Source organism: Manihot esculenta, chromosome 17, assembly GCF_001659605.2.
Source record: "Manihot esculenta cultivar AM560-2 chromosome 17, M.esculenta_v8, whole genome shotgun sequence".
Taxonomy (NCBI): Eukaryota; Viridiplantae; Streptophyta; class Magnoliopsida; order Malpighiales; family Euphorbiaceae; genus Manihot; species Manihot esculenta.
The window spans coordinates 28,412,008-28,484,096 of NC_035177.2; the positions used below are offsets into that span (position 1 = coordinate 28,412,008).

At 39.1% G+C, this 72,089-nt stretch overlaps 3 protein-coding genes and 1 pseudogene across 3 annotated transcripts; all 4 read left to right on the plus strand.

The window, feature by feature from the left end:
• Nucleotides 1-25,491: 25,491 nt before the first annotated feature.
• LOC122722246 lies at nucleotides 25,492-26,007 on the plus strand (annotated as a pseudogene).
• A 22,321-nt stretch (nucleotides 26,008-48,328) lies between these two features.
• Nucleotides 48,329-49,058, plus strand: LOC110605638 (MLP-like protein 43). The gene is made up of 2 exons (XM_021744272.2): nucleotides 48,329-48,568; nucleotides 48,649-49,058. Exons 1-2 carry the CDS (start codon nucleotides 48,382-48,384, stop codon nucleotides 48,924-48,926), a joined length of 465 nt encoding a protein of 154 aa, XP_021599964.1. The 5' UTR covers nucleotides 48,329-48,381; the 3' UTR covers nucleotides 48,927-49,058.
• Nucleotides 49,059-51,139: 2,081 nt separating this feature from the next.
• On the plus strand, nucleotides 51,140-51,866 carry LOC110604738 (MLP-like protein 34). Its single transcript, XM_021743023.2, has 2 exons — nucleotides 51,140-51,384; nucleotides 51,465-51,866. The coding sequence occupies exons 1-2, from the start codon at nucleotides 51,198-51,200 to the stop codon at nucleotides 51,740-51,742; spliced, it is 465 nt and encodes a 154-aa protein (XP_021598715.1). The 5' UTR covers nucleotides 51,140-51,197; the 3' UTR covers nucleotides 51,743-51,866.
• A 6,295-nt stretch (nucleotides 51,867-58,161) lies between these two features.
• LOC110604739 (MLP-like protein 43) lies at nucleotides 58,162-58,927 on the plus strand. The gene is made up of 2 exons (XM_021743024.2): nucleotides 58,162-58,426; nucleotides 58,505-58,927. The coding sequence occupies exons 1-2, from the start codon at nucleotides 58,240-58,242 to the stop codon at nucleotides 58,780-58,782; spliced, it is 465 nt and encodes a 154-aa protein (XP_021598716.1). The 5' UTR covers nucleotides 58,162-58,239; the 3' UTR covers nucleotides 58,783-58,927.
• The last annotated feature ends 13,162 nt before the right edge of the window (nucleotides 58,928-72,089 follow it).

Below are 72,089 nucleotides of genomic sequence, written 5' to 3' on the forward strand. Positions count from 1 at the left end.
TCAAGTATGACAGGTTGTATGTTAGGCTTGCTACGGGTCCCGGCGACCTTAAGTCGATCTGGACCCTAGCGCCGGTAGCAGTCCAATTTCAGGTCGTTACAATGCCTATTTGGAGTTGTGTGATAATCCCCCTGACACCTACTCGCCCACCAGGTCCAAGGACCTGTACCTGAAAAACCCTAGCCTAAAATACATTCATAGGTTCTTGGCCTACACATTTTCTAGGAGGAAGGATGCACCCAACATCCTGACCAGAATAGAGCTGTACATTCTGTGGTGCATGCACACTCACCAGAAAATCCACCTGGGTTAGTGGGTTGCAACCCAATTATCCAGCACTATCCAATACCACCACCCCCTGATTCTGGGCCATTTGATCACTGCCATCGCAGTGAACCTGAAATTATTGCACCCAGACCACACTGACCTCACCCCACCAACAAACCAACCCCCTTAGACCTTCGATCTTTAGATGATATGGGGTTACTTTGCAAAGTGGGGAACATTTTTTCTCTTTCACCTGCAGGACCTCTAACACCACGCCATGAGCGTGTATTCAGGAAGAAGAAGGCCACCCTTACCCCAGTATACCAGCAGCCTGCCCCAGCAGATGGGACAGCAGGGGAAACAAAACAGGCACCCCCAGCAGATGAACCACCTCCAGTGGCACCCCAGCAGGAAGCAAACCAAGCCCCTGAAGACGTAGCCCCAAACCAGACAGTAGAGGCTTGTCTCAGTAGAATTGAGGATAGAATACATCATGCGGAGCAACTGTTGCAACTACTGGTGGACCACTTTCTGCCTACAGACCAAGACAGACAGTGAGTTGGCCGAGTGATTTGCCCAAATCACTGATCAAATCACCCACAGGCTAGGAAGTTGTAACAGCCCGGAAACCGATACCCTACCGTAACGGCCCGAACCGCCACCGGCGCTAGGATCCAGATCGGCTTAAGGCCGTCGGGACCCGTAGCAAGCCAAACATACCTCCTATCACCTGGTCAAATCCCATACATGATCAAAACTTTAACATAAAAACTGGAACATCTGATGTAATTACCGAACTTGACCTGTATGCAACATAACTGGAAACCTAAAAGAACCCCATACTAGAGCTCTCAACGAAACTCTAGCTGGGTCAACATAACATACATCAAGCTGGGATTACATCCAAGGAACTAGAACCTAACCTGTGCATGCCTCAACCACAAACATAAGACCTCCTCTAGGGTCCTCATCATTACCATAGTGTGGTAAACAACACATGCCACAAGATTAGTTCAAACATAACCCAACCTCTAGCATAACATACATCATGTACTAAAAAGGGACTAACCAAGTCTTAGGGCCAAGCACAGTACTAATCCATAAACATAACTCCAATTAACTTTACATTACAATAACTCAGTTACATTACATCATGTCCATACTAACAGTACTAATCTATAACTATTACAAAAGCAAAACCTCTGCTCTTGAGACTTCCCGATCAACCTCAAACCTGCAACACTGGGGTTAGGGGAGAGGGGTGAGCTAAAAAGCCCAGTGAGTAGAAACATAGAAAACAGTTCATTAATTACATGCTCTCATGAAATGCGTCATACCACAAAGAAATCACATAACTGTATCTTGTCCGTCTCGGGGTTCATGCAAATAAATATTCCCCACGGACTGTTTTTGAGAGTTCCTTTTCTTTGCTAGCATCCTTTACTCTTAAGGATCGGACATGACCTCAAAAATCCCTCTGTCGGTGCCCGGCTCCCCCAAAAGAGCTCACACAGGACTTTCACATACATGACAGGGTACCAAATCCACAGAGAGCTCACAGGGACTTTCCTATATGTACTTGTCCGGCTCTCAAAGGACTTACCCAAGACTCAATGACAGAAATGGGCTATTGAAGTCGCCTTGGTCCAAACCTCCTGAATCAACATCAAATAATGCAATGCGCCATATTCGTGAAACTAGTGCAATCAGCCTATTACATATAATCATGATGCATGAACATGCTTTAGGCGTTAGATTTCGTACATAAAAGATTAAGTTTAGTCCTACTCACCTCCTGGCAGACGCTGACTGACTCTGCAACTGCTAGCACTACTGGCCTCCTCGGTCTCTCGGGTCCGATCCTACACAGGTGGACTCGAATGAGGTGCCAAACATACTCTAAACAACTCATAAACAACTGCCCAAAAACCCCCTAAAACATGCATAGAAAACAACCTTGAAAAGGCTGGACAGGGCACTTTCGGCGGCACCTTCGGCGGCCGAACCCTCCCTCCAGAGACGAAACTCGGGTACTTTCGGCGGCACCTTCGGCGGCCGAAAGTCCCACTCCAGAGATGAAAGTCAGGCACTTTCGGCGGCCGAACATGACCTTCGGCGGCCGAAAGTCTGCTTTCAAGCCAAAACTCAGCTTTCGGGGGCAAGGTTAGGCGGCCAATTCATGCATCCAAAGGCAGGTTCGGCGGCCGAAACCACCTTCGGCGGCCGAACCTGAGTTCCTCCCAGAAGGGCAGAACTCAGCTTCTCATGCATTCAAGCCTCCCAAACCTCCCAAACACCCCAAAACAAGCACCCAACCTTACCAAAACATGCATAAACACTTAACCATGCACAAAGGAGCTTAATAGCTTGATTAAACTCCAAAAACAACATCAAAACATACATAGATAGCTTATGACCCATATAGGCCAAAACTATCAAAACAACCCCTAACCTCACTTTCTCTTTCCCAATCATGCATACACTCTCCCTCAAGCTTAAACCTCCAACATAGCATCATATAAACATACATGAGCATCACATAACACACATTGGGCATAAAACCCACCTAAATCCTAACATGCACATCTACCCATACTCAACCATCAAAACCTTCATAAAACTTCATAAAAACACTAGGGAAGCAAGGATCTACACTTACCTCTTGAAGATCGAGGGTGGTGTAATCCCTAACTCGGAGGTGTGGAGAATCCAAGTTCCAAAAGCTCCAAGCTCCCAAAACTCCTTTTAAGCTTTAAATCTTCAAACACAAGGGTAGAAATCATGAAAAACTTGAGAGATGGGTAGAGAAAACACGAAAACGACCAAAGGAAGGCATAAACTCACCTGAGCTCGAGAATGGGGAGAAAACTCGCCCATTTTCGGTCTGAGGGCCTTTTATAGGTGGTCTGGTCGAAGACCTTCGGCGGCCTAACGTGCCCCCTAAACTCATGCAAGTTCGGCGGCCGAACTTGACTTTCGGCGGCCGAACCTTGGCTCGTTCAAACAAGACTTTCGGAGGCCAAAGGCGCTCCCGAAGCCTTTCCATGTTCGGCGGCCGAACTTCACTTTCGGCGGCCGAACCTGGCAAACGCCTCCTTGGTCTTTTCTTTTCAAAACTCAATTCTTTTTCCATTTAAAATCATGAAATCAGTAAAAAAATTTTAGAAAACACATTTTACCCCTCTAGAAGCCTCTGGCATCTTCAGAAGCTCTAGATTCCAACGGAGATTCCGCCGGAAGGTAGGGATTCCGATGCCGAAATCTAGCGGGGTATTACAGAAGTCCCTTTCCCTCTTGATTTTTATTTATATATTTAACATTGAGAACAATGTCTGCAATAGGTGTGGGGGTACTTGGGGAATATTTTGCACTGTTTGCACCATCCTTTGTTTTCTTTTGCATTCTTTTTGCTTCTTTTTACATTAGTTTTACCCTTTAACACGCATCAAAATTTTTTTCACTTTCTACACACATAATTTTGTCTTAGCTTTTGCTCTACTCAGCATAGATAACAAGGTTAAAAAAGCTTCCTATCTCATGACCCCATTGATTTTCCACCCCTTTAAGCCTAAATTGAATCAATCACATTGTGCTACCTTCACTTTGGAAAGTTCTTTTCTTAAATTGAATCCTTAAATTTGCTATGGTCAAGGAAAATAAAAATATAAATGCATGCAAATAAAAAGTTAGTGTAACTCCCTATGTAACGACCCCAAAATGGACCGTCACCGGCGCTAGGATTCAGGTCGGCTTAAGGCCGCCAGAACCCGTAGCAAGCCTGCTATATTCTCTGTGTACCTGTAAATCTTATACATGATCATACACTTTCTATGAAAATAAAAACTCTTTTCTGATCCAAGGCTTAACCTGAAACCGAAAGCCATGCATGTTCAGCGGCCGAATGTCACCTTCGGCGGCCTAACCTGGCTTTTCTGCCTTGATTCTTTTCTCTCAAAAACTCGTTTCATTTCAACTTAAAAACATTAAAACATACTACATTACTTTAGAAAAACATAAATCTTACCCTTCTAGAGAATGCCGACATCCTGGATTCCACCGGATGACAGGAATTCCGATTTCATATTCTAGCCGGGTATTACATTCTCCCCCCCTTAAGAACATTTGTCCTCGAATGTTTCTAAAACACATAAACAAACACATAAAAAGGAGGAAACTAACCTCAAAACAGATATGGATACTGCTGGAGCATAGACTCTCGCGTCTCCCAAGTACACTCTTCTAGATTATGGTGGTTCCACAGAACTTTCACCATCGGAATCTCCTTATTCCTTAGCTGTTTGATCTACGTGTCCAGAATCTGTACTGGCTGCTCTAAATAGGTGAGATCCTCAAGAATCTCCACATCAGGCTCACTAAGAACCTAACCCGGATCTGACACAAATTTCTGTAGCATAGAAACATGAAATACCGGGTGAATTCTCTACATAGAAGTAGATAAATCCAGCTTATACGACACATTTCCGAGCATATCTTCTATGGCCGAATGTGCTGAGGAGGTGGCTTCGGCTGCCGAAGCTTGCCCCCGAGCCTTTGGACTTTCGGCTCTGGAGGGGAGTTTCGGCCGCCGAAGGTGCCCCCGAAGGTTAGAGACTTTCGTCTCTGGAGTGCCTTTCAGCCCCCGAAACTTGCCCCCGAAAGGGTTCGGCTGCTGAAAGTAGAGATTCGGCCGCCGAAGGTGCTTGAGTTTCGGCTCTGGAGAGGACTTTCGGCCGCCGAACCTGCCGCCGAAAGTGTCCTGTCCAGTTTTTCTTTGCATGCTTTGCATGGATGTTTGAGTGAGTTTAAGGGGATTCTTGGGGAGTTTAATAGAGTTGTTCATAAGCTAGTTTGGTCCCTCATTTGAGTCCATCTGTGTAGGCACAGACCAGAGGAACCAGAGAGAGCAGTAGTGAGTACTGCTCTAGAGTTTACAGAGCCTGCAGAGTCAGTCCAGATAGCCAGAGGTGAGTGGAACTAAACTTAATTCTTTTAATTGAGAAATGAAGTGCTTTTAGCATAATTCATGCATCATGAGTATGCAGTAAGTTGTTTGCATTAGAATCCATGAATATGTTGCATTGTATAGTTATTTGTTGATGTGGGTTAATGCTGAATGATCCAATAGTCTCTGAGAGAAGTCCAGGAGCCTTTGACTACGCCCTGGCAGGTATAGAGAAGTCCAGGAGCCTTTGACTACGCCCTGGCAGGTATAGAAAAGTCCAGGAGCCTTTAACTATGCCCTGGCAATGGTAAGTACACAGGTGTTATATACACGTATACATATATGACAGGAAGACCAGGTGCTCGATTCTACGCCCTGGCACGGCAGAGTTACCGGGACTATGTGGTGACAGGTTTACCCTTGATGTGGATTGTCTGTGATGTGATGCATTCCATAAGATCATGTTTTAATGACTTGTTTTATTGTTCTACTCACTAGGCTATAGAGCTCATCCCACTCCCTTAACCCCAGTCTTGCTGGTTCAGTGTACAGTTTGTACAGGGACAGAACAGCAGAGGACAGAAAGAGTAAAGAGCTTTGTAATAGATTAGTGTGGACATGTAATATTAAAGAAATGTAACAGTTGTGTATAAAGTTAGAATTGTGCTTGACTTAGTTATTTTATGTTGTAAATCTTTTGTATACATGGTCCGTTTATATAACTGTTTTACAGAGTATGTGAAAAACCAGGCTTAACAGGTATGAATTAACCCATCTAGAGCAAGCTCTAGTCAGGGGTACAGAGTACAGAGATAGTGCATGCACAAGTTAAGCCTTGGATCAGAAAAGAGTTTTTATTTTCACAGAAAGTTTATGATCATGTATAAGATTTACAGGTACACAAAGAGTATAGCAGGCTTGCTACGGGTTCTGGCGGCCTTAAGCCGACCTGAATCCTAGCGCCGGTGACAGTCCATTTTGGGGTCGTTACACCCTATGAGCTGATTTGCCCAAACTGTTATGAAAAGAAAAGAAAAAGAAAAACTAGCACAAAGCACAAATCATAAACATGTTCCAATGGTCAAATGAGCTATGAACAGAGCTAGTAGCCACTTGAACAAGTAACTAACTGAGTAACCGGGGGTGGGTATCACCAATATGCATCTTCGCGTAAAAAGGTTGGTGACTTTTTCAAGCAAGAATAAAGAAAAAGTGCTGCTGAATAAAAAGTGTCTAAAAAGAAGGGCAAATTACTCTTAGAGGGTTGCATAAATTTTAAAACAAAAGAATAAGTATGATTGAACCAAAAACCTTTCTCTTAGCCATGGTAGGTGAAAGGAAATAAGGAAAAGGGAGAACAAACCTTAATGCATGTACTCTATACTGTAATACCTCAATTTGGGAGTCTAGGGGGGGCTGATTAAGTGGTACTTAGGCTCAAAAGAAAAAGGAGCTTGATTGACTAAGTTATTTGTTGCTTGAGGACAAGCAAAAAGCTAGGTGTGGGGGTATTTGATCAAACATAATTTAGCCCCATTTTTATTATCTTTATTACTGTTTAATTACACATTTTTCCAGCTTAATTTATGTTTTTGTCATGTTTTTGTAGAAAAAAAAAAGAAAATGAAAAGTTGGAGAAAAAGTGCAGAAAAAGCCGTCAAAGTGATTGGGTCAAAGTGATTTGGCCAAATCACCAGCAGAGATCAGAAGCAAAAAGCTAAGGCAGAAATCTGGAGGCAACACACAGAAACGATTTGGGCAAGTGATTTGCCCAAATCACCCGTCCAAATCACATTGACGTAGAGAGACAGCATAAGTGAAAAAAGTGCAGAAAACTGAAATTCAAAAGCAAAGAAGTCCAAATCCATTTCAAACACCACCAGACCAGTCCCAAGTGCCACGGGAATATCTTTCACCAAAGGAATTCCATCCACAATAAAATTCAAAGACAAAAGAGGAATTAAAGACCACAAAGACCAAGTCAAAATTGGGATCTCCTAACCCTAATTGAATTTGGATTCTCCAGCTATAAAAGAGGACAACATCTACACCAGGAGCATCATCTCGGCACCTTCGAAAATCCTGCAGAAGCACAGCAGCTTTTCTTCCTTCTTTTCTTTTGTGATTTTGTCCACCATGAGTGGCTAAACAATTCTCTTTTCTAGTTGAAGTTGGAAATTTCATATTTGTGATGAATTAGGAGATTTAATACTCCATTATCAAACTCTTGTTTATTTTCAATATTTATGCAACTTGATCTTTTTATAATTATTGCTTTACTTTTAAAATCAATTAAGGCCTGTTGCTTTTAATTGCTTGAGTAATATATTGTTTGAATAACTTAGGTCCGTAATTGATTAGGTTATTTAATCACAAGTATAATCAGTTAAATAATCTAAACTTGACCACGCGGTTGGCAAGGTTAGAGTTGGGTTTCTCTAAGTCCTAATGCAGTTAACAGTTGTTCGATGCTAAAAGCCCCAAGGACGTTCCTTGGCAACTTATTAACTAGAGTTTGATTAGCGAACGTTTCCTAATCAAATTAAAACTAAGGAGGAATTTAGATTGTGAGAAGCGTCTTCCACGTCCTAAACTAACTTATTGAAATAAATAAGAGTATCAAAAAGGTCAATGATAAATTCTAAACAAACTGGAATTCATCCATGCTTCAGCTAGAATCCTTTTCCCATTGAAATTCTTATCCTTTTAAATTATTGCTTTCTCTTGCTATTTAATATTAACTCATCAAATCAAAACCCCCCTCTTTTAATTATTTGTTATTTACTTGTTCGCCTTAGTCATTATTAGGAAAATTCGTAGTGTCAAATCCCTGTGGTTCGACCCTATTGCCACTATCTACAAGTTATTTTGTTGGTTAATAATAGGTTTATTTTTTACGGCTTCAACAACTGCTATCACCGACTCCAGCTCTTCCTCCTCTCGAGAAGAAGAAAGAGGCTCCCGTGGTTCCCCTGTTGTCTGCTCCTGACAACGACATTTTGAACGCGGAGGATATTACTCATCAAACTCTAGCGAGCGTTGTAGCGGAGATCTTGCGGGAGTGGATGTTCGATGGGATCATGGAGGCCTCAGACCCTCGTCTGCTTGCTCTGACTGGCCTTTTGGCTGGTTTTACTCGAGAGCAAGCGGCATTTCGGTCTCGACCCCGAGGGGAGCTCGGAGATACAATCAGAGAGATGCTCCTGATGGTGGGTTGTCCCTTTTGTTTTCATTTTAGATTTCTTTGCTTCTTTGTCTTATCAATTGTTTCCTTGTACTAGGTGATGGGCCTCTTTATGGAGGTGGATGCTCGTGACCACTCTCTCCGGGAGTCTGTGGATCGCCGGATTGAAGAGGCACGCCTGGAGGAGAACTTATCAGCAACCAGCGATGCCAAGGGCAATCTCGCGGCCGCCCGAGAGCACTCTAGGTCCCTCCAGATAGAGCTGCATAGTGCGCTGGAGGCCCTCAAGAGGGCTGATGGGAGGACAGCTGAGGCAGAAGATCAGCGCGACGAGGCTTTGAAGCAGCTGTCCTCCTTGGAGGAGATCCGGCGAGAAAGGGATGAGGCCCTAAGCCAGAAGGAGGGGGTCCATCACCAATACAAGCTGTTGAAGAAAGATTTTGATGCCGTGCAGGCTCAAAAGGAGGAAGCCCTAGCTCAGGTCGTGGTTCTGGAGCAAGAGCTGAGCAAGCAAGCTGACAGCGTTAAGGGCTTGACCTTGGCGGCAGAGGAGTCCAAACTTCAGAATCAACAACTCTGCCAACAAGTCAATGCCTTGGAGAAGAGGTGCTCAGCCTTGCTCGAAGATGCCAAGCTGGTTGAGGATAGAGTCCAGCTGGAGTGCGAGGAGCGTCTAACGGAGTATAAGGAGTCGGCTGATCTAAAAAGGGAGATCCAGTAGGCCTGTGAAGCTTATCTTCAAGATTATAATGACTCTTTGGAGCTGAAAACCAAGATAGCTGAGGCCTGCGAGGAGCGACTTGCGGAATTCAAAGGCTCTGGCGAGATGAAGACTGTTGTATGGAATAAGAGCTTCTGCATGTTCATTTTTGGATACAATCGAGGGCTGAGGACTGCCAGATATGCCCCCTCCACCCCGTTGGCTGAACTCTGAGCTGCTGAGGAGGACTCTGATGGCGAGGAGGTGCTATACGGGGAGGATGACAGACCCCTACCCAAAGGAGCTTCTCGCGCTGCAGCTGGGCCTTCTGAGGCAGATGCCGAGCTGGGGAAGGATGATGAAGGTGCTGGGCCTTAGGGGCAGGAGATTGTCCCCTCTGTAGATAGTAGTGTAGACAATAGCAATGTAGATATTGATACACCTAGGCATGTAAGTCCTTTAAGGACAGTTTTTCCTTCAGTAGAGTAGGTGTTTAGAATAGGTTGTAATTTTTGTCTTAATGAAATAGAATTTGTGTTTTGTCTGTATTTTATGCTTGAGTTATTCTTGTTTTTATTTACTTTTCTAGCTTTACCAAACTGCTCAATCTATAAAAAGCCCAACACGTTAAGAATAAAACATTTAAGTCACGTGCTCCATAATTTTTCTAAGGAGTCAATTATACCGTTTTTCATTTTTTGCCCCTGAGCCAATCAGGGTTGGAATTTTAGCAAAGGACTTAACTTCCAACTTATGAACTTTTCCAATTTCACAAGGACGTTCTTATCTGCAGGCCTTTTTCGAACTGGGTCTGCCTTAAGGATAAAAATCTTTAAGCTACGTATTTAATTAATCTCTCCCAGGGTGCAGACCATGTGTTCGATTTTTAACAATTGACTAAACTTCCAATTCATGAGTTTCTATAACCTTGTACAGGCGTTCTTATTATTTTCTATCCTGTTAACTCGTTCGTGATGCGAGCTCGGACGTACGATATTTGTATAAGCAAGGTGAAAATGGACCATGTACCTCTTATGTAATGAGTAGGGCTGGCTTTGTTACCTTTAATTCCATTCTGATAGGAATCGAGGCTGGGGCCTTGTCTGCTCATGCCTTGGATTTCCTTTTGGATCGTAGGAGGCTTGTAACTTTAGCTTACCCTTGAGCTTTCTGAGTTTGGCCCTTTTTTTGCTTGCTTTTTCGGGCTTATATTTGCGTGTCTCAGGTCGGCGTTTTGGGCTTTATGTTGCTTTTGTCTTCTCAGCTCGGTTTTTTGGTGCCGGGAGATCTAAGGGATCCCGGTCACCTACCTCCTTGAGGTCTTGTCATCTCAGCTCGGTTTGCGGTACCTGGAGATCTTGGGATCCCAGTCATGTGACACCGGGAGATCTTGGAGATCCCGGTCATGTGGCGCTGGGAGATCTTGGGGATCCCAGTCATGTGGCACCGGGAGATCTTGGGGATTCCGGTCATATGGCACTGGGAGATCTTGGGGATCCCAGTTATGTGGCACCGGGAGATCTTGGGGATCCCGGTCACCTATCTTTTTGAGGTCTTGTCATCTCAGTTTGGTTTTTTGGCGCCAGGAGATCTTGGGGATCCTGGTCACCTACCTCCCTGAGGTCTTACGCATTTGTGCCTATTTTATTTTTCTTTTCTATTTCTTTCAATGGAAGCAATGTAAGTTATAGTAAATGAAGAATTTGGATGATAACAACGTCTATTTTATTACCGCGCTTTAAAATACAATTAGTCTTTTTACATTTGATAATATCTTAGGGGAAATACCTTTTCAAATGTTGGATATTCCAGGCATGAGGCTCAGGATTTCCCTGCATGTCCTCGATTCGATATACCCCTGGCTTGACCACTTTTGCTATTCTGAAGGGACCCTCCCAGGTCGGTGCCAACTTTCCTACCACCGCTCTCTTTCCTGTAGCTTCCAGGTTTCTCAGGGCTAGATCTCCTACCTTCAAGCTTCTTTCTCTGACCCTTTGATTGTAATAACGGGCTGCTCTTTGCTGATAAGCGGCAGTACGGACTTGAGCTTCCTCCCCTCCTCCAGAGCATCCAAGTTACTTCTTAACTTATCGTCATTGGTGCTTTCACTGTTGAATTGAACTCGATGAGTGGGGACCTGCAGCTCGATTGGAACCACAGCTTCAGTGCCAAACGCGAGTGCAAAATGTGTCTCTTTAGTGGACGTTCTGGGGGTAGTTCGGAGTGCCCACAGGATACTGTTGAGCTCCTCTGCCAAATTTGCCTTTGCCCCATCCAGCCGCTTTTTCAATCCCTGGAGGATAGCTCTGTTAGTGACCTCTGTTTGGCCGTTGGTCTAGGAATGGGCCACCGAGGAGAATTTGTGCCATATGCCCATATTCGCTGTGAATGCTCTGAAGGTACTGCAGTCAAATTGTTTACCGTTGTCTGAGATGAGCACCCTCGGTATTCCGAACCTGCAGATGATGTTGCCCCATACGAAGTCTATCATCTTATGGGCTGTGGTCGTGGGGATTGCCTCCGCCTCTGGCCATTTTGAGAAGTACTCCACAGCCACCACTATAAACTTTTTCTGTCCCGTGGTCTTAGGAAAAGGTCCTAGGATGTCTGTTCCCCACTGTGAGAACGGCCACGAGCTGGATATGCTGGACTAAGGAGTGGCTGGGATATTAATGGCATTGGCAAACCTCTGGCATATATCACATCTTCGGACAAACTCTTCGGCCTCTTTTTTAACAGTGGGCCAGTAGTATCCCTGCCTGAATATCTTGTTTGCTAGCGTTCCTGCTCCTTCATGAGCTCCACACATTCCCCTATGTATTTCTTCCATCAATTTTATTGCCTCCTCTGGGCTCACACATCGGAGCCACGGGCTGGATTTCCCCCTTCTGTATAAAGTCCCCCTTACTGCTTGGTAATTAGCGGCGCGAGCTGCTATCTTCTTTGCTTCATCCTTGTCTTCAGGGAGCTTTCCCTTCTCTAGGTATTCCAGGTATGGAGTCATCCAGTTCTGGCTTTGCTCCACCTGCAATATAGTGGGCGTTTTATCAAAGGCAGGTGCGCTGATGTGTTATACGTATACCTTGTCAGGGAGTTGTTCTAGCTCCTCTTTAGACAATCGGCTGAGCAGGTCTACCTCTTCATTCTCTTCCCGAGGTATTCTCTGATACCTGACTATGATTCCCCGACTCTTGAGCTCAGCTTCTATGGCCTTTACCTTCGCTAGGTAGTTCTACATGGTAGGGTCTCTGGCCTGGTATGCCCCTGTTATCTGATTGATCACTAGCTGCGAGTCACTATTCACCTCGAGGTCGATTTCCCCTACCTCCATTGCTACCAGCATTCCGTTTATTTAGGGCTTCATACTCCGCTATATTATTAGAGGCTTTGAATTCTAGGCGTAGAGCATAGCAGACCTTAAATTCTTCAGGTCACTTCAACATTATTCCTGCGCCACTGCCCCCAGCGCCAGATGCCCCGTCTACATATAGCTTCCAACTGAATTCTTGAGAGGACTGTCCTTCTCTCTCATTCCCCAATGCTTCCAAAGATGACTCACCCCGTTCCATCTGTTCTTTATTGAACGAGCACTCTGCTATGAAGTCAGCAAGGGCTTGAGATTTTATGGTGGTCCGAGGTCGATACTCTAAACAGTAAGGGCTAATCTCGATAGACCAGGCCAGCATCCGACCCAAGGTTTTCGGCCTGTGGAGAATCTTTTTCAGTGGCTGATCTATCATTACTACCCCCTGGTGGCTTTCCAGATAGACCCTAAACTTCCGGACTGCTAGCAACAGAGCATATGCTATCTTTTCGATGTTCAGATATCTGATCTCGGCGTCTTTAAGCACCTTGCTGACGTAAAACACTGGTTTTTGTTCTCCCCCCTCTACTCGTACCAACACTACGCTAACTGCCTGCTCTGAGGCTGACAAGTAGATCAGGAGCTCTTCTCCTTCCAATGGACTGCTAAGTACATGAGGCGAGCTGAGATAGCTTTTGAGCTTTTTGAAAGCCTCCCGGCAATCCTCGGTCCATTCAAAGTTCGGCATTTTTCTCAACTTCTTAAAGAACGGCAAGCATCTTTCCACCGACCTCGACATGAAGCGATTTAGCTCCACCACTCTCCAAGTAAGTCTTTGGACGTCCCTTACGCAGGTTGGCTCGGGCATATTCAGGATAGCTTCCACTTCTCCGGGTTGGGCTCAATGCCTTTTCCACTTACCATGTATCCCAAGAACTTTCCTCCTCTGATAAAGAAGGCACACTTCGCTGGGTTCAGCCTCATTCTATACTGCTCTAACACTTCGAATACCTCCCTTAGATCCACCAAGTGCTGCTGAAAAGTCAGACTCTTCACCACCATATCATCCACATATACTTCGACATTCCTGCCGATCTGATCTTTGAAGATTTTATTCATCAATCTCTGGTATGTTGCCTCGGTATTTTTCAGCCCAAAATGCATGGCCTTATAGCAGTAGGTTCCATCTTCTGTTATGAATGAGGTCTTCTCTTCATCCGACCTATCCATTGGAATTTGATGGTAACCAGACATAGCATCCAAAGATGACATGTAATTAAAACCGGCCATAGAGTCGACTATTTTATTAATATCAGGGAGGGGATAGCAATCTTTGGGGCATGCTTGGTTCAGGTCAGTGAAATCTATACACATCCTATATTTGCCATTGGCTTTTTTAACTAATACAGGATTTGCTAACCATTGAGGGTACATCACTTCCCTGATAAACCTTGCCTCCTCCAACTTCTGCACCTCCTCCCTGGTGGCCTGTTGCTTCTCCCTTCCTACCACCCTCTTCTTCTGCTTCACTGGCCTACCCTCTGGGAGGACATTCAGCTTGTGGGTCATCACTTCAGGGTCGATCCTGGGCATGTCAGAAGGCTTCCAGGCGAAGTTTGACGCATGATCTCGGATTAGGGCCATGACTTCCGTTTTCTGCTCTTTAGTGAGGCCGGCGTTAAGGTTGAAGATCTTATCTGTCTCTGCTTCTGATAAGGGAAAAGTCTCCAGCTCTCCGACCGGCTCTGTCCTGGCCTCTTTTTTCTCATCTCGGACCTCCAGAACTTCCGAGTCAAGCTTCTCCCCTGCCGAGCTTAGCTCTGATACCATGGCCAGGTACACTGCTCTTGCCTCTTCCTGACTTCCTCTGACTACCCCCACTCCTGTTGTAATACCCGGCTAGATTCCGGCATCGGAATCCCTACCTTCCGACGGAATCTCCGTTGGAATCGGGAATTTTGAAGATGCCAGAGGCTTCTAGAGGGGTAAAATGTGTTTTCTAAAATGTTTTTACTGATTTTATGGTTTTAAATGGAAAAGAATTGAGTTTTGAAAGGAAAAGACCAAGGAGGCGATTGCCAGGTTCGGCCGCCGAAAGTGAAGTTCGGCCGCCGAACATGGAAAGGCTTCTGGAGCGCCTTTGGCCTCCGAAAGTCTTGTTTGAACGAGCCAAGGTTCGGCCGCCGAAAGTCAAGTTCGGCCGCCGAACATGCATGAGTTTAGGGGGCACGTTAGGCTGCCGAAGGTCTTCGACCAGGCCACCTATAAAGAGCCCTCAGATCGGAAATGGGCGAGTTTTCTCCCCATTCTCGAGCTCAGGTGAGTTTTGGCCCTCCTTTGGTCGTTTTCATGTTTTCTCTACCCATCCCTCAAGTTTTTCATGAGCTCCACCATTGTTTTGAAGATTTGAAGCTTAAATAGGAGTTTTGGGAGCTTGGAGGCTTTTGGAGCTTGGATCCTCCACACCTCCGAGTTAGGGATCACACCACCCTCGATCTTCAAGAGGTAAGTGTAGATCCTTGCTTCCCTAGTGTTTTTATAAAATTTTATGAAGGTTTTGATGGTTGAGTATGGGTAGATATGCATGTTTAGGTTTATGTGGGTTTTATGCCCAATGTATGTTATGAGATGCTCATGAATGTTTATATGATGCTTTATTGAAGGTTTAGGCTAGGTTATGTATGTGGGAGTGAGTATGCATGATGGGGAGAGAGTATGTGAAGATTTGGGTTGTTTTGATGGTTTTGGCCTATGTGGGTCATAAACTGTCTATGTATGCTTTGATGTTGTTTTTGGAGTTTAATCAAGTTGTTAAGCTCCTTTGTGCATGGTTTAGGGTTTATGCATGTTTTGGTATAGTTGGGTGCTTGTTTTGGAGTATTTGGAAGGTTTGGGAGGCTTGGATGCATGAGAAGCTGAGTTCTGCCCTTCTGGGAAGAACTCAGGTTCGGCCGCCGAAAGTAGCTTCGGCCGCCGAACCTGCCTTTGGATGCATGGTTTGGCCGCCTAACCTTACCCCCGAAAGTTGAGTTTTGGCTTAAAAGCAGACTTTCGGCCGCCGAAGGAAGGATTCGGCCGCCGAAAGTGCCTGACTTTCGTCTCTGGAGTGGGACTTTCGGCCGCCGAAGGTGCCGCCGAAAGTGCCCGAGTTTCGTCTCTGAAGGGAAGGTTCGGCCGCCGAAGGTGCCGCCGAAAGTGCCCTGTCCAGTCTTTTCATGGTGGTTTTCTATGCATGTTAAGTGATGTTTTTAGGGGTTTTTGGGTAGTTGTTTATGAGTTGTTTAGAGTGTGTTTGGCACCTCATTCGAGTCCACCTGTGTAGGATCGGACCCGAGGGAACGAGGAGGCCATCAGTGTTAGCTGTTGCCGAGTCAGTCAGCATCGGCCAGAGGTGAGTAGAACTAAACTTAATCTTTATTTTATGAAATCAAATGCCTAAAGCATGCTCATGCATCATATTTATATGTAATAGGTTGAATGCACTAGTTACACGAATGTGAAGCATTGCATTATTTACTGTTGATGGAGATTGGACCAAGGACGACCCCACTAGCCCGAGAGATGTTGTGAGACCTGGCTGGGCCAGGCATACATTTACAGTTGTTGTAAGACCTGGCCGGGCCAGGCATACGAAGGTTGTGAGACCCGGCTAGGCCGGGCATACTGAGACTGGAAGGGATGTTTTGGGGTTGGGTCCAATCCGTGATATGATTTGTTTGTGCTATGACGCATTTCATGAAAGCATGTAATTAATGAACTGTTTTTCTTTGTTTCTACTCATTGGGCTTTTTAGCTCACCCCTCTCCCCTAACCCCAGTGTTGCAGGTTTGAGGTTGATCGGGAAGTCTCAAGAGCAGAGGTTTTGCTTTTGTAATAGTATTAGCTTAGTACTTTTAGTGTGGACATGTATTATAATTTGATAATGATTTGTAAGAGTATGTAATGTAAAGTAAGTGGAGTTATGTTTATGGTTTAGTACTGTGCTTGGCCCTGAGACTTGGTTAGCCCCTGTTTAATACATGATGTATGTTATGCTAGAGGTTGAGTTGTGTTTGAACTAATCTTGTGGCATGTGTTGTTTACCACGCTAGGTTATTTGATGAGGACCTTAGTGGAGGTCTTATGTTTGTGGTTTGATGCATGCACAGGTTAGGTTCTAGTTCTTTGGATATGACTCCGGCTTGATGTATGTTATGTTGACCCAGCTAGAGTTATGATGAGGACTCTAGTAGGGGATCCTTTTATGTTTTCAGTTATGTCGCGTACAGGTCAAGCTCGGTATTTACATCAGATGTTTCAGTTTTTATATTTAAGTTTTGATCATGTATGGGATTTGACCAGGTGATAGGAGGTATGTTTGGCTTGCTACGGGTCCCGGCGGCCTTAAGCCGATCTGGATCCTAGCGCCGGTGATGGTTTGGGCCGTTACAGAGGGGTATCGGTTTTCGGGCTGTTACACCTGCCTCTGTTGGGAACTTCATAGCCAGATATCTGATGCTGGTTATGGTCTCAAAGTCAAATAGCGCAGGTCTTCCCAATATCGCGTTGTAGCTTAGGGGGAGTTTGGCTACTAAGAACACCGCATAATGAGTGCGGGTCGTTGGCGCTTCTCCTAGAGTGAGAGCCAGCTTTACTTTCCCCTCCACAGGCACTAGGACTCCTCCGATCCCTTTGACCGGAGCCTGGTCCCGAACCAATTGCTCCTCGGGGATTCCCATCTGTTGGAAGACTCTGTACGGCAGCAAATTCACCTTACTCCCGTCATCCCCCAAGATCTTCTTAACCCGGTAGTTGTGGATGACGGCCTCAATAACTAAGGCATCGTCATGAGGCATCTGAACACCCTGGGCATCCTCCGGAGAGAAGGTGATGGTCACTTGGGAGTGCTCAACTACCTGCATGACCTCGGCACTGATGCCTTCCCCATCTCGGCTTCTCTTCTTTCCTCTTCGGCTCATCCGACCTCCGGTTCCTCCTATAATCATGTTGATGGTCCCACTAGAACCATCGTTTACCGGTCCTGCTCTCGCCCTCCTGGATGTTGGTGCTGCAGGGTTCGGCCGAGGCCTTTCTCCTTCCGGCTTCTTCACAAAGTTCCTAAGGTGCCCCCTCTTTATCAGCCTTTCGATCTCACTAATCACCTGGTAGCAGTTATTGGTGTCATGGCTATGGGTGCGGTGATACTGACAGTATTTGTCAGGATCTCACTGGTTTGCTTCTGCTCTCATAGGCCTGGGCCATTGAAGGAACTCCTTGTCCTATACTGCCATGAGTACCTCAGCTCTGGAGGCATTGAGTGGGGTCAGGTTCTCCGGAATACGCAGAGGGAACGGCTTTTGTTCTGGAACCTGGGGAGGGAAGGGTCTCTGGTCTCTCCGGTCCCAGGGCTGCCTATAGGGCTCAGGTTTCATGCTCTACTTCTTCTCATGCCTTTCCGACCTCTTTTCTTCGGGGGCTTTTCCTCTGTCTTCCGCCCCCTGGCGAATCTACTCGTCACCAAGGCATCATCCTGCCTTATGTATTTCTCTGCCCTCTTCATCAGCTTTGCCAACGTAGTGGGGGGCTTTCTACTCAATGAGCCAAAAAACTCGGGGGAGGTCGTCCCCTTCTGTATGGCTTCCACCGCTCGACCCTCATCCAGCTCGGGGATCTGTAGGGCGTCCGTGTTGAAACGGGCAACATACTCCCTCAGCGATTCATCTCTTCTCTGCCTGACCGTCTCCAAGTAGCTGGTCTCCTATCGGCTGGCACTCCGGCTATGAACCGGCTGATGAAGGCGATGGCCAAGTCCCCGAAACTTCTGATACTCCCAGCCTCCAGGCTGTTAAACCACGCCCGTGCCGGCCCTGTCAACGTCGTAGGGAATACCTTGCACATCAAGGCATCCGATAGAGTCTGCAACTCCATAAAAGTCTTGTAGCTAAGGACATGCTCCCTCGGGTTGCCGCTCCGTCGTATGCTGCCATAGGCGGCATCATAAACTTCTTGGGGATGGTCTCCTGTTGCACCTACTTCGAGAAGGGTGAAGAGGTGGGCAGGAGAGCTTGATTTTGATCTTTCGTCCCCAACTCGGCCAAGAGCTGCTCTCTCATCTTCTGCAGCTTTTGGTCTACACTCTCTTCTTCCTGTCTGGGCCTTTTCACCAGGCGACATTCCTCCTCCCATGCTTCACTTCCCGTTCTTCTGGTTGTTCTGGCAGAATAACTGTCGGCCTCATCGTTTTCTATTAGCTCCCTCACCCTTCTTCCATGAACCCTAGCCTCTGGTTCTTCTTCTCCCCCGGCTCTTCTCCCCCTTTCTCCAGTTTCTCTGTTGTTGGTTTGGGAATGGTTGAAGGTAGGCTGAGGTTCGTTGGTTTGGGGTTCTTCTACCATGGGCAACACATTCATCGGGGTGCTAAGGCCCCTCTGTTGCATCACCTGCCCCAGCCAGTGTGCAATGTTTTGTAGTTGAAGGGCTATGGTTTGGAGGTCCTGGTTGGACAAGGCAGCTCCGGACACATTCCCTGCCAAGCTTGGCGAGGGGTTGAAAGGGATTGGTGTTTGGTTGTTTGGAGTTGTAGGACTGGAAAAAGAGAACTGTTGCCCCTCTTGGGCAGAGCTCAGGTCATTGGGAGTGTTTGCAAGGTTGTTTTCGTTATGGTTGGCCATTGTGAATCTCAGTGGGTATTGTAAGGGTGGAACTCCGACGATGAAAAGATCTCCTTCGTTTCCACAGACGGCGTCAATTGATGATCTGAGATCCAGAAAATAGGGTTTTACAAGGGTTCTGTGAACTTAGAAAAAGCTTCGCCTGTGAGGAGGGTGTCTCTCCTTTTATCCTGCTTTTCCAGTGGTGTGTCACGACCTTTCTGCTACAGGACCACATTTTCTGTCGTATGGGCTCGTACGTACGGATAATGCAGTGACTGTAACGACCCGGAAACAGGACCGCTACCGGTGCTAGGATCCAGATCGGCTTAAGGCCGTCGGGACCCGTAGCAAGCCTAACATACATCCTACATACCTGTTAAATCCCATACATGATCATACAAATACATGAAACTATCAACTTTTTCTTTCATTTACCAAGCTTAATCTGTGCATGCACAAACTCATAACCATAAAACCCCACACTAGAGCCCTTATCAAATGCTCCAATGGGGTAACATATCATACATTAAGCTTGGTTTATATAAGCATCATTAAAACATTTCATAAATCATGTGCAAAGGGATTAACCATACATACTAGGGTCAAGCACAACTCTAATCCTCAATATACATCATTACATATCTTACAATACTATTGATTACAATACATGCCAATTTATCATGTCCACTACTATTCTATTACATAGACCTCTCTTTTACCCTTGACTGTCTCTGACCTGCACACCTGGGGTTAGGGAAAAGGGGTGAGCTACTAGAGCCCAGTGAGCAGAATAGTAAAACATTATATTAAAATTCATGCTTTCATGAAATGCATCACATCACAAACAAACCACATTAAGGATGAACTTGTCACCAATAGCCCTCTACATATCCAATAGTGCCACAACGTAGAATGGGTCCTGGTCTTTCCCTTACATATCATATCATAACTGTAACGACCCGAAAATCGGACCGCTACCGGCGCTAGGATCCAGATCGGCTTAAGGCCGCCGGGACCCGTAGCAAGCCTGACATGTAACCTGTAAACCTGTTTAATCCCATACATGATCAACAATCATACATAAAAATTAAAACTTTTTTTTTTTCATTCATTCCTCATACACCAAACTCAACCTGTGCATGCACTAAAACATAATCATAAACTTGACCCCTCTGTGGGATCTCATCAATGCCCCAATGGGCGATATACATGTGTTGAGTTGGCTAACATTTATATCATCAAATATCTAAGATCATGTATCAACAAGGGATTACAATGAACAATGGTCAAGCACAATTCTAAACCTCAATATCAGTACACATAACATAACTATTTAGTTATACACCATCTTACAATTTATCATGTCCACTTTCTAACTATTACAAACATAAGACTTTACTCTTCCTGATTTCTCTGTCTAGCCCGTACCTGCAATCCTGGGGGATTAGGGAAAAGGGGTGAGCTACAAGAGCCCAGTGAGCAGAATAATAGAAAACAGTATTTAAAATGTCATGCCATTATGTAATGCAACACATCACAACTAATCACATCTCGGATGGTATTGTCACCAATAGTCCTCTACCTTTCCAAAGTGCCGGGACGTAGAATGGGTACAACCGGTCTTTCTCTTAACATAACATATCATAACATTCCAATGTGCCAGGGACGTAGAATGGGTACAACCTGGACTTTCTCTTACATAGTGCCAGGGACGTAGAATGGGTACAACCTGGACTTCCATACTATCTCATGCCGTAGCATCATCATATCATATGAGGACTAAAGGGTCATCCAATAACCAATCCACATCAACATCATAAATGCAATGCAACATATTCGTGGATTCTAATGCAAACAACCTATTTCATCACATGGCATTCATGATGCATGAACATGCTCAATTGTATAATTCATTTGCTTTAAAACATAAGGTTTATTCTACTCACCTCTGGCTAGCTCTGACAAAGACTGATGCAGCTAACTCACTGCTGGGGTCCTCGGTTCCTCGCGTTCGAACCTACACAGGTGGACTCTAATGAGGGACCAACAACTAGAACACAACTCTAAAAATATCCCCCAAAAACCCCCTAAAACACCTCAAAACAATCATGCAAAAACATGCAAAGGAAGGCAGAACAGGGCAGGTTCGGCGGCACCTTCGGCGGCCGAAAGTCCCTCCAGAGCCGAAACCCAGGCAGGTTCAGCGGCACCTTCGGCGGCCGAAAGTCCCCAGACAGAGACAAAAGTCTCTTTTCGGGGGCAACTTCGGCAGCCGAAAGGCCTGCCTCCCCAGCCATGTTCGGCGGCCGAAAGTGCCTTCGGCTGCCGAACCTGGTTTCTGCCAAAGGGCAGAAACTTGGCTCCTTTATGCACATTTGCCTCCCAACTCTTCCAACATGCATATAACTCATTCAAATCATGCAAATATACATACATTGGTTCCTAGGGGCCTCAAACTAACTTAAACCCCAACTACAACACACAACAACAACACAAATCCAACCTACATTGCTCAAAACATAACATTAACTCAAAAACCTAACTATGAGCTAAACATGCATTCTACCCCATAGATCTTGCATAAAACTTACTTTAAACATAAAATGAGCTTAAGATCGGCTCTTACCTCTTGAAGATCGAGAGAGAGACGTCCTAAACTCGGAGGTGGGAGATTTTGAGTTCTTGAACCTCAAAGTTCCAAAACTTGCTTTAAAACTCAAAAATCTTCAAAACAATGTAAAAACTTGTGAAAATCTTGAAAGATTTAAAGGAAAGAACTCAAGGATGGTGAGGAACGGCGGAAAAGCTTACCTTGGCCGAAAATGGGGAAAAGCTCGCCCGTTTTCGGCTAAGGGACCCTTTTATAGTGGCTGGCCAGGCCACGTTCGGGGGCCGAAAGTGCCTCCGCATGCATGCCATGTTCGGCTGCCGAACTTGAGGTTCGGCGGCCGAACCTGGACTTTCCTCACTTATGCCTTCGAGGGCCTAAAGCACTCCCGAAGTGCATGCATGTTCGGCGGCCGAACTTTGAGTTTCGGCGGCCGAACCTGAGTTTCCTCCAAGGGTGTTTTCATTCAAAAACTCATTTCCTCTTTACTTAAAATCATCAAAAACATTAAAACATTTCATGAAAACGTGGTTTTTACCCTTCTAGAGGTCTCCGACATCCGAAATTCCACCGGACGGTAGGAATTCCGATACCGGAGTCTAGCCGGGTATTACAATAACATTTCCAATGTTCCAAGGACGTAGAATGGGTCTTCTTGGACTTCCGTACCATATCATCATCATTTCATATCATTTCATACGGGGGCCAATGGATCATTCAATGTTCATCCACATCAACAACATAATATGCAATGCAACATATTCGTGAATTCTAATGCAAACAACCTAATATATCTCATGGCATTCATGATACGTGAATCATGCTAAAACTTTCATTAATTTAAACATAGTTCTGTTCTACTCACCTCAGGCTAGCTCTAAAAAGACTCTGAAGTAGCTATCTCACTGCTGGGGTCCTCGATTCCTCGGGTCCGAACCTACACAAGTGGACTCAAATGAGGGACCAAACATAGACTAACATGACTCTAAACAATTCCCCAAAAACCCCCTAAAACACCTTAAAACAATCATAGAAAACATGCAAAGGAAGGCTGAACAGGGCACTTTCAGCGGCAGGTTCGGCGCCGAAAGTCCCTCCAGAGCCGAAACTCAGTCACTTTCGGCGGCACCTTCGACGGCCGAAACTCCCCTCCAGAGCCGAAAGTCCAACTTTCGGGGGCAGGGTTCGGCAGCCAAAAGCTTGCCTCCACAGGCAGGTTCGGCTGCCGAACTTGAGTTCTTCCTAAGTGGCAGAACTCAGCCTCCTCATGCACATTTTGCCTCCCAACCCTTTCAAACATGCATTTAACTACTCTACAACATGCATACTCACATACATAAGCAAATAGGGGTCTCAAACTATCCTAAACCCCAACAACAACACAAATAGCAACTCATACAACATACATTATCCATAAACTCAACATTAATCCTAACAACAATCAACTAATTTAAACATGCATTTCTACCCCATAAACCTCATAAAACTTGCTTAAAACATAGAATGAGCTAAAGATCTACTCTTACCTCTTGAAGATTGAGAGGGGAGGCGACCTAAACTTGGAGAGATGGAGGAAAAGAGCTTCGAGGTCTCCAAGCTTCAAATCTTGATCTTAGCTCCAAAAATCTTCAAAATCAAGTTAAAACTCGTTAAAACTTGAAAGATTTGAGGAAAATCATCAAAACCAACCATGGGAGGGCATGGACTCACCGTTGACCGAAAATAGGGGAGAAAACTCGCCCATTTTCGGCCATAGGGCCTTTTATAGGTGGCTGGCCAGACCACCTTCGGAAGCCAAAGGTGACTCCAAAACTCCACCATGTTCGGCGGCCGCCGAACCTGAATTTTCCTCTATGGTCATTTTCATTCAAAACTCAATTTCTTTCTTACTTAAAACCATAAAATACATGAAAACATATTATAAAAACATGATTTTTACCCTTCTAGAGGTTTTCAACATCCGAGATTCCCCCGGACGGTAGGAATTTCGATACCGGAGTCTAGCCGGGTATTACAGTGACCATCCCTGTGTCAGGCGGCCATTTAATTCCCTCCGGCGCACAAGTGGACAAGGCTGCGAAGTGATTGGACTTATTGTCCTTTCCTCTCACGACATGGTTGGAGAGAAAGAGACCGAACCCAGTGGTGGTCCGGTCTCAGGGCCAAACGTGCTTGGCCGGTCTGACTGGGGTTTGGGTGTACCCCGATCTAAAGGCTGAGCGGGCTGGTCCTAGTTCATGCGAGAGACTGGAAGGCCTCCAAGTAATGGGCTGTCGTCATGGGTCTGGCCCCAGACCGGGATGGAAAAATCCATCGATCATCAAGAAGTATTATTAAGCGTTAGTTATTTTACAATTCCATAATGGAAGGTTGATAGTAATTTGAAGGGTTTGAATTATAATTCAAGAATTAAACTATTTGATTTATAAATAAAAAAATTATTTTTATTAATTAATTTAAGGACTGAAAAGTTACTTTATTTAAACCATACAATAAATATTTGCCCATGACTTTACATAATCTTATCAAAAAAAAAAATCAATATGGAGATTTCACATTTATTTGCCCCCAATAATTTTAAAACACTTTTATCAATATCGTAAGATCACTCATTATTATTGCCCCTTTTCTTAAAATTTTTATTCTACTCCTCAAAATAAAAAGTATATTATAATTTTTTTTTTATAAATAATTATCATATTATTATATCCAGAAAAAAAAAATTATCACAAAAAACATTTCACCTTTATTTTCCCCCAAACATTTGAAAATACACTTTCACAAATATCGTCCCCGATTAAGGAATCCTTCTATATATTTAATTATTTTTATGATTTAATTATTCATATATTAAATTTACATTAATTATCGTTATAATCTTTTGAATATATTTATATTTATATTTTTATTGAAATATTTATAATCTCAAATTAGTTTATAAGTATTTATATTATCATTTTAATTTATTTTCTATTATTTAAGTATTTAATTATTAAAGTTACATAAATTATTATCATTCTCTTTTTTTAAATAATTTTAAAATTAATTTTTCATTGCAAATGAAATTTAATTTATTATTTAATGAAATGTCAACTATATTACATCTTGTTTTTCCTCTATCTTTTTGCCTTTCCTTTTTCCTTAACCAATATTTTAAGATACATTACCTTAATAATAATAATAATAATAATAATAATAATAATAATTTTTATTATCGTTTAAAATTTATCAAAAATATTGGTATACTTTTTATGATATCTGTTTAATTAGAGTCGTTAGTTTATTGAATGTGTAAATTTAATTGCTAGTTATGCAACCAATTAAATAATTAATATTTTATTTAATATATTATAATGAGCAAATAATAAATGATATAAAATTAATATTAGTTGACTTTAAACTAATTAAAGTGAACAATTATAATTTTATTTTAATTGAATATTTGAATAAATGATTATTAATAGATAATAATTTTATTTATAATGTATAAGTATAATATTTTATATTATTATTATAGAATAAAATTAAATATATTTTTATGTAAACCTTTTCTATTTATTATTATATTAATATAATAAATATAAATTTATTTTGATGGAAAGGAGATATATTAAAATATATTTTAAATCTCTTATGATAAGGGACCAACAATATTTTAACGAAGGAAAATTATTTAAGGCATTTGCAATATTTTTCATCCATAAGTAGGAAAATATCTCGAATGACAATTAGACTCATGCCACTTCTATATATAGAAAGCAATGCCAAAGGACTTCGTGCATCATTAGATTCATTAGTGATCATAAGCATCACCAGAAACTCACTCTGTATCTTTCTTTTTTCAAAAACTAAAAATGACACTATGGGGCAAATTAGAGGTACATTTTTGGATCGATGCTCATGCAGATCAGTTTCATGATGTCTTCAGTTGCCAACCACACCATATATCCAATATGTCCCCTCACAAAATTCAAGGTTGTGATCTTGATGAAGGTGAATGGGTAAGGAAGGCGCTATTGTCTTCTGGAAATATTTTCATGGTAAGCGTTTAATCTTTTTCAATTGTAATTTTCTTTTTTTTTTTCTAAAAATTATTAATCAAGTATAAAATTAAAAAACAGATGGGTCTGCCAAAGTGGCTAAGGATGATGTGAATTTGTTAACCGTTTTCAAAGTGATCGAAGGAGATCTGTTGAAATGTGAATTTGTTAACCGTTTTCAAAGTGATCGAAGCAGATCTGTTGAAAGAATATAAGAGTTTCAAGTTGACCGTTCAAGCTACGCCTAAAGGAGAGGGCAGTGTGGCGCGTTGGACCTTAGAATATGAGAAGATCCATGAGAATATACGAGATCCTTACTTCTTGCTATAGTTTATTGTCCAATTTAATAAGGATGTTTCTCATCTCGTGAAATGCCAGAAGAAATGTCCAATTTAGTAAGGATGTTTTTCATCTCGTGAAATGCCAGAAGAAATGATCATGGAACATGTTATGCTCTAATATGTGATTTGCATAATAGTTAAATAAGTGCTCTATAATGAAGCACCAGTGACCATGCATCTTTGCATAAGAACTTGTACCTACAACGATATTAAATCTTAAAACCATGTTTGTGTTTTATAATAATTATAATTCCTTTATTAATATCTATTTAAATCTTTAATATTCTAATCGATGATCATCCTATTTGATTTAAAAATCTATTTCTCCAACTTTTTATTATAAAAAAATTGAAATTTTAGATTTTAATAAGTAAGGAAAGATATCATAAATAAGAGCGAACTCTAGCAACTTAAATTTAACATGGAATAAAAAATACTCATAAAGACTTACCGACATAAGCTATGCTATTCATATCCAGGAATCTCTTCACGGGTCGTTTCTTCTGTTTCAAACAATGATTAGTAGCATTGATCAAATCTAATTTTCCTAAAATTTTCAATCAATTTTATGTTTATCAAGATGTATTAAAAAATAATCAAGCATGATACGTAAAATTAGAAGACTATGATCTTATCAAGGCACACTTATATATATCATAATTTAGAGGATATAGCCTCTGTTCGTTTATAAAGAATAAATTTCTAAAAAATATTTATTATGAAAAATATTTTCTAAGAATAAAAATAATTTTTAAGAAAATAACTTTTTTATTTGTGATTTTAGAAAATGATGTCAATAAATTTACATACAATAGTGTAAATTTATATATAGTAATCTGAAAATGACTATCTCTTAAAAAGAATTTTTTTTCTTTAAGTAATAAAATATTTTTCCTTAGTTAAGTGGTTTATTTGCATGAAAATATTTTTTCACATTTTTATATTTGAAATATTCATAAAATAAAAATGATTTAATTTTTTCTGTAAAATATTTTCTATTAATTAATTTTTTTCAATATTTCAAATATCAAAAAATTTAAAAACATTTTCATGCAAACAAAGTACTTAATTTCCTCTTTGAAATTCATTTAAGCTATCATATATATTCATATTTGTGTATATCAAATCAATAGTATTATAATATATTTTTATATAAAATTTTCTATTTATTATTTATATTAATATAAAAAAAATATGCAGCAATCGCACATATATATATATATATATATATATATATATATATATATATATTGTTTAAAAGAAGAAAATATAAATTTATTTTTATTAGAATGAGATATATAATTATATAAGGCATTGTAACATTTTCCATCCCATAACACAAACTCTAATTGAAATCACTCACAATAGTCAATGCTTCATAATTGAGTAGGAAAGATCTCTACTATATTAAAAATACATATATGGCAACTAAGTTCATGCCACTTCTATATAAGGAAAGCAATGCCAAAGCACCATTAGATGTAATTAACAGTATTTATCGATGTAATTAATTTTTTAAATCGATTTTAATTTTATCATGGTGTGTTATAATTAGTTATGATACATAAAATTAGAGATATGATTTTATTCATATATATTGTAATAGACATCATAATTTGGAGGCACGATTTAAATTCTATTTATTTATAAAAAATAAATTATTGTCTTTAAAAATAATTTAATATTTTTATCAGTAAAATAATTTTTATTATTCATTTCTTTTGAATATTTTAAACATAAAAAAATTGAAAGATATTTTAGCTGCGTAATTTCCTCTGTGAAATTCATTCAAGCTAGAAGTAGCATATCACTTTTAGATTATCGTATATATTCACATTTTTATTTATTAATTATATATATATATAAATTAAATATGGGATTTATTATAATTTAAAATAATATATTATTTATTTATGTATCAGATTTATATATTAAAATTTCCATGGAATTTTTCATCAAATAATGCTCAACTCCTCTATTTAATTACCAATAAAATATATGGAAGGATTTGAGATTTAGGTAAAGAAATATTATTAAGCGTTAGTTATTTTACAATTCCATAATGGAAGGTTGATAGGAATTTGAAGGATTTGAATTATAATTCAGGAATTAAACTATTTGATTTATAAATAAAAAAATTATTTTTATTGATTAATTTCAGGACTGAAAAGTTACTTTATTTGCCCCCAAACATTTGAAAATATACTTTCACAAATATTGTCCCCGATTGAGGAATCCCTATATATATTTAATTATTTTTATGATTTAATTATTCATATATTAAATTTACATTAATTATCGTTAATAATCTTTTGAATATATTTTTATTTTTATTGAAATATTAAAATATTTATAATTTCAAATTAGTTTATAAGTATTTATATTATCATTTTAATTTATTTTTTATTATTTAACTATCTAATTATTAAACTTACATAAATTATTATCATTCTCTTTTTTAAATAATTTTAAAATTAATTTTTCATTGCAAATAAAATTTAATTTATTATTTAATGAAATATCAAGTATATTTTCCTCGATCTTTTTGCCTTTCCTTTTTTTCCATCCTTAACCAATATTTTAGAATTTATTACCTTAATAATAATAATAATAATAATAATAATAATAATAATAATAATAATAATAATTTTTATTATTCATAACTTTAATAATAATAACAATAATAATTTTTATTATCGTTTAAAATTTATTAAAAATACCCGTATACGTTTAATGATATCTATTTAATTAGAGTCAGTTTATTAAATGTATAAATTTGATTGCTAGGTATCTACCCAATTAAACTTTTATTTAATTCACAATATGTTTCAATTCATTTTAAATAATTAATATTTTATTTAATATATTATAATAAACAAATAATAAATATTATAAAATTAATATTAATTGACTTTAAACTAATTAAAGTGAATAATTAAAATTTTATTTTAATTAAATATTTAAATAAATGATTATTAATAGATAATAATTTTATTTATAATGTATAGTATAATATTTTATATAATTAATTATTGAATAAAATTAAATATATTTTTATGTAAAATTTTTCTATTTATTATTATATTAATATAATAAATATAAAAAAGAATAGTAGCTTTTTTATAATAGAAGATGAAAATATAAATTTATTTTGATGGAAAGGAGATATATTAAAATATATTTAAAATCTCTGATGATAAGGTACCAACAATATTTTGATGAAAGAAATTAAAATTACTCAATGATATTCTGAGATCTAGAGAATCGGATTTACAGTATGTGTGTGTAAGGTTAATCTATGAGAAAGTCTCCATTTTCTTTTATTATTTTCTTTTTGCTTGTCAGTGACGTCCAATGGCTTTTTTGCTACAGTGACACCCGTCTCTGTCAAGTAGGTCCATATGTATAGTAGCGTCAGTCCCTTTGCCTATATCAGGCGGCCATTTAATTGTCCCTAATAGGTATGCGAATAGGGCTGCAAAGGGATTGGGCCTGCTTGTTTCTCACCTCATCCCATCACTAGGGCCAGCTTCTTTCTTACTGAGTTTGGGCACGCGGGCGACCCGGCATACCTTATCCATTGCAGTAAGGATCATCTCGTGGAATGCCAGAAGAAATGACTATGAAATATGTTACTTTCTGATGATGTGTGATTTGCCTAATAATTAAATAAGTGCTCTATAATGAAGCACTAATATCAACCACATCTTTACATATGAACTTATAATGTATTAAATTATGTTTCCTCTTCTTAGTATCTATTTAAATCTTTGATTTACTAAGTAAATTTTTTTCTCACTTATTATTACAAAAAAATTGAGAATTTAAATTCTAACGGGTAAGTAGCACATCACAAGGCAAAAACAAACTCTAGTAGCTTAAAATTTAACATAAAAAACAAAATTAATCTCATCATATTCACATTTAAAAATATCTTTCTGTTTTTTCGGACAATAAATAATTAATTAGTAACATATATTAATGTAGTTAATTTTTTTAGAGTTTTCTGATCGATTTTAAATTTATCAAAATGCGTTGATAATTAATTATGATATATAAAACCAAATACCATGATCTTATTCATACATATTGTAATAGACATCATAATTTGAAGGGCAAGATTTAGATTCTATTTATTTATAAAAAAATAAATTATATTTGTAAAATATTTTTGATGAAAAATATTATTTTAAAAATATAATTTAATTTTAAAAAATTATTGTCTTTAAAAATAATTTAATGTTTTTATCAATAAAATAATTTTTATTAATTATTTCTTTTGAATATTCTAAACATAAAAACCACGTAATTTCCTCTGTGAAATTCATTCAAGCTAGAAGTAGCATAGCACTTTTAGATTATCGTATATATTCACATTTTCATTTATTAATTATATATATATAAATTAAATGTGGGACCATTTCAAAAAAAAAAATTAAATGTGGGATTTACTATAATTTAAAATAATATATTATTTATTTATGTATCAACTCCTCTATGAGTTATGGCAACCTCTTCGAGTAGCTAGAAATACCTAATCTTATATCAAAATAAATATTTTACTTAAACTTTAATATAAATAATTCATTTAATTATTAAAACTAACTCTTTTCATATATGAATTTAAATAATTTAAATTTAATTTTAACTAAATTTTAAAATAAATTTAACATTTAATTATACTTTATCTTATTATTTTTATTGGTGATAATTATTTTATTTCATTAAACTTAAATACGCGCATACATCATATAAAAAAACTTGCTTAAATATTAACTTTTAATTGGATTTTTTAAAATTATTTAATTTTGTTAAAGAGCTCTATTTAATTACCAATAAAATATATGGAAGGATTTGAGATTTAGATAAAGAAATATTATTAAAAGTTAGTTATTTTACAATTTCATAATGGAAGGTTGATAGGAATTTGAAGGGTTTGAACTATAATTCAGGAATTAAATTATTTGATTTATAAATAAAAAGTTATTTTTATTATTTAATTTGAGGACTGAAAAGTTTATTTAAATCATACAATAAATATTTGCCCATGACTTTACATCATCTTATCATAAAAAAAAAAAAAAATCAATATGGAGATTTCACATTTATTTGCCCCCAAAAATTTTAAAATACCTTTTTACAAATATTGTAAGAGATTAAAAGAAATCTTATCACTCATTATTATTGCCCCTTTTCTTAAAATTTTTATTCTAATCCTCAAAATATAAAGTATATTATAAATTTTTTTATAAATAATTATCATATTAATATATCCAGAAAAAAATTATCACAAAAAACATTTCCCCCAAACATTTGAAAATACACTTTCACAAATATTGTCCCCGATTGAGAAATCCCTCTATATACTTAATTATTTTTATGATTTAATTATTCATATATTAAATTTACATTAATTATCGTTAAAATCTTTTGGATATATTTATATTTTTATTTTTATTGAAATATTTATAATCTCAAATTAGTTTATAAGTATTTATATTATCATTTTAATTTATTTTCTATTATTTAACTATTTAATTATTCAACTTACATAAATTATTATCATTCTCTTTTTTAAATAATTTTAAAATTAATTTTTCATTGCAAATGAAATTTAATTTATTATTTAGTGAAATATCAACTATATTACAGCGTATTTTTTATCAATCTTTTTTGTCTTTTCTTTTTTCCTTCCTTAACCAATATTTTAGGATACATTACAATAATAATAATAATAATAATAATAATAATAATAATAATTATTATTATTATTATTATTATTATTATTATTATAATAATAATAATAATAATTTTTATTATCATTTAAAATTTATCAAAAATACCCATATACTTTTTATGATATCGGTTTAATTATAGTAGTTAGTTTATTGAATGTGTAAATTTAATTACTAAGTATGTGATGATCTGAGATCCAGAAAATAGGCTTTTACAAGGTTGTCTAAGTTTAGTCTGAGAGAAGAATGCTTCTCCCCTTTTATTCTTTTCCTTTATCTGTCAGTGACGTGTAACGGTTTCAATGCTATTGGACCACATGTCTCTGCCATACGGATACAGACGTACAAGAATATCAGATCTCTGCTTCATGCGTAACGGCCATTTAATTCCCCCCTGGTACGCATGCGGATGGACCCACAAGATGAATGGGCTGGCCACCTTTTCTCCTCCGGACCGGCCTGGAAGGTGAGATTAGGACCGAAGCCCAGAGGAGGTCTAAGCTGAGGGCCGAAAAGACTGGGCCGGCCCGATTTGAGAGATCTGAGAAGGGGTCCGGTCTTAAGGCCTAGTGGGCTGGACCTGATTCATGCGGGGGGCTAAAAAGCCTTCAAGTAAAGAACTGTCGTCATGGGCCAGGCCTCAGACCAGGGTAGTGAAATCCAGCGGTCATCAATTGCCCCTTTACCTTCTCATCAGTTATTGTACGAATGATGAGGGGGTAAATATCGAGGATCATAATGACCGCGCTGCCTAAGGACAGTTTTCCTCAAAACACATCTTCATCTCATTGTCATTTTAAATTTCGAATTCTCTCCGTCTTCTCCAAACTCTTGCTTTTCTCTGTTCTCCGTGCGCATCGCTAGCTCTGTCTCTCTGCCCTTTTTGTTTTCAAGGTACGCTTCTCATTCTTCCATGGAAGGCCCAAAGCTTCCTGAAGTCTTTAATCTAGAGTCTTGTATTACCCCTTCTACCTTGACGAACTTCTTTTCTCGGAAGTATTTGGACACTCCCCTCTGCCATATTCGAGCTCCTTACCGGAACGAGAGGATCATTCTTTCCGATCCTCCTCCTTCCGGTTTGATAGATCCCCAGAAAGATCTCACCTTAATCTTTTTTGTTAAACAAAGAGACTACAGTTGTAACGACCCGAAAATCGGACCGCTACCGGCGCTAGGATCCGGGTCGACTTAAGGCCGCCGGGACCCGTAGCAAGCCTGACATAAAACCTATGAATCTGTATAATCCCATACATGATCAACAACATACATAAAAATTTAAAACTTTTCTTTCCATACTCATCAACCAACTCAACCTGTGCATAAACATAAACATAACTTTGATCCCTCTGTGGGATCTCATCTGTGCCCCCAAATGGGTGACATACATCTGTTGAGTTGGTTTACATAAACATCATCAAAATCTCTATGATCATGTATGAAAGGGATACATCAATCTATGGTCAAGCACACACTAACATCCATAAACTTCATTACATAACTATACTGTACTTTTACATCACAATTTGATCATGTCCATTACTAGCTATTACATAAGCATGACTTCTTTACTCTATCCGAACTCCCGCACTATACTGTACCTGCAAGCCTGGGGGAAAAGGGAGAGGGGTGAGCTAAAAGCCCAGTGAGTAGAGCTATTAAAACACATTAACACTATGCTCTATGAAATGCATCATAACACAGACAATTCACATAAGGGTTGGGTGAACTTGTCACCAATTAGTCCAAGTTAACTCTGTGCCAGGCCTGTAGAATGGGGTCCTGGTCTTCCTGTCAGAACATACATTACTTACCATTTTCCCAGGGCCTCCTCTGGGCTCCTGGTCTTCAAGTCCCACAACCGTGCTAGACCATAGGATGGGATCCTGTAGACTGGGGCCTGGTCTTTCTTACTCTGTGCCAGGCCGTAGCATGGGGTCCTGGTCTTCCTGTCTTAGACTAATTGGGTCATCCAACATTCACCCACATCAACAACAATTTATGCGATGCGGCATATTCGTGAAAACTAATGCAATCATCCTATTGCATAATCATGATGCATGAAACATGATAAAGCATTTAATTTTAAAAGATTAAATTTTAGTTCCACTCACCTCTGGCTGACTCTGACAATACCGAAGCAGCTGAACTCACTGCTGGGGTCCTCGGTTCCTCGGGTCCGAACCTACACAGGTGGACTCAAATGAGGGACCAAACATTCTTGAACATAACTCTAAAATATTCCCCAAAAACCCCCCCTAAAACATCCTGAAAATATCACATAGAGATATGCATGAAATGGCTGAACAGGGCATTTTCGGCGGCACCTTCGGCGGCCGAAAGTCCTGGACAGATCCGAAAGTCAGGCACTTTCGGCGGCACCTTCGGCGGCCGAAAGTCCCAGACAGAGACGAAAGTCTCTTTTCGGGGGCAACTTCGGCAGCCGAATGCTGCCTCCATAAAGGGGGTTCGGCGGCCGAAACTCCCTTCGGCGGCCGAACCTGGTTTCTGCCAGAAGGGCAGAAACTTGGTTCAAACGAACCTCTTGCCTCCCAAAACCTCCAATCATGCATAATCTCGTTCTACAACATGCATACCACACATACATTACACCTAGGGGTCTCAAACTATCATATACCCCAACTACAACACTTCAAACACACAAAAATCAACATACATTGCTCAAATCATCAAAATAACCCATAAACTCAACATATAACCTAACATGCATTTCTACCCATAGATCTAGCATAAAACTTACTTAAAACACATAAGGAGCTTAAGATCGGCTCTTACCTCTTGAAGATCGAGAGGGAGACGACCTAAACTTGGAGATCCACGGAAATGAGCTCCTGAGTTCCCAAAGCTCCAAAACTTGTTTCAAAAGCTTAAATCTTCAAAACCAAGGGAAAACAAGTGAAAATCTTGAAAGATTTAGAGGAAGAACATAAAAAATGGGTGAGGGACGGCGGAAACTCACCTTGGCCGAAAATGGGGAAAAAGCTCGCCCGTTTTCGGCTAAGGGACCCTTTTATAGTGGCTGGCCAGACCACGTTCGGGGGCCGAATGTGCCTCCGCATGCATGCCATGTTCGGCGGCCGAACATGAGGTTCGGCGGCCGAACCTGGACTTCCCTCACTCAAGCTTTCGGGGGCCTAACGTGCCTCCAAAACGCATGTATGTTCGGCGGCCGAACTTGACTTTCGGCGGCCGAACCTGGGTTTTCCTCCAAAGACTTTTCATGCAAAACTCATTTAATTCACACTTAAAATCATTTAAAATGCATGAAAACATTTCTATAAAACATGGTTCTACCCTTCTAGAGGTCTCCGACATCCGAGATTCCACCGGACGGTAGGAATTCCGATACCGGAGTCTAGCCGGGTATTACATTCTCCCCCCTTAAGAACATTCGTCCCCGAATGTTCCTCACTAGCACATGCAAGGCATACAACATATCATACACATAAAACACAAGTAGACTAACCTTAAAAGAGATGAGGATATTGCCGGAGCATAGACTCCCGTGTCTCCCAAGTGCATTCTTCCATATTGTGGTGGTTCCACAGGACTTTCACCATCGGGATTTCCTTGTTTCTCAGCTTTCTGATCTGGGTGTCTAGGATCCGTACTGGCTGCTCAACATAGGTGAGATCCTCTTGGATCTCCACATCAGGCTCACTAAGAACCTTGCCCGGATCTGACACGAACTTCCTCAACATAGAAACATGGAAAACCGGATGGATTCTTTTCATTGAAGCAGGTAAATCCAGCTTGTACGATACATTCCCAATCTTTTGCAAGACTTCAAAGGGTCCGATGTACCGCGGAGTCAGTTTACCCTTCTTCCCGAACCGAACCACTCCTTTCATTGGAGACACCTTAAGCAATACCAGATCCCCCTCCTGAAACTCTACTAGTCTTCTGCGGATGTCTGCATAACTCTTCTGTCTGCTTGCAACAGTCTTGATTCTTTCTCTGATTAAGGGTACCACCCTGCTGGTGATCTCTACTAGCTCAGGCCCTGCCAAGGCCTTTTCTCCAACTTCTTCCCAGCAAACAGGTGACCTGCACTTCCTCCCATATAAAGCTTCATATGGAGCCATCCCGATGCTAGTATGATGGCTGTTATTGTAGGCAAACTCCACCAAAGGTAGATGCTGCCTCCAAGAACCGCCAAAGTCCAGCACACACATTCTCAGCATATCTTCTATGGTCTGGATGGTCCTCTCTGACTGTCCGTCTGTCTGTGGATGGAAGGCAGTGCTAAAATCCAATCTAGTACCCATAGCATTCTGCAGACTCCGCCAAAACCTGGAGGTGAACTGGGGCCCTCTATCTGATACTATAGAAACAGGAACCCCATGCAGTCTGACTATCTCATCAACGTACACCTGCGCCAACTTGTCCACAGAGTAGCCACTCCTGACAGGGATGAAGTGAGCAGATTTGGTGAGTCTGTCCACAATCACCCATATGGAGTCCAATCTGTTGGACGTTGCCGGTAACCCCACTACGAAGTCCATAGCTATATTCTCCCATTTCCACTCTGGAATAGGTAGCGGGTTAAGCATTCCAGCCGGCTTCTGATGTTCCAGCTTCACCCTCTGACACACTTCGCAGGCTGACACAAACTGTGCCACTTCTTTCTTCATAGCTGGCCACCAATAAACTTTCTTCAGATCCTGATACATTTTGGTGGCTCCGGGGTGAATGCTGTATCTTGCAATATGAGCCTCTCTCATAATGTCTCCTTTTAGCCCTATGTCATCTGGTACGCATAATCGACTCCCATAGCGGAGGATCCCCTTATTGTCAAATCTGAACTCACTGTCCTTGCCTGACTGAACAGTCCTGGCAATCTTCACTAACTCTGGGTCCTCATGCTGTTTCTGAGCCACCTGCTCCAGAAACACGGGCGTCACTTTCATCTGAGCAACCATAGCACCTGTACCAGACAACTCCAACTGTAAACCTTCCTCAATGAGCTTGTAAAACTCCTTCACTACTGGTCTTCTCTCTACCGTGATGTGGGATAGACTGCCTAGTGACTTCCGGCTTAGGGCGTCAGCCACAACATTCACCTTACCCGGATGATACTGAATCTTACAATCATAGTCACTCAGCAACTCTACCCATCTCCTCTGTCTTAAGTTCAAATCTCTTTGACTCAGGATGTACTGCAGGCTCTTATGATCTGTAAAGATCTCACATTTTACCCCATAGAGGTAGTGCCTCCACATCTTGAGTGCAAAGATTACTGCTGCCATCTCAAGGTCATGCGTGGGGTAATTCAACTCATGCTTCTTCAGCTGCCTAGAAGCATAAGCAATCACCCTCTCATTCTGCATAAGCACACAACCCAGTCCCACACGGGACGCATCACAAAAGACTGTAAAGTCCTCACCATTAGATGGCAGAGCTAAAACTGGTGCTGAAGTCAACCTCTTCTTGAGCTCTTCAAAACTCTCCTCACACTGGTCGGTCCACAGAAATTTCTGATTCTTCCTGGTTAGTCTGGTCAGAGGAGCTGCTATCTTTGAGAAGTCCTGAACGAATCTCCTGTAGTAACCTGCCAAACCCAAGAAACTTCTAATCTCTGTCACTGAAGTGGGTCTAGGCCAGTTAGCCACAGTCTCTGTCTTCTTGGGGTCTACCTCAATCCCATTCTCTGACACTACATGCCCCAAGAATGAAATGCTCCTTAGCCAGAACTCACACTTGGAGAACTTGGCATACAAGCCATGTTCCCTCAAGGTCTGTAGAACCAACCACAGATGATGGGCATGCTCCTCTGCATTCCTGGAATACACTAAGATATCATCTATGAAGACAATAACGAAGTGATCCAGGTATTGGCTAAACACTCTATTCATGAGGTCCATGAATGCTGCAGGGGCGTTAGTTAACCCGAACGGCATCACAAGGAACTCAAAATGCCTATATCTGGTCCTGAAAGCTGTCTTTGGCACGTCTTCTTCCCTGATCCTCAACTGATGGTACCCCGATCTCAGATCTATTTTGGAGAAACAACCCGCTCCTGCTAGCTGGTCAAATAGATCGTCGATCCTTGGCAATGGGTACTTGTTCTTGGTAGTGACTTTGTTCAACTGCCTGTAGTCGATACAAAGTCTAAGGGATCCATCCTTCTTTCTCACAAACAAAACCGGAGCGCCCCAAGGTGAGGTACTCGGTCGGATGAAGCCCTTGTCTACCAGCTCCTGCAACTGCTCCTTCAACTCTTTCAATTCTGCTGGCGCCATCCTGTAGGGAGGGATAGAGATCGGTCGGGTTCCAGGCATTAGTTCTATCTCGAACTCTATCTCCCTAGCAGGTGGTAAACCTGGCAGTTCGTCTGGGAACACATCTAAGAACTCTCTAACCACTGGCACCGAGGCGAGCTCTCTAACCTGACTATTAAGCTCTCTCACATGAGCCAAATACCCCTGACATCCCCTCCTAAGCAACCTACGAGCCTGAAGAGCTGAGATCATACCTCTAGGTGTACCCCTCCTGTCTCCTCTGAAGACAACCTCTGATCCATCCTGACCTCTGAACCTGACTACCTTGTCCCTGCAGTCCAAGGTAGCACCATGGGTAGATAACCAGTCCATCCCTAGAATGACGTCAAAGTCTGTCAAATCTAGAACCACAAGGTCGGCGGACATGCATCTCCCCTCAACAAAAACTGGACTACACTGACAGACTGACTCTGCCACTGATGGATCACACTTGGGTCCACTGACCCAGAGAGGACACTCTAACCCAGAGATCATCAATCCCAACCTCTCTACGGCCCTCGGAGCAATAAAAGAATGAGATGCACCAGGGTCCATCAATGCATAAACATCCGAACAACCTATGACGAGATTACCTGCCACCACGGTGTTGGATGCGTCTGCCTCCTGCTGTGTCATTGTGAAGATCCGTACTGGGGCTGATGGACCTTCACCTCTGAAACCCACTGAAGAAGAGGCTGCTCCTCTCCCTCTGCCTCTGCCACTGGCCTGAGTCATGGCTGGAGCTGCTGGCTGCACTACACTGCCTGAAGCTGTCTGCTGGGACTGAGCCATCGGGGCCGCTCTTGGACAATCTCGAGCTATATGCCCCTCCTGACCACATCTGAAGCAGGCGTTCGTCCCAAACCGACATACTCCCTTGTGTGGCCTACCACACCTTGCACAAACTGCATTATCCGCACCAGAGCTTGAGCCACTCCCAAATCCCAGACTAGACTTGACCTTGTTCCAGAACTTATTCTTCTTACCCTTGGGTTTACTCCATCTCTTACTGCCTGAAGCTGCTGCACTCAGGGTAGAGGGATCTAACCTTCCCCCACCTGGAGTTTTAGAACCAGAAGCTTGTGCCACTGACTGCTTAACTGTCCCCTGAATGATGGCACTAGCTTCCATTCTCCTAGCCATATCTACTATGGCGTGAAAACTCTCTCTATCTGCTGACTGTACCAAGGAGGAATACCTGGGATGGAGCTTCATGATATACCTCCTCGACTTCTTCTGGTCTGTGCTAAGGTCCTGCCCAGCAAATGGCAGCAACTCCATAAACCTGTCAGTATATTCGTCTACACTCATGTCATCAGTCTGCCTCAACTGCTCGAATTCTATCATCTTCAATTTCCTTGAACTATCAGGGAAAGCCCATCCTGCAAACTCGTTTGCAAACTCTTCCCAAGTCATGCTGTCCACTCTCGGGTTCACATAATTCTTGAACCACTCCCGTGCCTTCTAGCACTTAAGCGTGAACCCAGCCATCTGAATGGCTCTACTGTCATCCGCCCCTATCTCGTCTGTAATTGCCTTGACCCGCTCCAAGTACACGAACGGATCATCACCGGTTTCAAACTGGGGAGCACCCAGCTTCATATAGTCTGTCATCTTAACCTTGCTCCCACTGGCTGAGCTAGGTCTAGGTGGTTGAGCAACTGGGGCTGCTGGTTCTGCAGGTGGTGGAGGTGGTGCAACATTTTCTGAGGTAGGGTTTGCTGGATTTGGATAGTAGGGTGGAGGTGGATACATTGGGTACTGAGAGTACGGTGGGTAGTATGGTGGGTATGGCATCTGTGTGGGATAAGGGGTGAAACTAGGGTAATCCGATGTACCTCCCATCGAATACCCGGGATGTTGTGAGAAATGTGGGTAGTGAGGTGGCTGTACAAATCCCGAGGCCTGAGTGCCTCCTTGGGACTCTCCCATTCCTTCTTCTGACATACTGACTCCTAAACTGCCATCCCTCCTCTGTTCTACGTCCATATCATCCCCCATATCCTCTGACGCTCCTCCCTGAACAGTTCCTCTGACTGATCTGCTTCTACCCAGATCCAACGACCTTCTAGGGTCTCTTGCTGCTCTCTCTCTGTTAGACCTACTAGACATTGCCCTAGGCAATGCTGGAGGACGGGCGCTCATGCCCTCATCCTCAGGTGGTACTCCAGTCAATCTTGCTGATCGACGAGTTCCTCTCATCCTGTTTTCTGAAAAACAGTGCACATCACAAGCAACATTAGCATCATATGGTTCATGTGGGCACACATGAACCCTCATCACATACATCACATATCATAGCATATCATTAATGCACATGCATAAAATCATGGCATTTCACATCATCATGCAAGACAGGACTCCACATCCTATCCTAGTGGACATGATCTTTTCCTATTGTGCTTGACCTTCTATAACCTCTATGAGCCCGACACTCTAGGTCCGACCATATGAACCTAGGGCTCTGATACCATTCTGTAACGACCCGAAAATTGGACCGCTACCGGCGCTAGGATCCGGGTCGACTTAAGGCCGCCGGGACCCGTAGCAAGCCTGACATAAAACCTGTGAATCTGTATAATCCCATACATGATCAACAACATACATGAAAATTTAAAACTTTTCTTTCCATACTCATCAACCAACTCAACCTGTGCATAAACATAAACATAACTTTGATCCCTCTGTGGGATCTCATCTGTGCCCCCAAATGGGTGACATACATCTGTTGAGTTGGTTTACATAAACATCATCAAAATCTCTATGATCATGTATGAAAGGGATACATCAATCTATGGTCAAGCACACACTAACATCCATAAACTTCATTACATAACTATACTGTACTTTTACATCACAATTTAATCATGTCCATTACTAGCTATTACATAAGCATGACTTCTTTACTCTATCCGAACTCCCGCACTATACTGTACCTGCAAGCCTGGGGGAAAAGGGAGAGGGGTGAGCTAAAAGCCCAGTGAGTAGAGCTATTAAAACACATTAACACTATGCTCTATGAAATGCATCATAACACAGACAATTCACATAAGGGTTGGGTGAACTTGTCACCAATTAGTCCAAGTTAACTCTGTGCCAGGCCTGTAGAATGGGGTCCTGGTCTTCCTGTCAGAACATACATTACTTACCATTTTCCCAGGGCCTCCTCTGGGCTCCTGGTCTTCAAGTCCCACAACCGTGCTAGACCATAGGATGGGATCCTGGTCTTTCCTTACTCTGTTTGTAGACTGGGGCCTGGTCTTTCTTACTCTGTGCCAGGCCGTAGCATGGGTCCTGGTCTTCCTGTCTTAGACTAATTGGGTCATCCAACATTCACCCACATCAACAACAATTTATGCGATGCGGCATATTCGTGAAAACTAATGCAATCAGCCTATTGCATAATCATGATGCATGAAACATGATAAAGCATTTAATTTTAAAAGATTAAATTTTAGTTCCACTCACCTCTGGCTGACTCTGACAATACCGAAGCAGCTGAACTCACTGCTGGGGTCCTCGGTTCCTCGGGTCCGAACCTACACAGGTGGACTCAAATGAGGGACCAAACATTCTTGAACATAACTCTAAAATATTCCCCAAAAACCCCCTAAAACATCCTGAAAATATCACATAGAGATATGCATGAAATGGCTGAACAGAGCATTTTCGGCGGCACCTTCGGCGGCCGAAAGTCCTGGACAGATCCGAAAGTCAGGCACTTTCGGCGGCACCTTCGGCGGCCAAAAGTCCCAGACAGAGACGAAAGTCTCTTTTCGGGGGCAACTTCGGCAGCCGAATGCTGCCTCCACAAAGGGGGTTCGGCGGCCGAAACTCCCTTCGGCGGCCGAACCTGGTTTCTGCCAGAATGGCAGAAACTTGGTTCAAACGAACCTCTTGCCTCCCAAAACCTCCAATCATGCATAATCTCGTTCTACAACATGCATACCACACATACATTACACCTAGGGGTCTCAAACTATCATATACCCCAACTACAACACTTCAAACACACAAAAATCAACATACATTGCTCAAATCATCAAAATAACCCATAAACTCAACATATAACCTAACATGCATTTCTACCCATAGATCTAGCATAAAACTTACTTAAAACACATAAGGAGCTTAAGATCGGCTCTTACCTCTTGAAGATCGAGAGGGAGACGACCTAAACTTGGAGATCCACGGAAATGAGCTCCTGAGTTCCCAAAGCTCCAAAACTTGTTTCAAAAGCTTAAATCTTCAAAACCAAGGGAAAACAAGTGAAAATCTTGAAAGATTTAGAGGAAGAACATCAAAAATGGGTGAGGGACGGCGGAAACTCACCTTGGCCGAAAATGGGGAAAAAGCTCGCCCGTTTTCGGCTAAGGGACCCTTTTATAGTGGCTGGCCAGACCACGTTCGGGGGCCGAATGTGCCTCCGCATGCATGCCATGTTCGGCGGCCGAACATGAGGTTCGGCGGCCGAACCTGGACTTCCCTCACTCAAGCTTTCGGGGGCCTAACGTGCCTCCAAAACGCATGCATGTTCGGCGGCCGAACTTGACTTTCGGCGGCCGAACCTGGGTTTTCCTCCAAAGACTTTTCATGCAAAACTCATTTAATTCACACTTAAAATCATTTAAAATGCATGAAAACATTTCTATAAAACATGGTTCTACCCTTCTAGAGGTCTCCGACATCCGAGATTCCACCGGACGGTAGGAATTCCGATACCGGAGTCTAGCCGGGTATTACAACAGTTTAACTATTCCCTTTACTCCTTTCTTTATCGAAGTCTTCCAGTACTTCGGGATAACCCCCGGATGCTATCTCCCAACTCCATTTTGTTTATGTGTTCTTTTGAATCTATCTGTTTGAGTTGGGGATTAACGCCCACGGTGCGTCTGTTTGTAACCTTTTTCCGTCTCGTCAGGGCAAGTCAGTGCTTCTATTATTTCGCCCCACGTGGTGGGTTATCCATTTTTACGGGTTATAAAGATTCCATAAAGGGCTGGATCGAGGGTTTCGTGGTAGTGGAGTTGAAGAAAGACTCCGGGCTGTCTTGGGGGGTGGATCTCTCCTGGGAGGATGTCTCTCTAGGTTGCAATGACCTACCTCAGTTGAGTCTCTCTGAGCAGGTTGGATTCCTTCGACTGACTTCTGCGGATAAGAAGTATGATGTCGAAAAATGTATGTTTGCGTCCAATCTTCGGGATATCCAAGACGCGAGTATTGTCCCTTGTCTAACTGCTTTGTTTCTTCTTTGTGATTTTCACTGAAGGCTGTTCTAATCCGTTTTAGTTTTGAATCTTTGCAACTTTTGACGTGAAAATGGACCAAATCAAGCCCCCGAAGAACTTTATGCTATCTCGGGAGAGCATGAATGCTACGTTAGATGCCCTCCGAGCTGGGCAATCAGTGGGGGAGACTACTCAGAGGGTGGCTGAAGTCATTTCCTCCAGGTCGGGTGGCCGGCCTGCTGCCCCAGCCCTAGCTCCTTTGCAGGCCTCCAGACCAAGCTCCCGAGGTGTTAGGACCTCTAGACCTTCCAACCGTAGCAGGTCAAGCTTGGCTCCTCAGTCTTCTCAAGCCCACAGGTCCCAGTGGGCTTCTACTGAGGGGGCGATAAAGGCTCCCAGGGTCGCCGCCAGGCCGGTTGAAGGCACCGAGCTGGTGAGGATAGACGTTCCTGAGGAGAGGTTGGAGACCTCCGCAACTGAGGAGAGGGCTCCTGAAGGGGGGATGGAGATTATCCCTGCTGGTGAAAATGCCTAGGGGGCTTCTGTTGAGGTCACCCCCGTTACTGAGGAGGGAGAGCCCAGGCCAGTTGATGAGGCCGTCTCTGAGGGCGCTGTGAAGGGTCCGGGAGCAAGCGTCTGCCTCCTTCTAAAGTTCCTGCCTCGGCTCCTGCTTCTAAGAAGTCTCGGACATCCAAGAGACCAGCTCCAGCTCTGCCTCCTCTTGAGAAGAAGAAGGAGACTTCTGTGGTGCCTCTGCTGTCTGCTCTCGACAATGACATTTTAAACGCGGAGAACATCACTCATCAATCTCCGGCGAGCGTTGTTGCAGAAATCTTACAGGAGCGGATGTTTGGCAGGGTCACAGAAGCTTCGGATCCTCGTCTGCTTGCTCTCACTGGCCTTTTGGCGAGTTCTACACGAGAGCAAGTAGCATTCCAATCTTGGACTCGAGAGGAGCTAGGGGGTACAATTAAGGGGATGCTCCTGATGGTAAGTTGTTCTTCTTACTTTCGAATTCTTTCATTCGATTTCCGTTGTCTATCATTTTAATATTTTTTTCTCTCTGTGTTAGCTGATGGACCTCTTTATGGAGGTAGACGCCCGAGACGAGTCCACTTGGAGCACTGTGGACCACCAGATTGAAGAGGCGCGTCTTGAAGAAAATTTGATCGCAACCAACGATGCCCAGGGTCACCTTGTTGCTGCTCAGGGGCATCTGAAGACCCTTAGGGAGGAGCTAGCCCATACCAAGAGGCTCTAGAGGGGGCTGCTAAGAGGGCAGCTGCTGCGGAGAGTGGTCATGAAGAAGCCTTAAAACAACTGTCCTCTTTGGAAGAGGTCCAAAGGGAGAGGGATGAGGCCATGAGCCAAAGGGATGAGGCCCGGCACCAGCACGAGCTATTGAAGACAAATATTAATGTTGTGGGGGCCCAGAGCGATGAAGCCCTAGCTCGAGTCGTGGTCCTCGAGCAGGAGCTAGCCAAGCAAGCTGATAACTTTAAAGACTTGACTTCAGAAGCTGAGGCATCTAAACTCCAAAATCAGTACCTTAGCCAAGAAGTCGAGGCTTTGAAGAAGAGGTGTGCAGCCCTGCTCGAGGATGCTAAGCTTGCTGAAGACAGGGTCCAGTTGGAGTGTGAGGAGCGGCTGAGGGAGTATAAGGAGTCAGTCGAGCTGAAGAAAGAGATCGAGCAAGCCTGTGAAGCTCGTCTTCAAAGCTATAAAGACTCTTCTGAGTTGAAAATCAAGATAGCAGAGGCCTGCGAGGAGTGACTTGCGGAATACAAAGCCTCTGATGACATGAAGAATGCGATATGGCATAAGGGCTTCCGCATGTTCGTCTCCGGTTTCAATCGAGGCTTGAGGGAAGCCAAACATGCCCCTTCCACCCCTTTGGCTGAACTCCGAGTTGCCAAAGTAGACTCTGATGGTGAGGACGTGCTTTACTGTCGCTTTGTAGTCTCAGCCGGTTTAATGGTGCCAGGGGCACTTGGGGAGCCCGGTCACCTACCTCACTGAGGTCTTGCACAAGATTCAGGCACTGTGGCCTTACTGTCGCTTCGTCGTCTCAGCCGATTTAATGGTGCCGGAGGCACTTGGGGAGCCCAGTCACCTACCTCACTGAAGTCTTCTAGCATCTGTTCTTTATTTCTCAAAGAAAATTTAAGATGCATAATAATAGAAATAATTTTGCTTGCTAAAAATGGTGTTATTCAATTCATTCATATTCTCAAAATATAATAATTTTCTTCATGTTATAAATATTCTAAGGGAAATACCTCTTCAGATGCTGGATATTCCAAGCATGGGGTTCCAGGTTTCCCTGTAGGTCTTCAATTCGGTATACCCCTGGCTTAACCACTTTGACTATTCTGAACAGGCCCTCCCAGGTCGGCGCCAGTTTTCCTACTGCCGCTCTCTTTCCAGTAGCTTCCAGATTTCTCAGGGCTAGATCTCCTACCTTCAGGCTTCTTTCTCTGAACCTTTGATTGTAATAACCAACCGCTCTTTGTTGATAGGCGGCAGTACGGACTTGAGCTTCCTCCCTGATTTGTTCCAAGGCATCCAGATTACTTCTCAGTTTATCAATGTCGGCGTTCTCGTCATTGAACTGGACTCGATGTGTAGGGACTTGTAGCTCGATTGGAACTACGACCTCAATGCCAAATGCGAGTGCGAAGGGCGTCTCTTTGGTGGACGTCCTAGGGGTAGTTTGGAGTGCCCACAGGATGCTATTGAGTTTATCAGCCCAATTTGCCTTAGCTCCATCAAGTCGCTTTTTTAGTCCCTGGAGGATAGCTCTGTTAGTAACCTCGGTTTGGTCGTTGGCCTGAGGGTGTGCCACCGAGGAGAATTTATGCCATATGCCCATATTCGTTGTGAATTCCTTGAAGGTCTTGCAGTCGAACTGTCTGCCATTATCCGATATGAGTACTCTTGGTATCCCAAACCTACATATGATGTTGCCCCAGACAAAATCTATCATCTTTCAGGCTGTAATTGTGGGGATTGCCTCCGCCTCTAGCCATTTTGAGAAATACTCCACAGCCACCACCACAAACTTTTTCTGCCTCATGGTTTTAGGAAAAGGTCCCAAGATGTCTATTTATTTATAAAAAATAAATTATTGACTTTAAAAATAATTTAATATTTTTATCAGTAAAATAATTTTTATTAATAATTTCTTTTGAATATTCTAAACATAAAAAAATTGAAAGATATTTTAGCTGCGTAATTTCCTTTGTGAAATTCATTCAAGCTAGAAGTAGTAGGGGTGAGTAGTATTCGGTTCAAACCGAAAAAATCGACCGAATCAAATCGATTTAAAAATTTAGTTCGGTTTTTTATATATTTTGGTTCGGTTCGGTTTTTAATTTCAGAAATTTCAGTTATTTCGGTTCGGTTCAGTTTTGATCAGAAAAAACCGAAAAAACCGAACCGAACCGATTAGTGATAATAATATATTTTTGTAATAATATAGAGAAATTAAATCATATTAAGATTAAAATATTTTAATTAAATTTGTAAATACTAAAAATAAAGTGTAAAAAATAAAAAGAAATTATTAAAAATCGAAACCGATTAAACCGAACCGAATCAGACCAGTTCGGTTCGATTAAGTTTCTGACCAAAATCAGTTCGGTTTGATTTTTATAAACACTAAAATTTCAATTTTTGATTTATTCAGTTCGATTCGGTTTTAAATCGAACCGACCGAATGCTCACCCTAAAAAGTAGCATAGCACTTTTAGATTCTCGTATATATTCACATTTTCATTTATTAATTATATATATATATATAAATTAAATATGGGATTTACTATAATTTAAAATAATATATTATTTATTTATGCATCAGATTTATATATTAAAATTTCCATGGCACCCTCTTCGAGTAGCTAGAAATACCTAATCTTATATAAAAAATAAATATTTTACTTAAACTTTAATAAAAATATTTTATTTAATTATTAAGACTAACTCGCTTTTATATATGAATTTAAATAATTTAAATTAAACTTTAACTAAATTTTAATTAAAATAAATTTAACATTAAAAATGATATAAAATTTAAATTTATAATTTATCTTATTATTTCTATTCGTGATAATTGTTTTATCTCACTAAACTTAAATAAAATGAAAAAACTTGCTTAAATGTTGAGTTTTAATTAGATTTTTTTAATTATTTTATTTAGATAAAGAACTCTATTTAATTACCAATAAAATATATGGAAGGGTTTGAGATTTAGGTAAAGAAATATTATTAAGCGTTAGTTATTTTACAATTCATAATGGAAGGTTGATAGGAATTTGAAGGGTTTGAATTATAATTCAAGAATTAAACTATTTGATTTATAAATAAAAAAAAATATTTTTATTAATTAATTTAAGGACTGAAAAGTTACTTTATTTAAACCATACAATAAATATTCGCCCAACTTTACATAATCTTATTACAAATAAAAAAATCAATAATTTTAAAACACTTTTTACAAATATCGTAAGAGATTAAAAGAAATCTTATCACTCATTATTATTGCTCCTTTTCTTTAAATTTTTATTATACTCAAAATATAAAGTATATTTATAATCTTTTTTATTGAAATATTTATAATCTCAAATTAGTTTATAAGTATTTATATTTTCATTTTAATTTATTTTCTATTATTTAACTATTTAAATTATTAAACTTACATAAATTATTATCATTCTCTTTTTTAAATAATTTTAAAATTAATTTTTCATTGCAAATGAAATTTAATTTATTATTTAATGAAATGTCAACTATATTACATCTTATTTTTCCTCTATCTTCTTGCCTTTTCCTTTTCCTTAACCAATAGTTTAGGATACATTACCTTAATAATAATTTTAATGAAAGAAAATTATTTAAGGCATTTGCAATATTTTTCATCCCATAATACACATTCTAATTGAAATCACTCAAAATAGTCACAGCTTAATAATTGAGTAGGAAAATATCTCAAATGACAATTCGGCTCATGCCACTTCTATATATAGAAAGCAATGCCAAAGGACTTCATGCATCATTAGATTCATCAGTGATCATAAGCATCACCAGAAACTCACTTTGTATTTTCTTTTTTCAAAAACTAAAAATGACACTATGGGGCAAATTAGAGGCACAATTTGGGATCGATGCTCATGCAGATCAATTTCATGATGTCTTCAGTTCCCGACCATACCTTATATCCAATATGTCCCCTCACAAAATTCATGGTGTTGATCTTCTTGAAGGTGAATGGGGTAAGGAAGGCGCTATTATCTGCTGGAAATATTTCTATGGTAAGTGTTTAATCTTTTTCAATTATAATTTTCTTTTTTTTTAAATAAAATTATTAATCAAGTATAAAAATGAAAAACAGATGGGTCTGTTCTAGTGGCTAAGGAAGTAATTGAAACCATAGATAATGTGAATTTGTTAACCGTCTTCAAAGTGATCGAAGGAGATGTGTTGAAAGAATATAAGAGTTTCAAGTTGACTGTTCAAGCAACGCCTAAAGGAGAGGGCAGTGTAGTGCGTTGGACCTTCGAATATGAAAAGATCCATGAGAATATACGAGATCCTTACTCCTTGCTAGAGTTTATTGTCCAAGTTAGTAAGGATGTTTCTGCTTATCTTGTGAAATGTTCGAATAAATGATCATGCAACATGTTATGCTCTAATACGTGGTTTGCATAATAATTAAATAAGTGCTCTATAATGAAGCACCAATGACAAACATGCATCTTTGCGTATGAACTTATATCTACAATGTATTAAATCTTAAAATTATGTTTGTGTTTTTTTTAATGATTACGCTTCCTTTATTAACATCTATCTAAATTTTTAATGTCTGATTGATGTTGATTCGACTTGATTTAAATCTATTTTTCTAATTTTTTATTATAAAAAATTAAAAATTCAAAGCAAATTCTAACAACTTAAAATTTAACATAGAATGAAAAATATTCGTGAAAACTTATCGACATAAACTATGATATTCATATCCAGAAATCTCTTCACCGGTCGTTTTCTCTGTTTCAAACAATGATTAGTAGCATTGATCAAATCTAATTTTTCTAGAAATTTCAATCAATTTTAAGTTTATCAAGATATATTGAAAAATAATTAAGTATGATACGTGAAATTAGAAGACTATGATCTTATCAAGGCACACTGATATATATCATAATTTAGAGGATATAGCCTTTGTTTGTTTATAAAGAATAAAATTTTTAAAAATATTTATTATGAAAAATATTTTTTAAAAATAAAAATAATTTTTAAGAAAATTTATTATTTATTATTTATATTAATATAAAAAAATAAAAATATGCAGCAATCGCACAAATATATATATATATATATATATATATATATATATATATATATATATATATATATATATATATATATATATATATATATATATATTGTTTAAAATAAAAGAAGAAAATATAAATTTATTTTTATTAGAATGAGATATATAATTATATAAGGCATTGTAACATTTTCCATCCCATAACACAAACCCTAATTGAAATCACTCACAATAGTCAATGCTTCATAATTGAGTAGGAAATATATGGCAACTAAGCTCATCCAACTTCTATATAAGGAAAGCAATGCCAAAACAGCATAAGCATTACCAAAAACTCTCTCTCCACATCTCCTTTTTCTTGAAAAGCAAAAATGCCGCTATTGGGCAAATTGGAGGCAGATGTTGAGATCAATGCTCCAGCAGATCAATTTCACCATGTCTTTAGTTGCAGACTACACCATGTATCCAATATGAGTCCCAATAAAATTCATGGTTGTGATCTCCGTAAAGGTGAATGGATAAGGAAGGCACCATCGTTTGCTGGAATTATTCTCGTGGTAAGCCTTAAATCTTCAATTGAAACTTTCTTTAGCTTCTATTTTAGTTTTTTTTTTTTTAATTATTAACTAAGTATTAAAATGAATAACAGATAAATCTTGTAAAATAGCTAAAGAGATAATTGAAACCATACATGATTTGAACTTGTCAACCACCTTCAATCAAAGTGATTGAAGGAGATCTATTGAAGGAGTACAAAAGTTTCAAGTTTATCATTCAAGGAAGTTTGGTGCATTGGACTTTGAAATATAAAAAAATCCATGAGAATATATCAGATCTTAATACATTATTGGAACTACTTATCCACTTGAGAAAGATGTTTGCTGCTCATCTCGTGGAATGTCAAAAGAAATTATCATAGATTATGTTATATCATAACGCGTGATATTTCGTGTAATGATTAAATAAGTACTCTATAATGAAGCACAAGTGGCTAGAACATTTTGTTGCAGAAAAAACTTGCCTAAAATCTATGTTATGTGTTTGTGTTACTCCAATATCAAAATGTCTGATACTATTTATATATCAATCTAAATATTTGATTTATAGTCGTTGCTCATATTAATGGCTTTAAATTCATTTCTTCAATTTACTATTGGAAAAAGAATATATATATTCAAATTTTGACGAGCAGATAATATATTATATGCTAAAAACAAACTCTTATATAACTGCTCAAAATATATTTTTATGTAAACCTTTTCTATTTATTATTATATTAATGTAATAAATATAAATTTATTTTGATGGAAAGGAGATATATTAAAATATATTTAAAATCTCTTATGATAAGGGACCAACAATATTTTAATGAAAGAAAATTATTTAAGGCATTTGCAATGTTTTTCATCCCATAATACACATTCTAATTGAAATCACTCAAAATAGTCACAGCTTCATAATTGAGCAGGAAAATATCTTAAATGACAATTAGGCTCATGCCACTTCTATATATAGAAAGCAATGCCAAAGGACTTCATGCATCATTAGATTCATTAGTGATCATAAGCATCACCAGAAACTCTGTATCTTTCTTTTTTCAAAAGCTAAAAATGACACTATGGGGCAAACTAGAGGCACAGTTTGGGATCAATGCTCCTGCAGATCAGTTTCATGATGTCTTCAGTTGTCGACCACACCATATATCCAATATGTCCCCTCACAATATTCATGATTGTGATCTTCATGAAGGTGAATGGGGTAAGGAAGGCGCTATTGTCTGCTGGAAATATTTCCATGGTAAGCGTTTAATCTTTTTCAATTGTATTTTTCTTTTTTTTTTTCTAAAAATTATTAATAAATATAAAAATGAAAAATAGATGGGTCTGCTAAAGTGGCTAAGCAAGTAATTGAAACCATAGATGATGTGAATTTGTTAACCGTCTTCAAAGTGATCGAAGGAGATCTGTTGAAGGAATATAAGAGTTTTAAGTTGACTGTTCAAGCTGCGCCTAAAGGAGAGGGCAGCGTGGTGCATTGGACCTTAGAATATGAGAAGATCCATGAGAATATACAAGATCCTTACTCCTTACTAGAGTTTATTGTCCAATTTAATAAGGATGTTTCTGCTCATCTCGTGAAATGTCCGAAGAAATGATCATGAACATGTTATGCTTTAATATGTGATTTGCATAATAATTAAATAAGTGCTCTATAATGAAGCACCAATGACAAACATATTTGTGTATGAACTTATATCTACAATGTATTAAATCTTAAAATGTATTAAATCTTAAAACTATGTTTGTGTTTTTTTTTAATGATTACGCTTTCTTTATTAATATCTATCTAAATTTTTAATGTCCGATTGATGTTGATTCGACTTGATTTAAATCTATTTTTTTAATTTTTTATTATAAAAAATTAAAAATTCAAAGCGAGCTCTAACAACTTAAAATTTAACATGGAATGAAAAATACTCATAAAAATTTATCGACATAAGCTATGCTATTCATATCTAGGAATTTCTTCACCAGTCGTTTCTTCTATTTCAAACAATGATTAGTAGCATTGATCAAATCTAATTTTCCTAAGATTTTCAATCAATTTTATGTTTATCAAGATGTATTAAAAAATAATTAAGTATATATGTAAAATTAGAAAACCATGACCTTATCAATGCACACTTATATATATCATAATTTAGAGGATATAGCCTCGTTTGTTTATAAAGAATAAATTTTTAAAAAATATTTATTATGAAAAATATTTTCTAAGAATAAAAATAATTTTTAAGAAAATAATTTTTAAGAAAATAACTTTTTTATTTGTGATTTTAAAAAATGAAGTCAATAAATTTTTTCTCTAAAATATTTTCTATTAATTAATCTTTTTCAATATTTCAAATATCAAAAAATTTAAAAACATTTTCATGCAAACAAACCACTTAATTTCCTCTTTGAAATTCATTTAAGCGATCATATATATTCATATTTGTGTATATCAAATCAATAGTATTATAATATATTTTTATATAAAATTTTCTATTTATTATTTATATTAATATAAAAAAAATATGCAGCAATCGCATATTGTTTAAAATAAAAGAAGAAAATATAAATTTATTTTTATTAGAATGCGATATATAATTATTTAAGGCATTGTAACATTTTCCATCCCCTAACACAAACCCTAATTGAAATCACTCAGAATAGTCAATGCTTAATAATTGAGTAGGAAAGATCTCTACTATATTAAAAATATATATATGGCAACTAAGCTCGTACCACTTCTATATGAAGAAAGCAATGAGAAAGCAGTATAAGCATTACCAAAAACTCTCTCTCCATATTTCCTTTTTCTTGAAAAGCAAAAATGACGCTATTGGGCAAATCGGAGGCAGATGTTGAGATCGATGCTCCAGCAGATCAATTTCACGATGTCTTTAATTAGTTGCAGACCACACCATGTATCCAACATGAGTCCCGATAAAATTCGTGGTTATGATCTTCGTGAAGGTGAATGGGTAAGAAAGGCACTGTGATTTGCTGGATTTATTCTTCTAATAAAATATTTAAAATATTAATTTAAGATGTTTCAGAAATATTACATTTTATCATTATCATCCTATTTTAAAAATAATTTTATTTAAATATTTTTATTAATTGTTTTATATGAATTTTTTTAATCCTCCCCATAAGTCTAGATGCACCATAAATTAAACCCTGACTCAAATTATATTACTAGACTTTGAAATATGAAAAAATCCATGAGAATATATCAGATCCTAATATATTACTGAAACTACTTATCCATTTAAGTAAAGATGTTTATGCTCATCTCCTGGAATATCAAAAGAAATTATCATAGATTATGTTATGTCATAACGCGTGATATTTCGTGTAATAATTAATTAAGTGCTCTATAATGAAACACAAGTGGCTGGGACATTTTGTTGCAGAAAAACTTGCCTAAAATCTATGTCATGTGTTTGTGTTACTCTATTATTATATGTCTTTTAATTTGATAAAATTAAAAATTAGAGATTAAATCATTTACTTTTTTTAAAAAAATAATTTAACAGCATAAAGTAAGGATTAAACTGTTAATTTTAAAATTTTATGCGGTTATATATTAATTTTGACCTAATTATTTTATAACAATTAATTTCAATGGTCTCATCCGTAGGAAATTCGTAATTAATATATTTTATTTATTTTTATATATTTATTGTGTGTTGAGTATATTATAATAGGGTCCAACATGCAAGTAATAATTCAAAATTTGAAAAATGTGATCTATTATTTTGTCCCAATTTGCATGCATAGAAGATTTACTCCAAACGGAAATAAGATTTTTTTCCATGGATTTTTTTTTTTTTTTTTTACATTGCGGAGAAAAAAATTACAATTAAGCAATTAGGCCTTTCAGAGAATAGGCCTATTAATCTGAAGGCAATATTTCTCAAAAACACAAATTTGCAACAATATCAATAAAAGTGTTTGCGAACATAGTGGTGTTACATAACATTAGCCCAAAAAAAGTTGTGTTGTCACTATAGAATAGAGATCACATGATAAAATTTAACAAGTAAAAAACGTTGTCTCGCTACAGGAGGAAATCCGGATACTTTAACACACAGACTATCGTCAAGACTCGCCCTCCCCGGATAGGCCGAGTCTTGACACAGAGTTACTGTTACTAGACACATTTCTATTTTGCCTAATTAGCTGACGATGTCCATTATCGAATAGTCGGCCACATTATTATTGGATTTTCAGGAAACACTATATTTATCTTCATTCCTTACAATATAAAAGGAGAACGATTTCAGAGGAAATGTATGCTATTTCTAATACTATTCAAACTTTAAGTAATTCTTTGCATTTCTCTGTTCATCTAAACACTGACTTCAGCATCAAATAGACTGTCGTGGGCACCCACCACCACCTCACGTTTTCTCTCTTGTAGGTTCTAGCCGATTACAGCTATGTTCCATTTCGGCTACGTCATCAATCCAATCTTAGCAACATCATTTGGTTCCATTGCCGGAAAAGATCCATTAAACTCACTCCTGGATCAGGCCCAGTTTCCTATCGTCTTGCCTCACTCGAAATGGCTGGAAACCCTACAGTTGCTGACAATACCATTACCAATAAGGGGGTCATCATTTCCTCTATCCCAAATAACTGAGAGAACATGCATCCAATGATTAATGAAGCAGACCTTAATAATTTGAACAATGAGCAGATACTCCAGTATATCCAAAGGTTGCAGGCCACTCTCGGGCAGTATAAGACTCGAGAAGAGGCGTCTAAGATGGACTCTGAAAGAAGAGATGAGACTTCCGTAAACACCCCCAAAGCCAAGACGGAAGCACCTAAAATGCAGCATAAAGGTAAGTGTGAATCTGAAGATAAATTAGATGAGGTTTCAAAAGAAGTGGATTGGAAGCTGATGACGTAATGTCATCTGGGTCCTGGATCCACACCAGTGAATATTGTCCGCTTTGGCTCAAGGCCGCACGGTTTTGCTTTAAAACGTGTCCACTGGGGTTTCAAGGGCAGAGACTTAGGATTTTAGTTTGGATGGATCTCGCCTCTTTCAGAAAAAATACTAGAGGAAACTTTTCCCGCTAAGTTCAAGTTGCCCTATTTGGATAAGTATTACGGAACGACAGACCCTTGAAGCCATCTAGCCATTTTCAGGATGACCATGGAGTTTCAAGATTTAAATGATTTTGTGTTATGCCGAATATTCCCTTCGACGCTCACGATTTCTGAAACTTATTAATAAGTATAAAAATAAAAAATTGATGGATCTCGCAAAGTGGCAAAAGAGATGATTGAAACCATAGACAATGTGAACTTATCAACCACTTACAAAATAATCGACAGAGATCTAATGAAGGAGTACAAGAGTTTCAAAGCTACCGTTCAAGCTACACCCAAAAGAAATGGCAGTCTGATGCATTGGACCTTGTTAATATAAGAAGCTGAATGAAAATATATCAGATCTCCATACATTAATGGAATTTATTATCCATTGCAGTAAGGATATTTCTGCTAAATGCCAGAAGAAATGATCATGGAATATGATCATCACATATTCATATCTAAGAATCTCTTTGCTGTTTTTTCAAACAATAAATAATCAATTAGTAGCATCTATTGATCTAGTTAATTTTTTGAAAGTTTTCGATCGATTTTAAATTTATCAATATGTGTTGATAATTAATTATGATACATAAAATCCGAGACCATGATTTTATTCATACAGATTGTAATAGACATCATAATTTGGAGGCAGGATTTAGATTCTATTTATTTATAAAAAATAAATTATTGTCTTTAAAAATAATTTAATATTTTTATCAGTAAAATAATTTTTATTATTCATTTCTTTTGAATATTCTAAACATAAAAAATTGAAAGATATTTTAACCGCGTAATTTCCTCTGTGAAATTCATTCAAGCTAGAAGTAGCATAGCACTTTTAGATGATCGTATATATTCACATTTTTATTTATTAATTATATATATATATAAATTAAATGTGGAATTTACTATAATTTAAAATAATATATTATTTATTTATGTATCAGATTTATATATTAAAATTTCCATGGAATTTTTCATCAAATAATGCTCAACTCCTCTATGAGTTATGGCACCCTCTTCGAGTAGCTAGAAATACCTAATCTTATATAAAAATAAATATTTTAATTACTTAAACTTTAATTAAAATATTTTATTTAATTATTAAGACTAACTCGCTTTTATATATGAATTTAAATAATTTAAATTAAATTTTAATTAAATTTTAAAATAAATTTAACACAAAAATAAGATAATTCACAATTTATCTTATTATTTTTATTTGTAGTAATTATTTTATCTCACTAATAATTTCAACCAAAGTGAGTGAAAAACATATATTTAGGGGTGTCCAGTATTTAGTTCAAACCGAAAAAAAAATTGATAAATTTAATTAATTTGAAAATTCAGTTGATTTTTTATTCAGTTCTGTTCGATTCAATTTTTAATTTCAAAAATTTTGATTATTTCAATTTGGTACGGTTTTGAGCAGAAAAAAATGAAAAAATTAAACTGAACCGATTAATGATAATAGTATATTATTTTCAATAATATAGAGATTAAATCATATTAATGTTAAAATATTTTAATTAAATTTTAAAATATTAAAAATAAAGTGTAAAAAATAAAAATTTATTAAAAATTCAAACCAATCAAATGAAATTAAATCAAACCGAATCATATTGGTTCATTTCTATTTGATTTTTTATCAAAATCAATTCGATTTTCATAAATACCAAAATTTTAATTTTTATATTATTCAATTCCATTTGATTTTGAATCAAATCGATCAAATGCTCACCCCTGAATATATATTGTGAAAAAGATTGCTTAAATGTTAGATTCATTATTACTTGAGTTTCAATTGGATTTTTTTAATAATTTTATTTAGATAAAGAACTCTATTTAATTACAAAAAAATATATGGAAATCCAATAATTTTATTTAGATAAAGAACTCTATTTAATTACAAAAAAATATATGGAAGGATTTGAGATTTAGGTAAAGAAATATTATTAAGCGTTAGTTATTTTACAATTCCATAATGGAAGGTTGATAGGAATTTGAAGGATTTGAATTATAATTCAAGAATTAAACTATTTGATTTATAAATAAAAAAAATATTTTTATTAATTAATTTAAGGACTGAAAAGTTACTTTATTTAAACCATACAATAAATATTTGCCCATGACTTTACATAATCTTATCACAAAAAAAATAAAATCAATAATTTTAAAACACTTTTTACAAATATCGTAAGAGATTAGAAGAAATCTTATCACTCATTATTATTGCTCCTTTTCTTTAAATTTTTATTATACTCAAAATATAAAGTATATTTATAAATAATTATCATATTATAATATCCAGAAAAAAAATATCACAAAAAACATTTCACCTTTATTTGCCCCCAAACATTTGAAAATACACTTTCACAAATATTGTCCCGATTGAGGAATCCCTATATATATTTAATTATTTTTATGATTTAATTATTCATATATTAAATTTACATTAATTATCGTTATAATCTTTTGAATATATTTTTATTGAAATATTGAAATATTTATAATTTCAAATTAGTTTATAAGTACTTATATTATCATTTTCATTTATTTTCTATTATTTAACTATTTAAATTATTAAACTTACATAAATTATTATCATTCTCTTTTTTAAATAATTTTAAAATTAATTTTTCATTGCAAATGAAAAATAATTTATTATTTAATGAAATGTCAACTATATTACATCTTATTTTTCCTCTATCTTTTTGCCTTTCCCTTTTCCTTAATAATAATAATAATAATTTTAATGAAAGAAAATTATTTAAGGCATTTGCAATATTTTTCATCCCATAATACACATTCTAATTGAAATCACTCAAAATAGTCACAGCTTCATAATTGAGTAGAAAAATATCTCAAATGACAATTAGGCTCATGCCATTTCTATATATAGAAAGCAATGCCAAAGGACTTCATGCATCATTAGATTCATTAGTGATCATAAGCATCACCAGAAACTCTGTATCTTTTTTTTTTTCAAAAGCTAAAAATGACACTATGGGGCAAACTAGAGGCACAGTTTGGGATCGATGCTCCTGCAGATCAGTTTCATGATGTCTTCAGTTGTCGACCACACCATATATCCAATATGTCCCCTCACAATATTCATGATTGTGCTCTTCATGAAGGTGAATGGGGTAAGGAAGGCGCTATTGTCTGCTGGAAATATTTCCATGGTAAGCATTTAATCTTTTCCAATTGTATTTTTCTTTTTTTTTCTAAAAATTATTAATAAATATAAAAATGAAAAACAGATGGGTCTGCTAAAGTGGCTAAGCAAGTAATTGAAACCATAGATGATGTGAATTTGTTAACCGTCTTCAAAATGATCGAAGGAGATCTGTTGAAGGAATATAAGAGTTTTAAGTTCACTGTTCAAGCTACGCCTAAAGGAGAGAGCAGCGTGGTGTGTTGGACCTTAGAATATGAGAAGATCCATGAGAATATACAAGATCCTTACTCCTTGCTAGAGTTTATTGTCCAATTTAGTAAGGATGTTTCTGCTCATCTCGTGAAATGTCCGAAGAAATGATCATGAACATGTTCTGCTTTAATATGTGATTTGCATAATGATTAAATAAGTGCTCTATAATGAAGCACCAATGACAAACATATTTGTGTATGAACTTATATCTACAATGTATTAAATCTTAAAACTATGTTTGTGTTTTTTTTAATGATTACGCTTCCTTTATTAACATCTATCTAAATTTTTAATGTCCGATTGATGTTGATTCGACTTGATTTAAATCTATTTTTTTTAATTTTTTATTATAAAAAATTAAAAATTCAAAGCGAGCTCTAACAACTTAAAATTTAATATAGAATGAAAAATACTCATGAAAACTTATCGACATAAATTATGATCTTTATATTCAGAAATCTCTTCACCGGTCGTTTTTTCTATTTCAAACAATGATCAGTAACATTGATCAAATCTAATTTTCCTAGAATTTTCAATCAATTATAAGTTTATCAAGATGTATTGAAAAATAATTAAGTATGATACGTAAAATTAGAAGACTATGATCTTATGAAGGCACACTGATATATATCATAATTTAGAGGATGTAGCCTTTGTTTGTTTATAAAGAATAAAATTTTTAAAAATATTTATTATGAAAAATATTTTTTAAGAATAAAAATAATTTTTAAGAAAATTTTTATTTATTATTTATATTAGTATAAAAAAAATAAAAATATGCAGCAATCGCACAGATATATATATATATATATATTGTTTAAAATAAAAGAAGAAAATATAAATTCATTTTTATTAGAATGAGATATATAATTATTTAAGGCATTGTAACATTTTCCATCCCATAACACAAACCCTAATTGAAATCACTCACAATAACCTCATGTTCGGCCGCCGAACATGGTGCGGTTGCGGAAGCTCCTTTGGCCCCCGAAGGTGGTCTTGCCAGCCACCTATAAAAGGCTCCCTGTCCGAAAATGGGCGAGTTTTCTCTCTCCATTTTTGGGTATAGGTGAAGCTCTGCCCTTCCATGGTTGATTTTATATTTTCCTTCAAGATTTTTTATAAGTTTTTGCTTTGTTTTGAAGATTTTAAGCTTAAATCAAATTTTTTAAGCTTGGAGACCTCCGGAGACCATTTTCTCCTCATCTCTGAGTTCGGATCACATCTACTCTTGATCTTCAAGAGGTAAGTGTAGATCCTCATCTATTCTTATGTTTTAAGTAAGTTTTAAAAGGGGTTAAGGGTATATAATGCATATTTTTTAGTAGGATATTATGTTAGGGTTTATGTTAGCTTTATGCTTAATGTGATGTTTATGTGTTGTTTGTTGGGGTTTAGGCTAGTTTTATGCCCCTTATACATGTTGAAATGTGTATGCATATTTTAAAATAGTTGGATATGTGTTTTGGTGAGTTTTAGTGGCTTGGGCATGGTGGCAGAATCGGGTTCTGTCACCCAAGAAGACCCATGTTCGACCGCCGAAGCAAGGATCGGCCTCCGAACCTGCTAGAGGAGGCAACTTTGGCCGCCTAAACTCGCCCCCGAAAGATGGACTTTTGGATCTGTGGGGGAGTTTCGGCCGCCGAACTTGCCCCCGAAGGTTAGTGACTTTCGGATCTGTGAAGGCCTTTGGCCGCCGAACCTGCCTCTGAAAGTGCCTGACTTTCGGATCTGCAGGGGCTTTCGGCCGCCGAACCTGCCGCCGAAAGTCATCTATACAGCCTTCTTTTGCTTGTTTTCTATGCATGTTTTATGATATTTTAGGGGGTTTTTGGGGAGATGTTTAGTGTCATGTTAGAGTTGGTTCGGTCCCTCATTTGAGTCCACCTGTGTAGGATAGGACCCGAGGAACCAAGGAAGCCAGCAGTGAGTTAGCTGTTCCAGAGCCAGCCAGAGGTGAGTAGAACTGAACTATGTTTTAAAGTAACTAAATTTTTCAGCATGTTCATGCATCATGAATGCTATGTTATGTATTAGGATGTTTTGCATTAGAATTCACGAATATGATGCATTGCATTTTTACTGTTGATGTGGATGGATATTGGATGACTTACTAGCCCTCGAGATGATATGATATGATATGATATGATACGAAAGTTCAGGTCGAGGCCCATTCTACGCCCCTGGCACGATGTAAGAGAAAGTCTAGGTTGTAACAGCCCGGAAACCGATACTCCTCTGTAACGGCCCGAACCGCTACCAGCGCTAGGATCCAGATCGGCTTAAGGCCGCCGGGACCCGTAGCAAGCCGAACATACCTACTATTACCTGGTCAAATCCCATACATGATCAAAACTTTAACATAAAAACTGTAACATAAGATGTATAGACCGAGCTTGACCTGTATGCGACACAACTGGAAACATAAAGAACCCCCTACTAGAGCCCTCATCAAAACTCTAGCTGGGTCAACATAACATACATCAAGCCGGAGACACATCCAAAGAACTAGAACCTAACCTGTGCATGCATCAAACCACAAACATAAGACCTCCACTAGGGTCCTCATCAAATACTCTAGCGTGGTAAACAACACATGCCACTATTTTGGTTCAACACAACTCAACATTAAACCAATACATACATCATGTACTAAAAAGGGACTAACCAGACCTTAGGAACAAGCACAATACTAATTCATAAACATAACTCTACTTTACGTTGCATTTCATTACATTATCTTGCAATACATTATATCAATTTATAATACATGTCCACACTAAAAGTACTAATCTATTGCTAAAGCAAAGCCTTAACTCTTGAGACCTCCCGAACGACTGCAGACCTGCAACACTGGGGTTAGGGGAGAGGGGTGAGCTAAAAAGCCCAGTGAGTAGAAACAAAGAAAACAGTTCATTAATTACATGCTTTCATGAAATGTGTCACAGCACAAACATTTCACATAACAGATTGGACATGACCACCAAAACTCCCTCTGTCTATAACATAACATGGTGCCCGGCCCTTCGGGCTCCTCAAGACTTCATTATGCCCGGCCCTTCGGGCTCCTCAGGACTTCATTAACATAACATATCTAGGGCTATTGGGGTCGCCTTGGTCCATCCACATCAACAGTAAATAATGCAATGTGTCATATTCGTGTAACTAGTGCAATCAACCTATTACATATAAACATGATGCATGAACATGCTTTAGGCATTTGAATTTCGTAAAATAAAGATTTAGTTTCGTTCTACTCACCTCTGGCAGACGCTGAACTGACTCTGCAACTGCTAACACTGATGGCCTCCTCGGTCCCTCGAGTCCGATCCTACACAGGTGGACTCGAATGAGGTGCCAAACACACTCTAACAACTCATAAACAACTACCCAAAAACCCCCTAAAACATCACTTAAACATGCATAGAAACAACCATGAAAAGGCTGGACAGGGCACTTTCGGCGGCCGAACCCTTCCTCCATAGACAAAACTCGGGCACTTTCGGCGGCACCTTCGGCGGCCGAAAGTCCCTCTCCAGAGACGAAAGTCGGGCACTTTCGGCTGCCGAACCTTCCTTCGGCGGCCGAAACTCTGCCTTCAAGCCAAAACTCAACTTTCGGGGGCAAGGTTAGGCGGCCAATCCATGCATCCATAGGCAGGTTCGGCGGCCGAAACTACCTTCGGCGGCCGAACCTGAGTTCATCCAGAACTCAGCCTCTTATGCATTCAAGCCTCCCAAACCTTCCAAACACCCCAAAAAAGCACCCAACTTCCTAAAAACATGCATAAACCCTTAACCATGCACAAAGGAGTTTAAACAAGCTTAAACTCCAACAAAGAACATCATAGAGCATGCATAGAGAGCTTATGACCCTCATAAGCCAAAACCATCAAAACCACCCAAAACTTCACTTGCTCTTTCCCAATCATGCATACACTCTCCCACATGCATAGACTAGCTTAAACCTTCAACATAACTTCACATAAACAAGCATAAGCATACATTGGGCATAAAACCCACAAAAACCTAAACATGTATATCTACCTACACTCAACCATTAAAACCTCTTAAAACTTCATTAAAACATAAAGGAAATCAAAGATCTACACTTACCTCTTGGAGATCGAGGGTTGGTGTGATCCCTAACTTGGAGATGGGAGGAAACTACTCCTTGGGTCTCCAAGCTCTCAAAACTTAGATCTAAGCTTGAAAACTCTTCAAAGCAACCAAGAAGCTCATAAAAATATGAAGGAAATGAAGAAAAACATGAAAATGACCAAAGGAGGACATGAACACACCTGAGCTCGAGAGTGGGGGAGAAAACTCGCCCATTTTCGATCTGAGGGCTTTTATAGGTGGCCTGGTCAAAGACCTTCGGCAGCCTAACATGCCCCCTAAACTCATACATGTTCGGCGGCCAAACTTGAGGTTCAGCGGCCGAACCTGGTTTCTGCCCTCAAGACTTTCGAAAGCCTAAAGCACTCCCGAAACAGCCCTATGTTCGGCGGCCGAACCTGGCAAATGCCTCCTTGGCCTATTCTTTTCAAAACTCAATTTCTTTTCTATTTAAAACCATAAAATCAGTAAAACATTTTTGAAAACACATTTTACCCCTCTAGAAGACTCTGGCATCTTCAAAATTCCCGGTTCCAACGGAGATTCCGTCGGAAGGTAGGGATTTCGATGCCGGAATCTAGCCGGGTATTACATTCTTCCCCCCTTTAAGAACATTCATCCCCGAATGTTACACAAACAAACAGGCATTCTCAAAACATAACATCAAGCAAGCAAACAAGCAAGCAAACCTAAAACCCTTTCTCTAAAGAGAGACACAGATACTACTGGAGCAAGAACTTCCGGGTCTCCCAGGCACACCTTATCCCAAAAGAAACACCTTAGCAATACCCAACCTTCTCCTAAACTCCACTGGCTTCCGCTGCGCTTCTCTGATCCTTACTCTTTTCTCTTCATCTTCACTAACTGGCTTCTTCTCACTGCTAACCCAAAACTAACTCTACCTCTCACAGGTAGTACCCGGATTTCAGATCTATCTTGGAAAACAAATAGCTCCGACTAGCTGTCCCAATAGATCATCCATCCTGCATGGGAATACCTGCCCTTAGTAGTGACCTTGGTCAACTGCTTACAGTTGTTACAAAGTCTCAAGGATTCATCCTTCTTTTCCCTCCACCACACTGGAACAATCCAGGGTGAGGTACTAGGTTGGATAAAACCCCTGTCTACCAAGTCTCGCCTCTACTCTGACTACTACCTTTCTCTATGCTGGCGCCATCCTGTAGGGGAGAATAGAAATGGTTTTAGGTCCAGACACCACTCCTATGCTCAACTCTAACTCCCTGACAGGTGGTAAACCTGACAACTAGCCCGGGAAAACAACTAAGAACTCTCTCTAACAACTAACACTGAGGCTGGTTCCCCGACCTGACTGCTAAACTCTCAACAAGAACTCGAACCCTCTGACAACCCCTCCTACGCACCCTACGAACCTGACAGGCTGACATCAAACCTCTAGGCATCCCTACTGTGTTCCCTCAACAGACTACCTCTGACCCATCCTGTCCTCTGAACTTGACTACCTTGTCTCTACAGACCAAGATAGCACCACGAGCAGAAACCAATCCATCCCTCGATTGACGTCCAGACAGTCAAGTCTAGGACCTCAAAGTCGGCTGGAAGGCATCTACCCTCAACTGGCACTGAACTGGACCGGCAGACTGACTCTGCCACAGATGGATCACACTTGGGTCCACTGACCCAAGGAAAACACTCTAGCCCAGAAGCTATTAACTCAACCTCTCGACGGCTCCTAGAGCAACTAAAGAAAGAGAAACTCCAGGGTTCACAAAACATACACATCAGAACATTCAAAAGTGAGCGTACCTGGCACCACCATGTTCGATGTGTCTGCCTCCTGCTGAGCTTGGGTGAAGATTCGAGCTGAAGCTGACGGACCTTCTCCACGGGAACCTTCAAAAGAAAAGGCTGACCCTCTTCCTCTGCCTCGACCACTAACCTGAACCATGGCTGGAGCTGCTGGCTGAGCCATTCTACCTGAAGTTGCCCGCTGAGACTGTGCCAACTAGGGAGCAATGGGACACTCACGTACCATGCGCCCTTCCTGACCACATCTAAAACATAGATTAGTCCCAATCAGACAGACTCCCTTGTGCGGCCTTCCGCACCTCATGCATCTTGAATTGCCTGAGCCAGAGCTTGAGCCACTAAAACCCAGACTAGCCTTTAAATTCTTCCAAAACTTCTTCTTCTTCCCCCTCAGGGTTCTGCCCCACTTCTTGCTTTTCGTGGAGGCTGTACTCAGAGTGGAGGGATCAATCCCTCCTGAACCCGAGATTCTGGAATCCTGAGTCCGAGCATCCTCCTGAGAATCTCCCATACCTTCTTCTGGCACTCTGATTCCCAAACTGACATCTCTTCTCTGAACACCCAACTCTACTTCCCTCATACTAGCTGACATCCTTCTTGGAGCCATTCCTTCTCTGCTTACATCAAAAGACCTTCCAGGGTCCCTTGATGTTCCCCATCTGCTGACTCCCCACGACTGCGCTCTTGGCAGAGCAGGGGGAAAGGTATCCATACCTTCCCTCTCAGATGGAACTCCAGTCGATTCCACAGATCGACAAGCACCTCGCATTCTGGCTCCTCTGAAGAACAACACACAAGCATACAAACAATCATCAGCATCATACGATTCAGGTGGAAACACATGAACCTACAACAAACATAGCATACATAGCATATCATACATACATACATAGCATAACATCATGGCATTTCACATCATCATTCATACAAGACTCCACATCCTATCCTAGTGGACATGATTCTTCCTATTGTGCTTGCCCTTCTATGACCTCTAAACCAACCTCGTTCTGATGTGGGATACCTCTAATCCTTAAGCATCTTTGCTCAACACACCGTACTGATGAGGCCCAAAGCTCTGATACCACTCTGTAACGGCCCGAACCGCTACCAGCGCTAGGATCCAGATCGGCTTAAGGCCGCCGGGACCCGTAGCAAGCCGAACATACCTCCTATTACCTGGTTAAATCCCATACATGATCAAAACTTTAATATAAAAACTGTAACATAAGATGTATAGACCGAGCTTGACCTGTATGCGACACAACTGGAAACATAAAGAACCCCCTACTAGAGCCCTCATCAAAACTCTAGCTGGGTCAACATAACATACATCAAGCCGGAGACACATCCAAAGAACTAGAACCTAACCTGTGCATGCATCAAACCACAAACATAAGACCTCCACTAGGGTCCTCATCAAATACTCTAGCGTGGTAAACAACACATGCCACTAGTTTGGTTCAACACAACTCAACATTAAACCAATACATACATCATGTACTAAAAAGGGACTAACCAGACCTTAGGAACAAGCACAATACTAATCCATAAACATAACTCTACTTTATGTTGCATTTCATTACATTATCTTGCAATACATTATATCAATTTATAATACATGTCCACACTAAAAGTACTAATCTATTACTAAAGCAAAGCCTTAACTCTTGAGACCTCCCGAACGACTGCAGACCTGCAGCACTGGGGTTAAGGGAGAGGGGTGAGCTAAAAAGCCCAGTGAGTAGAAACAAAGAAAACAGTTCATTAATTACATGCTTTCATGAAATGCGTCACAGTACAAACATTTCACATAACGGATTGGACATGACCACCAAAACTCCCTCTGTCTATAACACAACATGGTGCCCGGCCCTTCAGGCTCCTCAGGACTTCATTATGCCCGGCCCTTCGAGCTCCTCAGGACTTCATTAACATAACATATCTAGGGCTATTGGGGTCGCCTTGGTCCATCCACATCAACAGTAAATAATGCAATGCGTCATATTCGTGTAACTAGTGCAATCAACCTATTACATATAAACATGATGCATGAACATGCTTTAGGCATTTGAATTTCGTAAAATAAAGATTTAGTTTCGTTCTACTCACCTCTGGCAGACGCTGAACTGACTCTGCAACTGCTAACACTGATGGCCTCCTCGGTCCCTCGGGTCCGATCCTACACAGGTGGACTCGAATGAGGTGCCAAACACACTCTAACAACTCATAAACAACTACCCAAAAACCCCCTAAAACATCACTTAAACATGCATAGAAAACAACCGTGAAAAGGCTGGACAGGGCACCTTCGGCGGCCGAACCCTTCCTCCAGAGACGAAACTCGGGCACTTTCGACGGCCGAACCTTCCTTCAGCGGCCGAAAGTCTGCTTTCAAGCCAAAACTCAACTTTCGGGGGCAAGGTTAGGCGGCCAATCCATGCATCCATAGGCAGGTTCGGCGGCCGAAACTACCTTCGGCGGCCGAACCTGAGTTCATCCAGAACTCAGCCTCTTATGCATTCAAGCCTCCCAAACCTTCCAAACACCCCAAAGAAGCACCCAACTTCCTAAAAACATGCATAAACCCTTAACCATGCACAAAGGAGTTTAAACAAGCTTAAACTCCAACAAAGAACATCATAGAGCATGCATAGAGAGCCTATGACCCTCATAAGCCAAAACCATCAAAATCACCCAAAACTTCACTTGCTCTTTCCCAATCATGCATACACTCTCCCACATGCATAGACTAGCTTAAACCTTCAACATAACTTCACATAAACATACATAAACAAGCATAAGCATACATTGGGCATAAAACCCACAAAAACCTAAACATGTATATCTACCCACACTCAACCATTAAAACCTCTTAAAACTTCATTAAAACATAAAGGAAAGCAAAGATCTACACTTACCTCTTGGAGATCGAGGGTTGGTGTATCCCTAACTTGGAGATGGGAGGAAACTACTCCTTGGGTCTCCAAGCTCACAAAACTTAGATCTAAGCTTGAAAACTCTTCAAAGCAACCAAGAAGCTCATAAAAATATGAAGGAAATGAAGAAAAACATGAAAATGACCAAAGGAGGACATGAACACACCTGAGCTCGAGAGTGGGGGAGAAAACTCGCCCATTTTCGGTCTAAGGGCTTTTATAGGTGGCCTGGTCAAAGACCTTCGGCAGCCTAACGTGCCCCCTAAACTCATGCATGTTCGGTGGCCGAACTTGAGGTTCGGCGGCCGAACCTGGTTTCTGCCCTCAAGACTTTCGGAAGCCTAAAGCACTCCAGAAACAGCCCTATGTTCGGCGGCCGAACCTGGCAAATGCCTCCTTGGCCTATTCTTTTCAAAAATCAATTTCTTTTCTATTTAAAACCATAAAATCAGTAAAATATTTTTGAAAACACATTTTACCCCTCTAGAAGACTCTGGCATCTTCAAAATTCCCGGTTCCAACGAAGATTCCACCAGAAGGTAGGGATTCCGATGCCGGAATCTAGCCGGGTATTACACAGGTGTTGGGAAATCCTGAGATTATTGCAATCCAATTGCGCAGCGGAAAAATAAAATTTTGGATTTCCTTTCCAGAATCCGAGTGCTTCGTTTAAATCATAAGAATAATATGAGACTAACCTGTTAATCTTATAAGAAAGATACACTGGCGGACTGATGGTGCTGTCTTTTCAAACGAACACCCTCTATGGTATCCACACGAACGTCTTCTATCCTTCTAGAGTGCTAGCTCTTTCAAAGATGGATAGATCATGTGCTCCACAATCTGCAATCTTTTAAACTGAGTTTTCTCAAAACTTAACATCAACTTACTCAATCTGTAGAAGGAGTATTTATATGTCTCAGTCTTTTATTTTCACACAACTCCTTTTCCTAAAAGGAGTTGTGTTTTTCCTAAAAGAATTGTACAACTCTTTTCCTAAAAGAATTGTACAACTCTTTTCCTAAAAGAGTTGTGTTCAGAACCCACTATCACAATCTCACAGATACTCAAAATATCTTTATGTGATAGAGTCCTTTATCTGTAACAGTTACAGATAGACTGCAGATCTTTTAAATATTATTATTTCATAATAATAAATAATTAATATTAATAATAATAACACATTATTATTATTAATTATACTAATGGGCTTTTAGCCCATTAATATAGCACATCAACAACGTTCTTGTGTGTGACCCAATAGGCTCATATTAATTGGCAATAGGCCCAGTTCAACAAGGCCTATAAATCATAAGTGGCCTCTAGCAAGACATTATGACTACCCAACTAATATGAGGATCAATAGTCCGATAAAGCCTATTAAATAGAACATATATTAATCCCTTTGTGACACGATATCTAGTTTGAACATAAGTCATGGTCAATGTCAAACTTATAATGTTCAAACTTATGATTTCTCGATCTCTAAGTAGACTGATAAATTCAAATGATATTGATCGCACTATCAATTCATTTGAGCATGGCCATGCATTTCTCAGTCTCACTTATCGAGGGGCCCAAAAGATATCTCTCTCATAGAGAGGGACAAATCCTATCTTGACTGTTCATTTTCCTCTACATAATTTCTATTATGCTCAATCATAACCTTTATGATTGTCCGATTAAAAACAACGTTTGGTTATGTCAAAACATAACAGTCCTTATGTTGGAAACTATGACAATCTCAAGTCAAAGGATTAAGACATAACTACTTTGAGATTCACTTATGACAATGACCCATGTAGTGATCTCAATGCGGGTCCATCCAATACTTTGTTCTCTAACAAGTATTTATGATTATTGAATTATATCAACATATACATAATCATCTCATGATTATCAATCAATAATCATACCAGTTATATTTTATTATTATCAACATAATAATAAGTAATCAGGGATGATAATCATTATTATGTAACATGCAAATAAATAATAATGATAAAAACCTCTTTTATTAATGACCAAAACGACATACATAAAGGTCCAAGATAATAGCCTAGGGCATATACACTAACAATCTCCCACTTGCACTAGGCCTAATCATATAAGTATCTAATATCCATAGACCTAGTGTGTTGATCATGCTTGACCTGTGAAAGAGGCTTGGTCAGTGGATTTGCAATGTTGTCATTTGTGTCTACTTTGCATATTTTGATATCTCCTCTATCAATGATCTCTCGAATAAGGTGATATCGCCTGAGTATATGTTTAGATCTCTGGTGAGATCTGGGCTCCTTTGCCTGTGCTATGGCACCGTTATTACCATAATAAAGGTCCATAGGATTTGCAATGCTAGGAACCATTCCCATCTCTGAGATGAATTTCTTCAACCAAACTGCCTTTTTAGCTGCATCTGATGCTGCTATATACTCAGCTTCTATTGTAGAATCTGCTATAGTGCTCTGCTTGGAACTCTTCCAACTAACAACTCCACCATTTAAAGTGAATACGAATCCTGACTGCGATCTGAAGTCATCTATGTCGGTTTGGAAACTAGCATCTGTGTAACCACTTACAACTAACTCGTCTTCCAAACCTCCATAAATTAGGAATGCATCCTCAGTCCTTCTAAGGTACTTTAGGATATTCTTAACAGCTGTTCAGTGACCTTCACCGGGATCTGCCATATATTTGCTCGTTGTACTCAAGGCATATGAGACATCTGGTTTGGTACATAACATGGCATACATGATAGATCCAATAGCAGAAGCATAAGGGATCTTATTCATCCGTTCTAGCTCATCAGATGTCATAGGACATTGATTCTTGCTGAGATGAATACCATGAGATATGGGCAAGAATCCTCTTTTGCAATCTTGCATGCTGAACCTTTTCAGCACCTTGTCAATATAAGTACTTTGACTCAGACCTATTATCCTCTTGGATCTATCCCTATAGATCTTAATACCAAGGATATATGCGGCCTCACCTAATTCCTTCATTGAAAAAGAATTCCCAAACCAAGTCTTAACCTTTTGCAAGGTAGGGATATCATTTCCAATGATTAATATGTCATCCACATATAAGACTAGAAACACAACTACACTCCCACTAACCATCTTGTAAACACAAGGTTCATCTTCATCAATGAGCAAAGGTTCACGATTATCAGTCATGAGAAATCCATATCTCTCATGCTAATGACGTGTCCTATCAGATCTGCGTGGGACTTGTGTCACCCTTTCAGTTTCCACAACTGTTTGTGGTTCTGAAAGTGGTTCTATCGGCGGTTCAATGCTCTCTTGTGGTGCTTGAGTTTCCTCAAGTCGCGCTGTACTCCCACTGAATCTCTGAGAGATAAATTCCTTTTCCAAAAAGGTACCATTTCGAGCAACAAACACTTTGTTCTTTGAGGGAGTATAGAAGTAGTATCCTTTGGTTTCCTTAGGATACCCCACAAAATTGCACTTGATAGATTTTGGAGCTAGCTTATCTGAAATCGGGCGTTTCACATAAGCCTCACAACCCCAAATCTTAAGAAAAGACAAATTGGGCATTTTCCCAGTTCATAACTCATATGGTGTCTTTTCAACCGCTTTCGATGGTACTCGGTTTAAAATGAATACAGTTGTTTCCAAGGCATAACCCCAAAACGATAAAGGGAGATTCGTTGGACTCATCATAGATCAAACCATATCTAATAAAGTTCGATTTCTCATTTCAGAAATACCATTCCATTGTGGACTTTCTGGAGGAGTTAATTGTGAAACAATTCCACAGTTTCTAAGATGTTCATCAAACTCTTGGCTCACATATTAACCACCTCGATCAGATCGAAGCATTTTAATAGTTCTACCAAGTTGATTTTGTACTTCATTTTGAAAAATTCTAAACATTTCAAAAGATTCATGCTTGTGTTTCATTAGGTAGACATAGCCATACCTACTGAAATCATCAGTGAATGTAATGAAGTACTGATAACCTCCCCTAGCACTAATACTTAGTGGGCCACATACATCTGTATGTACTAAGCCCAATAAGTCTGAAGCCCTTTGACCTTGTTCAGTAAAAGGGTCCTTTGTCATCTTACCAAGCAAACAAGATTCACAATTTTCAAATGATTCAAAATCAAATGAATCTAATAAACCATCTTTATGGAACTTAGATATGCGATTCTCATTTATATGGCTAAGACGACAGTGCCATAAATATGTTGGGTTTAACTCATTTGGCTTAGTTTTCTTAGAAGTTATGTTATAGATATTATTGTCTCTAGAATCATATAGATTAAGGACATAAAGGCCATCATATGAATTTGCAATACAATAAAGCAAATCATCTTTATTAATGGAGCATTTCTTATTCTTAATAAGAAATGAAAAACCTTCATCGTCCAAAACAGAAACTGAAATAATATTCCTACTCAAAGTAGGAACATAAAAGCAATTGTTCAGAACTAGCAAAAGCCCATTGGGCAACACAAGTTCATATGTCCCTACAGCTATGGCAGCAACTCTTGCTCCATTGCCTACATGTAGGTCCACATCGCCCTTTTTCAGTTTTCTACTCC

What these genes read in the sequence shown, in the direction of transcription:
- LOC110604739 (XM_021743024.2), top strand. Translation starts at nt 58,240, where the DNA reads ATGACACTATGGGGCAAACTAGAGGCACAGTTTGGGATCGATGCTCCT. An exon ending in CTGCTGGAAATATTTCCATG is followed by an intron (nt 58,427 to 58,504) that starts GTAAGCATTTAA and finishes AATGAAAAACAG; the next exon opens with ATGGGTCTGCTAAAGTGGCT.
- LOC110604738 (XM_021743023.2), top strand. Translation starts at nt 51,198, where the DNA reads ATGACACTATGGGGCAAACTAGAGGCACAGTTTGGGATCAATGCTCCT. An exon ending in CTGCTGGAAATATTTCCATG is followed by an intron (nt 51,385 to 51,464) that starts GTAAGCGTTTAA and finishes AATGAAAAATAG; the next exon opens with ATGGGTCTGCTAAAGTGGCT.
- LOC110605638 (XM_021744272.2), top strand. Translation starts at nt 48,382, where the DNA reads ATGACACTATGGGGCAAATTAGAGGCACAATTTGGGATCGATGCTCAT. An exon ending in CTGCTGGAAATATTTCTATG is followed by an intron (nt 48,569 to 48,648) that starts GTAAGTGTTTAA and finishes AATGAAAAACAG; the next exon opens with ATGGGTCTGTTCTAGTGGCT.